The sequence below is a fragment of the Tauraco erythrolophus genome, chromosome 3 (assembly GCF_009769465.1).
Source record: "Tauraco erythrolophus isolate bTauEry1 chromosome 3, bTauEry1.pri, whole genome shotgun sequence".
Lineage (NCBI taxonomy): Eukaryota > Metazoa > Chordata > Aves > Musophagiformes > Musophagidae > Tauraco > Tauraco erythrolophus.
The window spans coordinates 104,323,824-104,384,771 of NC_141467.1; the positions used below are offsets into that span (position 1 = coordinate 104,323,824).

At 47.3% G+C, this 60,948-nt stretch overlaps 3 protein-coding genes across 3 annotated transcripts in view; 1 reads left to right on the forward strand and 2 right to left on the reverse strand.

Annotated features, from left to right (window-relative positions):
* The window catches only part of LOC104376864 (secreted Ly-6/uPAR-related protein 1), a 5,043-nt gene extending 669 nt beyond the window's left edge, over positions 1 to 4,374 (forward strand). Inside the window, exons 2-3 of the mRNA XM_009983522.2 lie at positions 3,337 to 3,456; positions 4,163 to 4,374. Of these exons, the coding sequence (XP_009981824.1) occupies positions 3,337 to 3,456; positions 4,163 to 4,374 (332 nt within the window). The remainder of the gene's footprint in view (positions 1 to 3,336; positions 3,457 to 4,162) is intronic.
* A 23,250-nt stretch (positions 4,375 to 27,624) lies between these two features.
* LOC104372751 (ly6/PLAUR domain-containing protein 2) lies at positions 27,625 to 37,662 on the reverse strand. Its single transcript, XM_086609596.1, has 3 exons — positions 37,611 to 37,662; positions 29,196 to 29,315; positions 27,625 to 27,836 (listed from the first exon to the last, which is right to left on the reverse strand). The coding sequence occupies exons 1-3, from the start codon at positions 37,660 to 37,662 to the stop codon at positions 27,625 to 27,627; spliced, it is 384 nt and encodes a 127-aa protein (XP_086465722.1).
* Positions 37,663 to 52,694: 15,032 nt separating this feature from the next.
* Positions 52,695 to 59,029, reverse strand: LOC104383920 (lymphocyte antigen 6E). The gene is made up of 3 exons (XM_086609597.1): positions 58,926 to 59,029; positions 54,655 to 54,774; positions 52,695 to 53,526 (listed from the first exon to the last, which is right to left on the reverse strand). The coding sequence occupies exons 1-3, from the start codon at positions 58,975 to 58,977 to the stop codon at positions 53,318 to 53,320; spliced, it is 381 nt and encodes a 126-aa protein (XP_086465723.1). The 5' UTR covers positions 58,978 to 59,029; the 3' UTR covers positions 52,695 to 53,317.
* Between the last annotated feature and the right edge of the window lie 1,919 nt (positions 59,030 to 60,948).

A 60,948-nucleotide genomic window follows, 5' to 3' on the forward strand; every position in this document is an offset into this window, starting at 1 on the left:
ACTCCCAGGACTTTAGAAAAGTTCATTAAAACAACATCTCCAGAGTTTTCATTTATTTCTAGACATTAGGAGATAGATGGAAATTGGAAATTCCCCTGGGTCTGTTTGGGTTTGGTCTCTGATGGACCTGGATCTTAGGCAAGCTGGCAGCAGGGTCTGGTCATTGCTGTGTTCTTACTCCATCTATTTGTGACCCACTGCAAATACATCCTTGGCCTGGAGGAGAGTCATCCTTGGAGTTACACCAACTAAGTGGGTTTTAACCTACAGCCCATGGGCCCCAGAGATCCTCAGGCTGCTTTCATGGGACTCTGAAATATCTCAAGGGAAAGACAGCCTAGGCAGGGGTCAAACAGCTCTGTCTGCAGGCATGGCTATATGGAGATCACGCAGAGGGTTGCAAGTGGAAGAAAGCTGAAAGGCATGCACCTTGCAAGTCTTTATGCATGAAAGCATGTTGGGTCTCCTTTTCAGGCTGCATTGTTTTTTTTTAATCCCCTTACCCTCATTCATCCTTCCACCTCCCTCCACCACTCTTTGCCTTATAATTGAGATGGAGGCAGAAATGGCTTTTCTGAGATGATCCAGTGGGAGGTAGCTGGTCTAGGCACAGTTCTTGCAGCTGAGGAACATGCCTGTGATCATTCATCTTCCAGAGGTTTGATATTAAGGGGCAGAAGGTACTGCTGGGCAGTGACAAATGGTTAATTATCAGTCTCAGATCAGGACACAGCAGTGTCCTCTATGTTCAGTTCTTCGCTTCTGTTCTGGTCCTTATGGTTTTGGGCTTTCCTCTTCCACTGCAACCTTCCTACAAAACCAATGTCCTATGAGTGCCCCACTCAGAGTCAGTGAAAGATAAGGGGGATAAGAGTTTTCTTCCTTAAACCTGCTCTTCACTGGAAGTAACTCCCTCAGAGCCCACAGCCCTGCCCTGGTCACCTGTGAAAATGGTAAGGTTTAGAAACCAGCTCAACCCAAAAGCTGCAAATCAGTTTCCCAGCTGCTTTAAGCTAACATTGCTCCATCCATCCTTGAGCTAGTCCTACACACTCACAAACATCCCTGTGCTTGCAAGGTTGACAACATCAGAGCACCTCTCCTATGAAGACAGGCTGAGAGAGTTGGGGCTGTTCAGCCTGGAGAAGAGAAGGCTCTGGGATGATCTTATAGCAGCCTTCCAGTACCTAAAGGGGCTACAAGAAAGCTGGAGAGGGACTTTTTACAAGGGCATATAGCGACAGGACAAGGGGCAATGGCTTTAAACTGAAAGAGGAGAGATTTAGATTAGATCTGAGGAAGAAGTTTTTTACATTGAGGGTGGTGAGGCAGTGGACCAGGTTGCCCTGAGTTGTGGCTGCCCCATCCTTGGAGGTGTTCAAGGCCAGGTTGGATGGGGCTTTGAGAAACCTGGTGTAGTGGAAGGTGTCCCTGGCCATGGTAGGGGGGTTGGAACTAGGTGATCTTTAAGGTCCCATCTAACCCAAACCATTCTATGATTCTATGATATTGTGTTTTCTCTCTCAGTGGGCACTGCATGTTAAAATATAAAACAATCTCTCATGAGTCATTTGGAAGGAACTACCAAGGTCTTTGGCTTGGGTAAACAGGGATGGCTCCACCGCATCTGTTTACAAAGGATGTGGCCACAAGAACACCACTACTGTTCACATTAAAAAGTCCTTCCTGCCTCTGCAAAGGGGACAAAGAAAATTTTTGCTTCTGTTGCACAGCCGAGTTTTCCAAAGGAGGAGCTAAGAGAAATAGATGCCCTGAAAAATCTTTTTAGAGTCAAACGTTAAAAAAAACTGCCTTCAGAAACGTTCATCCTTATCACAAAGTCCCAGAGGTTTCTCTCTAACAGCAGATGCTGCAGAACCGTACGAACAAAACATTGTCTCTCTGCGATTTTACCAATAGATGGCAGTGGACACATTTGGGTGGTTCTTCAGCAGCTGTGTTGGTAGAAGGCACGTAAAATAGAAAATATCAGACCAGGCTGGTTTCTGTCATCGAGCCACAGCAGCACGACTCCGAAAAATATACACGCTTGGTATCTGCTGGCTGTGGATGGACTGGTCTTGTACTGAGACTTTTGAACAACTGCTGTGATCAACACTTGTGTATGGAAAGGTGTCCCTGCGTCAGCAGGAGTTTTGTAGCATCATCTCTTTTAACAAGCAGCAGTAGCCGCTGATGAAAGTGGTTTTTAGGCCACATTCAGCCCTTGGGATCTCTGGTAGAGCTCTGAAACTGAAGTTCTGCTCTCAGTTACTAAGTTCTGCAGAAATCTCTCTAAACAAGCATGAAGGAGCTGTGGGTGGAGGGATGAGGGAAGTGCCAGTCATTCAGCGCTGGTGAATGCTGCTCTCAACAGAAGGAGCTGTTTTGCTCTGTGTCACAGCATCTCTTACAGAGGATGCAAAGATCCCATCAAAGCTGCTGAAGCAATAGATCCCTCTAGAGCCTCACTCTTTTTTGAGCTGCTGAGCCACTCAGGGTAGTGATCACGCTCAACTCCTGCAACACCATCCTTGTCCTTTGGTGCTGGGGTTTGGTCCTTCTACCCCAATATTGTTGCTCACCAGCCTGGGCTGCAGCACCAAGGACACTGTTGCATCCTCCGCAGCCAGGAGGAAATGGCCTGCCTCTTGTAGGCAGGATAGGTACCTTGAGTTGATTAGTAATTAGTTCATTATCTCAACTCAGTCCAGCTGGGTAAGAATGATTAGTGCCATAATTCCCCCTTTTTGTTTTAGTATTTTTGTTTTCACAAAGGCTTTATGGGTGAGCAGAGACCCGGCCCATTCATCCAACTCCAGCACGCTTCCCTCCCGCGAATACCACGTCGGGGCTTGCGGCTTTACCTTCTCCTCCGAAGGACTCTCGCTCGAGCTCCCGGCTCCAGCTCCTTTGGCTCGGGCTCTCGGCTCAGCGAGGGAGTCGGGGCTTCCCAGGGTCTCACGGATGTATCACGTCAAGGTCACCAGTTGTCGCTCACCAGCCTGGGCTGCAGCACCAAGGACACTGTTGCATCCTCCACAGCCAGGAGGAAATGGCCTGCCTCTTGTAGGCAGGATAGGTACCTTGAGTTGATTAGTAATTAGTTCATTATCTCAACCCAGTCCAGCTGGGTAAGAATGATTAGTGCCATACAATATATCCAAGCTTTTCCACTGCCTCCAGCTGTGCTCAGTTTCTGAGACCACTGTTTCTTGTTCAAGGGGGGGATGAAGTACTGACTGTCACATAGTGCCCACCAGAGAGCAGAGAAGCTGCAAACTTGCTGTCTTTGCTGCTGCGACCACTCCAAACCCCTTCTGTTCCCCTCTGCAGCCCAGTCCTTACGATGTTACACGTGCAAGGAACCGACAGACATCGCCAAGTGCAGAACAGCCACCCTGTGCCCCCCGAAAGCCACCGTGTGCACAACAACGCTGCACTCCGTAGACTCAGGTAAGTTTCATTGCTTGCTGTGAGTGCTTGAGAGGAGAGATGCGTCCTTCATGGGCCAAGTTATCTCATGAACTTCTGCTGATGCTTCCCTCTCCCTCCTCCCAGTTCCAGCTTGGATTATCCTTTAATTTCTCTGTAAGAATCCAAGTGGAATTACCCAACTTTAGAGCAGGAAGGAGATAAATCCATTAGATTCAAAGCCTCATTATAAAGTATACAAGACTCACTCTGCTTACTCAGTCTGTTTTGCCTTTCCTACTCCTAATTCCTAACAGACCCTGGACCTACAGATGTGTGCAAACACACTGCAGGAACCCAGGGGCTCTATCCTCATTTGTAGACACTTTCAACTTGCACCAACAGTCTCACTAGTGACCATGTCAGCGTTACACCAGTGTGTCTTGGCACTGCCACCTTCTATGCAGAGCCATTGCAGGAGCAACTCACACGAACAAAATACTTGTGCCCCTTGGCCATGCTAGAATAAATTTAGAAGGAGCAGGACAAAGAGCAGTCTGGATTACAGGCACCTGTGGATAAGATATCCTCAACACCTTATTTGCCTTTATTTACCTATAAACACTTTACTTTTAATTCCCCTCCATTGCACAACGTCGATGTTTCTCGATGCCAGCTATCTGCACCTTCTTTCACCATTTCTTTCTCTCTCTTCTCCTTCTCCCCTTCTCCAATCTGCCTGTTTCAGGTTATCCTTTTTTCGGCAACATCACCGTGACCAGAAGTTGTGAGGAGGAATGCATCTCCAGTGACGGGATAGGAGCATCCAAACCCAAGTCATGCTGCTACAGTGACCTCTGCACAGATGACACCAAGAGCAGCAATGGGGTGGGAAGCAGCTCTGCAACACTAGGTCTGATGACCGTGGTTGTTGGCACGCTCCTCCAGTACGTTCTGTAATGCTGCAAGTGCCCATGCTCCAGTCAAAACATCCTCATTCCTCTCTGCCAAGCTGCCTCGTGAACTCTAGATGCCTTGGGAACAACCTTCTTCGCTGATGTACGGCTTCAATCATCTCCAATGCTGTGATTTCAAGTGGATTCAAGACAAGAATTTGGGCACCTGGACCTAAACCCCTCAAATTTCCAGTTTCCAGCTACTAACCAGATGTTCCTCACCTTCAGCTGATTCTGTCCCCCAGGACCTACATCTGCCCCTACAGCTTTCTTCTGTGAAGAGCAGTAGCAGATGAAGCACTGTGGCTCTGCACAGCAGGAGGGCCTGGGCAATTCCACCAAGGCTGGTACTTTGGGGTCACCCTTAGCAAGAGCAGAGGTCATGTGCACACTGGATGTGGACAGTGCTTTTTTTCCAGGTCTCCTCAAGCTCTGACACATTATATTATATTCCTGTGCAGAATATAAAAAAATGCAAAAAAAATCCTGCAACCCTCCATCAGGAACTTGGTTTATTTTCTTTCCATTTTTGGTGTCATCTTCTGAGTCAGAGCAGCAGATGATGGGTGTTGTTCCCCTCTCACTATCTGCTCAGCAGAGTGTGGTTTGCAATCAGAGAGTTCGTGCTTAGCTGTGCCTAGAATAAGCTATGGGATGAGTTCAGAAGGACTCAGCCTTCATATGTGAGAGGGAATGTATTTCTGGAAAGCTCAAAACATGCCCTGCGCTCACAGACCAGGGCAGGTTAGACCTGCAAAAGTAAATTCAGGAGTTTGGCTAGCCAAAAACTTCATCAGCCCTTTGTCTGAGCTTGAGTTCCAATAAGAGCTCCTGGATTTGCCTTCCCAGATGTTTAGCAGACCATTTCAAGCAACTTCTCTGTTACTCTGTCCTCCCCTATCCCTTCACAGCAGGGACTGCAGGAAAAGAAAAGTAATGTTTATCCCAGATCCTCAACTCTGGGAAAAGCCAACGGCTCCACTCACGCCGGCTAACAGCACTGACGGATCCCAGCTGGGGATTTGCTCCCTTCTCCCTTGGAGCAGCTGTAAGATTGATTTTGATGCTCCGTCTGCTGTAAAACCAGACAGAGTGGAAATGAGTAAAACCAGACAAATGAGCCCAGTTCACAGTCCTCTCCAATAGGGGAGAGCCAGGGAACTTGCCATTTGTTCTGTTCCTATGGCCAGAGCCCATCCAGGGGACAACCTGCAAGATATGGGCAGAGTGGAAGCATGGGTACATCCCATGCACCTTCCTTGTGCGTTCATGTCACCCCTGCAGCCTCCTCTGTGGCAAAGTCCATTTTCACTCTGTTTCTGTAAAACACCAGCCAGAAACTAAAGGAATAAGCAGGGGGACTCTTTTTCTTCATTGCAAAGAGGTAATTGCTTCTCAAGGTCTGTCTCAGTACCATTTGCAAGAAAACTTTGGCAAGGCATTGCATTCCTTGGCAAAGGGCTCAGGAAGCTGATGAGCACCTTTTTTTCTGGAGGTGAAACGCTCTGTGCTTCACTAAAACAGTCACAGATTCCTTGAGACACCCTTTCAATGCTGAGGTCTACAGGGAGGAAAAATGCCATTGAGAGGATAACGATTGGGAGCTACTCAAATACTGATATTACACCTACCCTTGCAGACACAGAGCACCAGCTTCTGCGTCCTGCTCGTCTGTTCCCTGTTTCCCTGCTCCAAAAACAGTCTGAAGTGTCAGACCAGAAGCAAACTCACATCACTGCTATCCTTAGGTCTAATCACCTTTTCCATCCTGGATTCAAGCTCTGAAGTAAGTCACTGTTCCCAGTGGCCTTTCCACACTGGCTGCAGGGTCCTGTGCTCTGCTAACGTGGGCTGAACTTTCCTCCATCTATTGCACACACAGACGGGGCAGGGTTAGGATACAGAGGGACTGGGAGGGTGAGGGTTCTCTTCTGGGTGAGAATCTAGCAAATAAAGTTGGATCCTCCAGTTTTCAGCCTGCAGCATCTTTCTTGTGTGTTAAACCACCCAGGGAGGGAGCGTGGGGCAGCACAGGCTGCACGGAGGGCATGTTTTTGGCTGGCTTCCTGCAGCTCCCAAACGGCTTCGTGCCAGAGGAGTGAAAAGCTACAGAAGGGGACAAGCAAGGGAGTGCAAAACTACTCCTCAGAAGAGCTAGATTTAAGGCTATCCCCATTGGAAGAGGAGATGGAGAAGGGTGGTGATCCAGCAGTTACAGGAGGCTCATCTGGGGCACGCTCAGACAGAACTGGAGGTTTTCTTAGTGCAGCTTCTCTTGCAGCAGGCAAGGAGAATGTGGCTGAGCTCAGCACAGTCAGGCAAGCAGGCAGTCAGGAGCAACCATTCGGGATCTGTTCTTTGCTGCAAAGATGCTGCGGATGGGGACCACCTCCCTCCTTGTGTCACTGGTGCTGGCTGGGAGCATCCTGCATCACATCCTGCTGCAGGTCTCCTGTCACCTGGGATTTCCCCCATTAACGTGACTCCATTGCCAGAGCAGCCAGCATCTGCTGGAGCCAAAACAGAGTCAAAGGCACGGCTTAGCTTCAAAGCACTTGCAATATGTTCCTAGATTAGAAGCGGTGAAAAGCCCTTCACGCAGAGAGGGTCAGGGGTACAAAATGTCCTTTTGCATTAATATCCGTCTGTCCGTGCTGCGTTATCCATAAGCCAGAGGCTGACCAGTTGTCACCGGGAGCCCTTGCAAAGTTTGATCTGCTGCTGCTTGGGTTATTGCTTTTATTTATTCTTGCTATTCGGTCCCTAGGAGTTAAACCCAGCGAGCGCCGCTGCCCCGGCAAATGCAGGACACTGCCGGGGGATTCAAAGGAATTTGCAGATTTTTGCGTCACAGGGTCGAGTGGACATGCAGAGGGAGAAAGTTTAAATATAGGCTGAATAAAATAGAACAGAGAAAGATGTGTCTCCAAAGGGCCGTAGAAAGACTGGCAGCCTCTCAGACCTGCAAGATGAGGCTTCTCAGCAGGCAGCGTCCAGCGCTGCTGTTGCTGTGTTGAAGGATTTTATCTGCCCTTCTGGGGGTTGCTTCTTCCCAGCAATCGTTCTGTGCATGTCCAGAGACTTCATCTCCAAACTTGAGGGCACTCTTCTGTGCCTTATGCTTTATCTGGCCGAGAAATTGCCTTTTCCATCACCTTCCAACCCTTCTGCAAATGTGGGGTGGCCCCACAGATGTGCAGCCTTACAGATGTGCAGCCCTGGTCTGCATCACCCGCTTTCAGTTGCAAACGTGCAAATGCTTTCATCCATCTAGAAATTAAAGAGTAAAGCATCACAGGGACTAAACTGTCAGGGAGGTGTTCGCAGACCCACATTGTTGAGGATATTCAAACTGATATAGCAAGCTGAGTCTCACTTCCAGCCAACCACCAGGGCGATATATCTACCTTGTATGGCCTTTCCTCGTGGTCTTGATGAGTCTTGAAGGTGGAGGGGATGTTTCAAAGGATAGCTCCTCCTCTGGAAATATAGTACACACCCAGACTTGGCTTGGCCTGTATCAGAACCCAGGTTCAATCCTGCTGTTTTGACTTGGGCAAGATTCCCACAAAAGCATCACTGGTGCCGTGGAAGAGCAAAGCGACACAAACAACGTGATTAATAGACAGAAGACCAGGGTTTCCAGCAGAGACCATTTGCAGTTGCTTTCCACAGCAGGACACTGGTCACATCATGTGTAGCCACGAGCAGTGGTGGTTATCCTGGCATGCCCTGATTGCAGGCTGGCTCAAGCTGCAAGGTGGGAAACACCAGGAGCTGTGTTGCTGCTTGATTTCTTTGAATTTTAGATGTTTTATCTTCTTTGAGAGGGAGAGAGGGGAAAAAGTAACATGCAGCCCTCTTGGAAGATGCATTAATCCAGGTGGGCACGAAAGAAAAAGAGACAAGACAAGGGCAGAAATTACTGCAAAACTCGAAGAGAAGAAAAAAGAAGTGCATATTTTTGCAATCCAGACATTTAATGTAAAACAGAGCTCTGATGTAATCAAATACAGAAAGAACTTGTAGTTCTTGCTAAAAATACCTATGTAGAATATAAATATACATTAGCATGTAGCTGCAAGGCTTATGAAGATATCTGCCACAGTCTCATATTTACAGATAGGGATTTAAATGTTTAATACTTTCAGAAGTCACTTCATCTGAAGTAGGTATTAATTATAGAATGCGCTTGGTAGGACTGAAGTGCAGCAGGAGTGATATCATTTTCAATATCACTCCCAAATTATTTCTCATCTGAAACCTATCATGTGCACTTTTTTTTTCTTCTTAAAATAGATTTATTTTACCATATTAGGCCGCGGATGACTTGGAACAGCTGCCTCTGACACGCCGGCACATCCTCTCTCGGATATCTTCATTGTTCTCCTGCACAACTCTCACATCCTTAATTCCAGAGGAACACAGATCCGAAGCCTCTTTATTCAATACAGCCTCCCGTTGGAGAACAAGACAAATCCCCTAAAAATGAAGTGAAACTTTAGGGTTTCTCAAGCAGATATGTCAAGTGGGCAGGGAGGCAAGCACAGCGTCATGGTGGGTATCTCAATTTAGAAAAGGTATTTAGGGTCACATGAACTCAAGAGGGTTGCTCAGGATATTGTAAAGGGATAGGGCAGATGGCCTGTGTGTGCTTTAACCACCTTCCCAACATGTCTTCATCCCCATTCCATGGTGCATCAATCTACAGTCTGCCACGAGGCTTTAAAAAACACAAGGTGTGTCAATTAATCTTCCTGTGCCCTATCTGAGGCTGGTCTGGATCCTGATCCCATTCCCCAGTCAGTCCCTATTACGCAGACAGGAATTGTCACGTAGCTCCAGGCATGGTCCTGCAGCACGTCTTTAGTACCAACTGAGCTTTAAGTTTCTGAATACACCTAATAGACGTGGTTAAGGACATTGTGTCTTGGGGTGAATTGGTTTTGCACTAGTCCCTCGTGAGCATATTGTTGAAATCCAAGCCATAGCACATGAAATCTATGGATCGGAGTCCCAGAAATCTAACCCAGTCATCTGAACAAAACACTACATACTGCCTTTGACCAGCAGATCACTGAATACAAGGCATGAATACATTTTTCATGTCTTCAGGCCATTCTTCTCCATTGCAAGGACAATTTGAAGTGCTCTTAGTCACATCAACAATGGTGCACCAGCACTGAAGCATTGTGTGACCCCTGTTTTAGCACACAGTCTTGCCCCGTACCCACTGGTGTTCAGAGCAGTAGAGTTTGCTCCTGCCTTATTGTCAGCTGTGGTTGGGACTGACATGAACATCTCTTCATCTCCTCAGAAAAGAAATTGCTTTTGCTCAATGATCTGGGAATGAGATAAAAAAGGCTGCTTGGAAAAGGAGATGGAGTGATGTCAAGGTGCTCATTTGGTGCGTTTGCTTCTGCAGTACCTTTGGACTTATGAGAAGCAGGATGAGGAACACCCTGATGCTTAGGAAAAGTTTTGCACCTTCTTTAAGCCCTGCTGCTATGCACGCACCTTTGCTGCTCAACTGGTTTCCCAGACAAGGCACAAACACAGGCTGGAGCACAACACTTTTGCACTTGCCAACGTGAAATCCCGGAGACGGGTGGCATTTTGCCAGCCGAAACTCTCCCCCGGGCAGCAGCGGGATTTCAGAGGGTGGCTGTGAGACAGCAGTGATGTGAGATGCTTGCGGAGGGTTGTGCCACCACTCCCAGCAAGGAGCACCAATCCACAGTGGGCAGTGGGCTCCAGATTCCCAGTGGCACCAGGACGCGGTGAGGACCATGAGCTGATGCCAGTGGCAGAGCAGCGAAGCCTCATTAATGATGCCTTTTGATGTTATCTCTTCATCACAGATCCTCTGAAGCCTTAAAGAAGGCTGAGCTGTCTTCAGTCCCAGTGAAGGCTTCAGCAGAGTCTCTTCCATATGAATATTTGTTTTCCTGAAACCCACAGGGACTTCACAAACTCTTGCTGTGCAACGAATTCAAACCAGCAGCTGGATGTTGTTACCTGTGCACTCACAAATCCACGATCAGATGAGCCATGTCCTTATAAAGCTTGGCTTAAAACATGCCAGAATTTGTTTTTAACCTTTCCTGGATGCTGCCCGTCTCCTGGCTCTGGGAAGAGAGAACACAAGGGAAGAGGTGTTTTTAGTGTAAAGACACCTGTCGCTGTGTTTGGGGATGACATCCAATCTGAAAGAGAAATACACACCCAGGAGATAGTGACAGACTCTGACGCACTTATAGCAGAAGAGGAAGGTCGTCCAGTTGAGGAGGGGAAAGTTAATAGCAAGACATCTGACTTTTACCCCAGAAATGAAGGGATTTTACACAAAATACTATAGGCCACCAGCCATGGCCAGCTTGGGAAAGGGTTTCGTTTATCTTTGCCTTTGGGGAATGCAACTAGGAGGTGCTTTTTTTACCTGCTGGCATCCTCAAATCAAGATAGGGTTTTCTGCAAGATCACTTTTGCCGTGCCAGCTCTGTGCAAAGATCTCGCAGGCCAGTTGAGGTTCCTCATGCATAGGAAGCAAGTGTAGGTGTCTCAAGGGACTTTTACTGCTAACCTCAAGGAGGACATGTAAAGGGTCTCCTAAGCTTATAAGACTCAACCCATCTTTACTTCTTGTTATCACTTCTTCAAAGAAAATAATTCATCTGAAGTATATGCATGTTTGTGGCTCTGCTGGCAGGAGGTTATCCAGACCCTCACTGCTGTGATGGTCAGAAACCGCATTGGTAATAAAATATCGCTCTTGCTTCTCCCTGTTTTGAGGTGGTATTTCTACGGGCAGTTGGTCCCAGCTCAGATGTTTTGGTAGGCTAAGCAAGACAGCCTGTCCTGCTCTGCTCTTGGAAGATCAACTCTACAATTGTGCACAATAATTTCCATTGTTTGTGTTTGTATCATTTTCAAGCTATGGCTACCTGGGGCGATCCAAGCTATGTGATCCTCAGAGGATCCGTTGTTTCAGCAGTCTCCTAGGGCACAATCGGGTTGGATAAAGAACCTGAGAGATATTTCATTCAGGCAGTGTCTGAGCTACAATATTACCCGTTTATAAAAGCAGTTCATGAATCCTTATCCAATGGAAAAACACCGATGAGAGTCTCACTGGAGTCCCCTTGTTGTGCCTGTTCTCCTGAACAGGACAGGGAAAGCAGAAGTTTTTCATCAAATGCAAAATGGGGATGAGTGGGCATTTCTGTCACCTAATCAGAGCACAGGTGTGCACACAGCATCTCCTCTCCATCGGCAGCGCAAGGATGTATGCAGAGGGCTGAGCTTCAGCTTTTAGGGTCCCTCATCAAAATCCTCTCAAAACTCCTTTGAAAAAGATTGGCAGATGTGCAACTTTTTTTTCCACATGTAATAAAATGCAATTGCTGACAGGCTGCTGCTTCGACAAGCCACGAGGTCTGTGGGAAAGAAATATCAAGTGTGCACACTCAAGTACTAACTCTCTGATCAGGGAACAGTCATTTGGTCACACAAGTGTGTCTAACCCCTACAGAAAGTGCTGTGTCACAAGATAAGTAGCAGCAAAGTGTAGATGGATCTTTGTGCCCTGAATTTTCTTTTTTGTTTTTTCTTTCTGGAGACACCTTGAGGGTAGCGACTCAGTCGTTCGGCTCCTCTTTTTATTTTACCCAGATTATTTATTTAGACTCTCTCTTTTCTCCTCAAGTCCCAACCCTATGGATGTTTCCATGGAGCCCACCAGCCTGTACAGCTCAACCATCCTCCATTCCACCAGCAAGGAACTGGGTGCCTCATCCTGTGGTGTTCAGGAAAGGGCAAGGAGGCTCTCTTCACAGAATCATAGAATGGTTTGGGTTGGAGGGGACCTTCAAGACCATCTAGTTCCAACCCCCCTGCTGTGGGTAGAGACACCCTCCACTACATCAGGTTGCCCAAAGCCTCTTCCAACCTGGCCTTGAACGCTTCCAGGGATGGGGCATCTACAACTTCTCTGGGCAACCTGGTCCAGTGCCTCACCACCCTCAATGTAAAACATTTCTTCCTTATATCTAATCAAAATCTCCCCTCTTTCAGTTTAAAGCCATTGCCCCTTGTCCTATCACTACACGCCCTTGTAAAAAGTCCCTCTCCAGCTTTCCTGTAGGCCCCCTTTAGGTACTGGAGCCTTCTCTTCTCCAGACTGAACAGTCCCAACTCTCTCAGCCTGTCTTCATAGCAGAGGTGCTCCAGCCCTCAGATCATCTTCGTGGCCCTCCTCTGTACTCTCTCCAGTAGCTCCATGTCCTTCTTGTGTTGGGGTCTCCAGAGCTGAACGCAGTATTCCAGGTGAGGTCTCACGAGAACTGAGTAGAGGGGCAGAATCACTTCCCTCGACCTGCTGGCCACACTCCTTTTGATACAGCCCAGGACACGGTTGGCTTTCTGGGCTGCCAGCACACATTGCTGGCTCATGTTGAGCTTCTCATCCACCAGTACTCCCAAGTCCTTTTCCTCAGGGCTGCTCTCAATCCATTCTCCACCCAGCCTGTACTTGTGCATGGGATTGCCCCGACCCATGTGCAGGACCTTGCACTTGGCCTTGTTGAACTTCATGAGGTTCACACAGGCCTACCTCTGCAGCCTGTCCAGGTCCCTCTGGATGGCATCCCTTCCCTCCAGCATGTCCACAACACCACACAACCTGGTGTCATCTGCAAACTTGCTGAGGGTGCACTCAATCCCACTGTCCATGTCACCAACAAAGATGTTAAATAGCACTGGTCCCAGTACTGACCCCTGAGGAACACCACTCATCACAGGCCTCCACATGGACATTGAACTGTTGACCACAACTCTTTGAGTGCGACCATCCAGCCAATTCCTTACCCACCAAGTGGTCCATCCATCAAAACCATGTCTTTCCAGTTTAGAGATAAGGATGTCGTGTGGGACAGTATCAAATGCTTTGGATAAGTCCGGGTAGATGATGTCAGTTGCTCTTCCCCTATCCATCAATCCTGTAACCTCATCATAGAAGGCCACCAAATGAGTCAGACAGGATTTTCCCTTAGTGAAGCCATGTTGGCTGTCACCAATCACCTCCTTGTTTTCTATGTGCCTTAGCATAGTCGCCAGGAGGATCTGCTCCATGATCTTGCCGGGCACAGAGGTGATACTGACTGGCCTGTAGTTCCCTGGGTCTTCTTTTTTCCCCTTTTTAAAGATGGGGGCTATGTTTCCCCTTTTTCAGTCATTGGGAACTTCACCAGATTGCCACGACTTCTGAAATATGATGGATAGTGGCTTAGCAACTTCATCAGCCAGTTCCCTCAGGACCCCTGGATACACCTCGCCTGGTCCCAATAGTTGCTCAATAATTGTTTACTTTGGCATGATCTTGACAGCCCTGGAGGCCAAGGAAGAGTTGATGGGGTTTATGGCATCCTGTAATCATTGAAATCGTGAAACAACAAGTGAAAATATGATAGTTTTATTAAGGAAGACTAGGTGAATCTAATATTAATGAGGCTTTTAGGAGATGTGTGCTTTGTAGTCGGGCATCAGCTAGCTGTCAGGTGCTACCTGCACCCCCCTAGAAGTTTGCAGCTGATTGTCTCCAAGATCCTCGTGCTTTGTTTTTCAGGAGGAGTGACGTAGTCACCTCCTTTCAGCTCCAGCACTCAGATAGAAACAGACCCAGGAAATGTCTCTGCCAGGTCCTGGCTGCACCCAGTCCCAAGGGGTTGGCCATGGCACAAGGATCAGTGGTGGTAGGTTGCTGCAGCCCAGGCACAGGGTGAGATTATCTTTTTCCTGCTCACAAGAGAAGGCAAAGGGCTAAACTTTTCCTTTTCATCATTTCATAACATCACTTCTGTCCTTGAAACTCAATATCCGACCAAGTCCTGGGCCAAATCCTGCTATGAGTATAGGTACAGAACAATGCCATGGAGTCAGCCATGACCAGCGTAAACAGGTTTTAAAGCAAACCAGGTCCATGGCATACCTGCAGCTCTTGAAATGCAGCGCTGTTATTGCTAATGTTTTTTTAATTCCTCACGAGGTTTTGTTCCACTCTATTTTCGGTACTGAGATGTAGGTTTCCATTATAAATAGCTGCATATTCTAATTCAGTTTGATAACTAGGGCAAGGATGCACTGGGTATCCAGACCTTGATTTTGAGGGATGAAGACTGCAGCATTTCCAGACAAGCTTTGGGCTTTCTGTGAGATCCTTCTCTCAGGAAAACCAGTACCTTTGCATCTGGAAAATGTCCTGCAGTCCCTGGATATAAATCAAATGGGAGCACTGGACTCATTGCCAAGCTAACAAATCACAGAAACAAAGCTTTGAAGGTCTATAGCAGCTTTCCCTCGGAGGAGCTCAGAGTCTGAATTTAGACACAAAGACTCCAGCATCAAAGCTGGGTGATAAATATTCTTCCCATTTCATAGTCAGAGAAGCTGTGCTGTAAGCCCGCGCACCCTTGTATGGGACGCTGAACCAGAGCCCTTGGCAAAAATGAAAACCAGAGGCTCTGTGTCATTTGTGAACACTTTTAAATGACTAATTACTGCAAAGAGAATCAGGAGCAGGTTGCAAACACGTCCCAAAGAACAGAAATAGTTCTGTTTGCAAGAAATATTGTTTATCCGTGAATAAAGGAGAGCTGATGGTTCAGGGCAACTATGAAGGGTGGCTCAGTTCCCATCCCATCCTCACCCTACTGTAGGCTGGGGAAAGTCTCTCAACCTGTACAAATTGCGGTGGGCTTTGGATCAGGACTTCAATCTAGATGTTTCCCAGGTGTTTGTTTGTGCAAAGCAGTTCTACTCTTCATGCTGCTGCCTCGGGGCTGGGAAGGGGAGGACAGATCTGTGCTCATGTGGGGTCTGCTCATGTGTCAAATAACAGCTGCTGGACTGGACTCTAAACTAGCTCTGCTTTTGCCCAGGGGGCTAAACCACAGACCCAGGAGCTTCCTTCCAACCTCATCTGTTTTATAATTCCGGATCTGGATCCATACTGAGGGTAACTCCTTGTTTCCTGCTTTACTCTCAAAATGCCTTTCATTATACACCAGTTGCTGTCATTTAGAGCTGGATATCTTTCCAAACATCAGCAATAGTCACTACTCTCCCTTTTCAGAGGACTACAGAGCAGTGGCTGTGCTGTACCCAAGTCCTTCACAGTTTATTTGCAAAGGGGAAGCTGAAGTTGCCATAGGGAGCAGAGATTGGCAAGTGCATAACCATTGACTGATGACACAGCCCTGAAGGGCATGAGTCATATTTATATAGCCATTAAGTGAAAGATAATCTTCTTGTTATATAACCATGGGTATTCTTCCCTGACTGAAATGAGTCATTTAGATTTGTTTTAAAAATAAGTTTTGAGAAGAGCTTCCTGGATTTTACAGGTGCACATAACTGCTTTCCTGCCTATGCACACTTGCAACTCTGCTTGCAACCTGGGATGCTCGCTTTGGGTCTAACTATCCAGGTTTATTTCCAGGAGGGTAACGTGATGCTGCATTGCTAAAGGTGGGTCTCTCCTGGCTTGATCAGAAAGGTGCATGGAGAAAAACAGCAAATGAGAACAGCTGTGAATAATAAATAAGCAGTAAATGAGTCCTGCTGTGCACCTCCGTAGACAGCACGGAATGAGAGGGATGCTTTTCCAGAGGGGACAGCACAAGCAGGCCTTGAACTTCGGATTGTGTTTCCTGTTGTCAGCAGCAGGAAGACGCATGTTTATGCAGGGACATGCAAGGGAATCTCCACGCCTCCTCCTATGGGTATTACTGAATGGCTCTGCAATCTCAGCAGGAATCACAAATGCCTTGGCTTCCTGAAATGCTTCCTCTAAGGAAGAATTAGCAAACACAATAGGTTCATAGCACTCTGTGAGGACTGGAAGCACAACACCAGTCTGGACTTCTCGTGCCTTTCAGAGGCAGCTGTACAAGGTCTCAAACCTGGAGCTTTCTGGCAGGAGTGCCTGCCAGTTTCCTTGCCTGTGATATGTCATGCAGTCACAAAGCTGGATTTTACCTGGAGGGCTTCCAAGCAGAGCGTTCACCTGCCCAGCCAATGCACTCCCTTTGCTGTGCCACTGGAGAAAGGGAGAAAACACAATATATCCAGAGAAATACGTTGTAGGTAGCTTACGTCTGTGTACAGTGATGCTGTGTTTATCGAGAGTCCTGGCTGATACCTGTTGCTCCCTGAAGAAATCTGTCTTAGACATCTCCGAGGCCCAAGGGAAGGGCTCTTGGGCTGGTGGCTGAAGCAACGAGCTACAGCCAGGTTGATCTGAGCAAGGAAGAGAATGTGGATCACTTTAGGAAACATTCACATTAACAAAAAATGAGGTAGCAACTCATCCCAGCCCCACACAAGTGTTGCGAGGGGTGGGATGGACGCCTACTGCAAAGCCAGCCTCTCTCCACTGACGAAGAAAAGCACTGCCTGATTTCTTGAGACAGCTTTTGGACACATCAAGTTATTCTTCTGCAGAAGCTGGCTGCCCATGGCTTGGACGGGTGTACGCTTCGCTGGATCAAAAACTGGCTGGATGGCGGGGCCCAGAGAGTGGTGGTGAATGGAGTTAAATCCAGCGGGCGGCCAGTCACCAGTGGTGTTCCGCAGGGCTCAGTGTTGGGGCCTGTTCTCTTTAACATCTTTATCAATGACCTGGATGAGGGGATCGAGTGCACCCTCAGCAAGTTTGCAGATGACACTAAATTAGGAGGTAGCGTTCATCTGCCTGAGGGTCGGGAGGCTCTACAGAGGGACCTGGACAGACTGGATCGATGGGCCGAGGCCAACTGTATGAAATTCAACAAGACCAAGTGCTAGGTCCTGCACTTGGGCCACAACAACCCCCTGCAGCGTTACAGGCTTGGGGAAGTGTGGCTGGAAATTTGCACAGCAGAGAAGGACCTGGGGGTGCTGGTTGACAGCCGATTGAACATGAGCCAGCAGTGTCCCCAAGCAGCCAAGAAAGCCAACGGAATCTTGGCATGTATCAGAACCAGTGTGGCCAGCAGGAGCAGGGAAGTGATTGTCCCCCTGTACTCAGCACTGGTGAGGCCACACCCTGAGTACTGTGTCCGGTTTTGTGCCCCTCACTTCAAGAAGGACATTGAGGTGCTGGAGCAGGTTCAGAGAAGAGCAACAAAACTAGTGAAGGGTTTAGAGAACTTGTCCTATGAGGAGCGGCTGAGGGAGCTGGGACTGGTCAGTCTGGAGAAGAGGAGGCTCAGGGGGGACCTTGTCACTCTCTACAGTTACCTGAAAGGAAGTTGTAGGGAGATGGGGGTTGGTCTCTTCTCCCATGTTAGGAATGACAGGATGACAGGGAATGACCTCAAGTTGCGCCAGGAGAAATTTAGGTTGGATATCAGGAAAAATTTCTTTCCAGAGAGGGTTGTGAAGTATTGGAACAGGCTGCCCAGGGAGGTGGTGGAGTCCCCATCCCTGGAGGTGTTTAAAAACCGTGTGGATTTGGTGTTGAGGAACATGGTTTAGGGACCCTGACAGTGCAAGGCGAATGGTTGGACTCGATGATCTTGAAGGTCTCTTCCAACCAGATGATTCTATGATTCTATGATCCACCTCTCCCTGAAGTTCCCCTTGTCTTGCACCTGTAACACGAACCATTGCCCTCTCCCAGTATTTCAAAACACTTGCTGGGATATTTCACATAGCTTTTTTTTTTTTTTAATTTTAAAAATAAACATCCCACTTTCTGCTTCTGCCATTGTTGCAGAGAATTGGCAAAGAAGCTTCATGAAGTATTTACACAGAGCTCAGTTCTGAGGTACGCTAAGCTGTTCTTTGTTGTTTCCAGAATCAAAAATTCTCAGGCTTTTTTACTCTCAAAACTTTTCCAAACAAAATTAATCATTTTGATTTTTCACTAGGTTGTACAAGATTGGAAAACTTCCGCTCTTCTATTCAAAAATATCAAAGACCAAATATTACTCTGGGAATTACTAGGGAAAATATTATCAGAAATGTTGGGAGGTTCAGAATCCTTTTGGGAATAGAAAAAAAAACCACAATCCAACTGGAAATTACATGAAACAAAACCCTTCTTCCTATTCATCTCAAGCTCCAATCTATTCTGCAGGAAGACATATATGGGCTTGTAAAACAGCAGTGTGTAAGCATACAGTTTGCTCTTGCTGTTGTCTCATTTTGGGTGACAGCACCTCATCGCTGCAAAGTACTGGATGCTACACTCCTGTCCTGACAGCGTTTCTGTCCCAGTTCAAGCTTTGGCAGATCAAAAGGCATGTTGGCTGTCCTATCAGCCTGCATGGGTTGTGGTGTTGCCACCAGGTTTCATGTCAGCTGTAGAAATGTTGCTGATCCCATAGTCACGTGTAACACAAAGGAGGCACTGCTGGATGGCAGGGATGGTGCTGTGATGGGATGTGCTGGGTTTATGTGATGGGGTTTTGGTCGCACCAGAGGGGCTGTGGTAATGGCCTCTGTAAGTAGCTGCGAAAAGCTTCCCTGCCTTTGGGGAAACAGGTTGGACCAACCTCTGGCCAGGTCAGAGCCCCCATCCCCTCAGGCCAGGGCTGAGCCATCAGCGCCTCTTCGAATGCCCTATTTAAGATGGGGACAAAAGAGCTGGAACAGAAGCTGGATCTACACTGAAGAGAAGGGGGGACACAGGGGTCTGGCCCCTCAGCCTCCCAGGCAGATGGCTGCCTGATCTGAGCCGCCACTACCCAGCTAGAGATCACTGCAACAACGTGGCTTGGAGAGCCCCAAAGTGCCCGCTCCTGGGCACCCACTGGGTGGAGTTCATCCTGCTGGGACTGCCGAGGTTCGTTCGGCCTGGCACGGCTGCAGTGGAGAGAGGACTGAGATCTGAGAGAAACAACCACACAGACACCAGGTCAGTGAAGATGGAGTGGGAGGAGGTGTGCTGGAGCTGAGATTCCCCTGTAGCCCATGGTGAGATGGCAGCGGCCCCCCTGCTGCCTGTGGAGCTTAACGATGGAGCAGAGACCCACTTGCAGCCCATGGAGAACCCCACGCTGGAGGAGAGATGCCTGTGCCTGAAGGAGGTCATAGAGAATGGTCTTTGTGAGCTGCTGGATACTGACGACGAGGCAGAGAGACATCTGAAACCCGTGGACAACCCCATGCCAGAACGGGTGGCAGCTCCCTAAGAAGTTGTAACTCTATGGGGAAGAAGCCCGTACCGGAGCAATCTGCTGGGTAAGGATTGCATCCTGTGGGAAGGACTCACGTTGGAGAAGTCTGTGGACTGTCCCCATGAGGAGAAGGTCCACTGGAGCAGGGAAAAAAATGTAAGGAGTCTTGCTCCTTTAAGAAAGGAGCAGCAGAAACAATGTGTGACAAACTGACCTGCAACTCCCCCATTCCCTCCCCCCCCTCCTCTGCACCGCTGGGGGAGGAGGTAGAGCCGGGAAGAAGGGAAGAGTGGGGAGGAAGGTGTTTCTGACATCTGGCTTTGTTTCTTGTTATCCTCTCTGAATGAGCAGTGAACTAATTAAATTAATTTGTCCCCAAACTGAGTCTGTTTTGCCCATGGCCATGGTTGGTGGGTGATCCCTCCCTGTTCTTACCTTGACCCTCAGTCCTTTTGTTACATTTTTCTCCTCTCCACTTCACTGAGGGAGGGGAGTGATCGATCAACCTCATGGTGGCTTAGCTTCTGGCTGGGCTAAACCACAACATGGGACACTGGGGTGCACGTCCATGTGCTCTCCTAGTAAAGGAGAGGAAAACAAATGAGAAGGAAAAAATGTCATTTAGCTTTCTGGTCGAGGAGCTGAGACACTAAGAAAACCAAAACAAACACTTCTACTTTGGGACATCGGTACTAGAAAGACATTGAGAAACCAGAGCAACTCCAGCAGATGTTTTCAGGGGGCTGGAGCCCAGAAGGTATGAGGAGAGGCTGATTTTTGTCACCCTGGCTAAGAGAAGGTGAAGGGGAGACCTTATTGCTGTCTACAACTACTCAATGGAAAAATATAGAGAAGATGGAGCCAGACTCTTCATGAAGATGCATGGTGACAGGATAAGAGGCACCAGACCCAAGATACTGGTAGAGCCTAAGAGCAAAGGCAGTAAGTGGGTGAAAGACTCATTCCTCAAAAAATGCAGACAAACCTTCAGGTAGAGTATAAGCCTCAAACATCCCCCAGGAGTGAGGAGGACCAGAAAAAGTAGATGGGCCTGGAGGTGAATGAGATGAGGGGGAAAATTACATTTTAGCAAAAATGAACAACAAAAAAAGACCTTCTGTGACTGTTGAGGGGAAATAAACATGCAGATACGTCACTTCCAGAAGCAGCCTAGGTGTAGACAGCTTTTACACTAGGTGGGAACAGAGCTATATACTAATTTTGCAAGAGAGGTTCTCCTTGCAAGAGAAGTTCAGGTTTACGTTTAACCACATAGCGTTGCCCCATGGTTTGAGAAGTCTGTTTTGGTCTGAGGGTGCAACTACGAAGCACAGTGCCTCACCCACACAGATTTTATGCTTTTCAGACTAGATGTCATCCAGGAGCTGTGATCCCTGCCGTAATAGCTGAAATGCGGGAAACATGCTGACAAACTGGCCAGAGATCAAAGAGGTGAAGCATCCGTGGCCAATGAAGGGAGGGGAAGATTAGCCTCCTCCGTATGTGGAGGCTTGTCAAAGCGATGACAGCCACGCAGACACACAAGTTAAGAGTCATGGAACATGAGCACTGAGAAGTGGCTGCAGTCAGCTGTGTCTAATACTTTTTTAGCTGGTGGGGATCTCAAAAAATCTCCTTGGTTCAAGAGCGTCATAAAAGGAAGGGCTGAAGCGCACAATTGCGTGACGAATTGGCATCGCTCACCTCTGATGAAATCACAGGACAGTCAGGGTGTTGGGACCTTCTGGTTTTCTCTCACGTGTCATCTTTTGTGCTCAGCCCAAATTGCCACATGCCTGCCTCTGTGGCTTTGACGTAGCTGGAGAAATCCCCACCGAGGACTGCTGCACAGTCACGGTTTACTTTCTTTCCCAGTGTATGCTCCTTGTTCTGGCTTGTTGTGATGCCACACTTGGTACTAACAAGAAAAGACACCAAAGGTAGGGCCCACCTTACCAAACCTTGGATGTGGAAGACTCCACCAGAACTCTTCATTCAAGCTCCTTGAATAGTCGTCCCTAAACAATAGCCATTTCCAGCCTACTCCGTCCTAGAGTAGATGTTAACAACAGGTCGAATTAATTGTACCGTGTTCAAATTAATTGTGCCTCTCTGTCTTCCCACCTTTTCTCAAGGGAGCCATGAGGAACAGCTCAAGCGTAGATGTCTACATCGTAATTCTGTCCCAGTCTTAGTTACACCACTCTCTACAAAAAAAATTTCCCCTTAGAGAGAATCCATAGAATGACTTAGTAAGCTGTTCCTTGTGAGTGACTTCTGAGGTTAAAAACATGAACCTTATTTCCAGTCTGAATTTGCCTGCCTTCAGCATCTTGTTATGCCATTGCTTGTTGAAGGGTCTTGTGTTACCAGATTTTCCTTCCCCATGGAAGTACTTGCACTGCTCATCCTTGCACTCACAGTAGGAGTATTTCCAAACAGTGATATGGTATAAAAGAAAGGAGAAAAGTGCTGCTCATTACTCCTTTCCCTCATGTCCTGCCACAAGAAGCCCTACGGGTCCAGAGCAGTGAGGTGACATAACCTTCTCAGTCTTGTGGTGTTACATCAGGTTGAAAACACAGCAACAATCCAAAGGGGTTTGGTGTCTCTCTAGGAGCTCTTCTCCACTCATTTTCAAAACCACTGGTCCCCAGAATAACACATCACCTGACTGTAAGTTTCTCAGATACCATGAAGATGCCTTCAGTGTCAGGAGCTAGACTGACTGTCTCGCATGGAAGTTTTGGTGTGCACCACAGGCAAATAAGCAGCACTTGAAATAAGGTCTACTTAAGCATCTCTCCATAAACAGCTGGGAATCTCCATATATTAATTACACTTGAAATCTCGATAGGGGCAAAAAGGAAACACATCTTATATGTAAAGCAAAGAATTTATTATTGTTATGCATGAAATCTTAACAGTGTAATCAAAGAATTATGATTAATGAAGATCAAATTATCCTAGAATCATAGAGCGGTTTGGGTTCGAAGGGATCTTAAAGATCATCTAGTTCCAACCCCTCTGCCATGGGCAGGGACACCTTCCTCTAGACCAGGCTGCTCGAAGCCTCATCCAATCTGGCCTTGAACACTTCCAGGATGGGGCATTCACAACTGCCCTGGGCAACCTGTTCCAGTGCCTCACCAACCTCAGAGGGAAGAATTTCTTCCTCAGATCTCATCTAAATCTCCCCTCTTTCAGTTTAAAGCCATTACCCCTTGTCCTATCACTACACACCCTTGTAAAAAGTCCCTCTCCAGCTTTCTTGGAGGCCCCCTTTAAGTACTGGAAAACTGCTGTAAGATGTCCCCGGAGCCTTCTCTTCTCCAGGCTGAACAGTCCCAACTCTCTCTGCCTGTCTTCATAGCAGAGGTGCTCCCGTCCTCTGATCATCTTCGTGGCCTCCTCTGGATCCACTCCAACAGCTCCACATCCTTCTTTTGGAGGTCCCAGAGATGAATGCAGTACTGTAGGTGGGGTGCCATGGGAGCAGAGTAGAGGGGTAGAATCACGTCCCTCGACCTGCTGCCCACACTTCTTTTGTATTTATTACAGACATAAAAATAAAAAGGAAATAACAATTCCTATTATTCTAGAAAAAGTTTTGATAACAATACAGTTAAAATTGTTATACACACTATTTTCTACCCATTTTCCTAGTGTTATACTCACTCTTCCACTGAAATTTCTGCCTTCCACTTTACAGGGAGCTACAGTGAGCCGTCTGCATCCTGAGTCCTCCATGGGGAAGAGTATGATGGTGGAAATGGATTCTTCTTCCTCAATCAAGGATCATTTTGATTATGTTTGCGAAAACACTTTTACACCTTGCTCTTTTTCCCTTGGTTGGAAGTTACTGGTGCACCTCACACAGGATTTTACCATGTGTGGCGCGTTTTACGTTGGTTTGATATTTCCTCTTTGGTTTTTTGCTATTCCTAACGATGATAGTTGTCAGTTACCTGGCAACTTAAGCCAGATAATAGACAGCCCTACCAGAGGGGATGCAATACTGGACCTGGTGGTCGCTAACGCGAATGAGCTAATGGGTGACATCAAGATTGGAGGCAGCCTGGGCTGCAGTGATCATGCACTGGTGGAGTTTGCTGTCTTGATGGATATGGGTCAGGTGAAGAGTAAAGTCAGGACCCTGAATTTTAGGAAGGCAAAATTCTGGCTGTTCAAGGAGTTAGTCAATAAGACCCCCTGGAAAACTACCCTCAAGGACAAGAGAGCAGAACAGAGCTGGAAGATCTTTAAGGACTCAATGCCCAGGTGTAAGAAATTAGGAAAGGAAGGCAAGAGACTGGCATGGCTGAGTCAAGACCTGCTGGTCAAACTAAAGAGTAAGAAGGAAATGCACAGGCAGTGGAAGCAGAGACAGGTATCTTGGGATGAGTATAAGGACATTGCCTGGTTGTACAGGGATGGGGTCAGGAAGGCCAAGGTGCAGCTGGAGATGAACTCAGCAAGAGATGCAAAGAATCATAGAATCATAGAATGGTTAGGGCTGGAAGGGACCTTCAAAGGTCATCTAGTCCAACCCCCTGCAAGGAACAGGGATATCTCCAACTAGATCAGGTTGCTCAGGGCCTCGTCCAACCTGGCCTTGAACGTCTCCAGGGATGGAGCATCCACCACCTCTCTGGGCAACCTGTTCCAGTGTTCTACAACTCTCATGGTAAAAAATTTTTTCCTAATATCCAACCTGAATCTACCTCCCTCTATTTTAAAACCATTACCCCTTGTCCTATCACAACAGGCCCTCCTGAACAGCCTCTCCCCATCTTTCTTGTAGGCCCCCTTGAGGTACTGGAAGACCGCTATAAGGTCACCCCGGAGCCTCCTCTTCTCCAGGCTGAACAGCCCCAACTCTTTCAGCCTGTCCTCATAGGAAAGGTGCTCCAGCCCTCTTATCATCTTCGTGGCCCTCCTCTGGACCCTCTCCAACTGGTCCATGTCCTTCTTATGTTGGGGGCTCCAGAACTGGACGCAGTACTCCAGGTGAGGTCTCACGAGGGCAGAGTAGAGGGGGAGAATCACCTCTCTCGACCTGCTGGCCATGCTCCTCTTGATGCAGCCCAGGATGTGGTTGACCTTCTGGGCCGCAAGAGCACATTGCCGGCTCATATTGAGCTTCTCGTCCACCAGCACTCCCAAGTCCTTCTCCTCAGGGCTGCTCTCAATCCATTCTCCGCCCAGTCTGTATTTGTGCCTGGGATTGCCACGACCCAGATGTAGGACCTTGCATTTGGCCTGGTTGAACTTCATGAGGTTGACACGGGCCCACCTCTCCAGCCTGTCGAGGTCCCTCTGGATGGCATCCCTCCCTTCCACCGTGTCAACAGCACCACACAGCTTGGTGTCATCGGCGAACTTGCTGAGGGTGCACTCCATGCCACTGTCCACGTCACTGACAAAGATGTTGAAGAGGGCAAGAATAAGAATAAAGAAGAATAAGAAGGGCTTCTACAGGTATGTCAGCCAGAAAAGGAAGGTCGAAGAAAGCGTACCCCACCCTCATGAGAAAGACTGGTAGTAACAGATGAGGAGAAGACTGAGATACTCAACAACTTTTTTGCCTCAGTCTTCACTGGTAACCTCTTCCTACACCTCTCAAGTGCGTGAATAGACTGCAAGGCAGGGACTAGGAGAGAAGGTCCCTCTCACTGTAAGAGAAGATCAAGTTCACGAACATCGGAGGAACGTGAACTACGGAAGTCTATGGGACCTGATGAGATGCATCCCAGAGTCCTGAGGGAATTGGCTGATGTAGTTGCCAAGCCACATTCCATGATATTTGAAAAGTCATGGCAGCCAGGCAAAGTCCCTGGTGACTGGAAAAAGGGAAATATTGCACACATTTTTAAAGAGGGTAGAAGAGTGAACCTTGATAGGCTTGAGAAATGGGCCAGTGCTAACTGCATGAGCTTTTGACTTGTTAGTCAAAATGCAAGGTCCTTCACCCGGGTCGGGCCAATCCTAGGCACAAATACAAACTGGGCACAGAGTGGGTTGAGAGTAGTCCTGAAGAGAAGGATTTGGGGGTGTTTATAGATGTGACACCACCTGGGGCACTGCATTCAGCTCCTGGGCCCTCAACATCAAAAGGACATGGAGATGTTGATGAGGGTCCAGAGGACACCACAAAAATGATCAGAGGGATGCGACACAGTTGCACCATGCAAAGATAAACAAAAGTAAAGCAAATTAGGCACAACCACCTGGCCAATTAGGAAAATTGCTGCTACAGCTAAGCAAAGTGAAAACAAAGCTGAAGGCAGGTCAAGACAAGTTCAGACAAAGCAAGTCCGACAAGCCTCAGCCCTGAGGACTTGCAAACTCAATCAAAAGAGTGCGTCCTACTACAATCAACGCCAGTATTGTGTTTACTGGGCTACGAAGCTGTATCATCGTTTGTCCCAGTTGGGAGCCAATGGTTTTTCTTCTGCATGCCTTTCTGGTGACATGAGTTTAGCTCCACCAGCCAGATTCACCACTCACCTTCCCAAGCCCAGCAGTGACTTGCTTTCAAGCATTTTCACTATCTCTGCCCATGACTTATGCTCTCATTGTCCACGACTGCAGTGGTATTTTTAGTGTTGTTCTCTACGATGACAATGTAACACAATAATCTGGCTGCTGATGTATTTGGTTTTAAATGCGCTTTGACATCATAGTTTTGTGATGTTCTGGGCCATGACTGAACTGCTTATCAACCAGCGCAGGGTAAGGACAAGGTAGTCCGAGCCCAGAAACTCACGTCTGAGAAAGAGCACAGCAGATATCTGTGAAAGCTGTGAAATCTGTGAAAGTTGAAATCTCTTTATGAGTTTTGCGAGTATGTAATTAATGTTGGTTAATTAATGTTGGTTAATTCTGCCAATTAATGTTGGCAGAAGTGCTGACACACATACACGTCTGGTCAGTGAATAGGAAATGTTCAATATTTTTTCTATCCCTAACAAGTGAATGAGTAGCTGGGTATTTTGACCACGTAGTAATAAACCCTCCATTTACAACAGTGCAAAATAAATGGATCTCTCTTCAGCTTTGTGTGGAGAAAGAAGATAAAACAGAGTTTGTCACAAGTGCCTGTGGACAGAGATGAGGAAATGTTCATCCACATATCTGGACTCTAGCTTTGCCTTCAAGGAAACTTCTATTTCTTCAGATTGTAGAAGCAAATTACCAGCTACGGTGAAGTGCCCTGGCCTTCTGGATGTAACAACTATCATTCAGTGAGGCAACAAAAAGCAGAGAGGTGGCCATGACGGAAGCCAGTGGCCACAAAGTGGTCTGTCACCATTGCATTTTACCAGCACATAACGAATCACTTGAGTTGGGTCTTAGCAAAAGCACAGCAAGAATGTGAAGTGCCCACTTCACATCTTGGCGCTCAAAAACTCAGAAACTTGAGGGTTTTTTTCACATGTTGGCGCTCAGAAACTTTATCAGAGGACAGGTGTACTATAAATAACTTTGATGATCACTGCAGTTTTAACATATCCATTTTATTCTGCTCAAAAGGGTATGAAAAACAAGAAATTTTAGCCTCCTTGGATCAGATCACTGGCATGGGTAGTTTAGTCTCCTGCCTCATATTTTGGACAAAAAAGTGTATCCTTAATTTCTTGTGTACAAGGAAGGGGATCTAGACAGCACAAAGAGCCAGCACAAAACAGCCACATAACTTGATTTTGTCTGAGAAGACTGGCCAGCTCAGCTATTCTACTGGCTAACACCTGGAGAAAAAATACTCTAAGGAAGCTCTTAGCATGATGTTTTTTGCTTTAAATATATTTCACGCAGCAGAATTTTTTAGTTCAAAACCAACCAGTTCAGTACAGCAAAGAAATTCCATAGTAATTTTTGTGGCAGTTGTTGAAGAGTCAATTCAAAAATTTATGTCAGGACTTCCTGAGTTTTGCTTCTCTCTTGATCGTGGGAAAAGGGCAGATACTAAAAAAGCAATTTCTGGGAGCTGTTGAGGGTTGTCCATGAGGCATTCAAACAGAAAGTTGAGCTGGCAGGGGTTTATTCTCTTCTTCATTGGGTCCTTCAGTATGGAAGACATCACCATCAGCTCCTCACAGTCTAGTCCAGAAGAGGGCACAGAGGGAGCTTGCTACCATCCCAATGGGCAGAAATGTGATCCTCAGACTAGCTGCACCATCAGTGTTACACAAGTCAGAGTAACAGCAGGAGACGGGGCGCGTCATGCCAATCCCGTCCACATCAGATGGGACACAGATGGAAGAGCACATCCTGGTGACAGTCGAGACTCCCGTGAAGGGATAAACTACAACAAAGCGAGAAAGAAGGATCAGTTAGGAACAGGAGGAATGGAGGAGAATTCTCCCTGTTCCTAGTGAAACATTAGCTACCTTTGCCACCAAAGTCTTAGCTCCAGTTCAAACACAACTGGACTAATTCCTACCAGGAACACAGGAAAAAGTTCCTGCTGAGTGGCTGCAAGATGAACAACACCTTGCATCATAGAATCCTAGAATCCTAGAATCCTAGAATCCTAGAATCATAGAATGGCTTGGATTGGAAGGGACCTTAAAGATCGTCTAGTTCCAACCCCCCTGCCACAGGTAGGCACACCTTCCCCTCAATCAGGTTGCTCAAAACCCCATCCAATCTGGCCTTGAACACTTCCAGGAATGGGGCATCCACAACTCCTCTGGGCAACCTCTTGCAGTGTTTCACAACTCTCAGAGTGAAGAATTTCTTCCTTAGATCTAATCTAAATCTCCCCTCTTTCAGTTAAAAGCCATTGCCCCTTGTCCTACCACTACACGTCCTTGTAAAAAGTCCCTCTCTAGCTTTCTTGTAGCCCCTTTAGGTACTGGAAGGCTGCAATAAGATCTCCCCGGAGCCTTCTCTTCTCCAGGCTGAACAACCCCAACTCTCTCAGTCTGTCTTCATAGAAGAAATACTCCAGCCTTCACATCATCTTTGTAGCCCTCCTCTGTATCCTCTGTGTCCTGTCTGTATCAGCTTTACCCTGCAGAAGGCCAATTAAGCACCTTTTCTGCCTCTGCTTTGACTCTAGTCACTATCTCCTGCCTCTCCTATATGCGCCCGAAGCCTTATCAGCAGCACCATGCAAAAGAGAGCGCTGCTATCTTTGCAGTGCATTTCTTTATTTGGACACCTTATGACCCCTAGAGTCACCAATCAGACTGACGATGCCTTCCTGAGAGCTTCAGAGAACTCAAAGTTTCTTCTATTTTTGCCTCCACATGACCAGAAGTTATTCCCACCTTGCTGAGCTTGGCTTATCTCTACTGCCCTCTCTACTCCACCCAGAGTGGGTGCAGCAGAGCATTGTTTAACACACACCCATTATGCAAGTCATGCAAATGGTCTGGAGATCCAGAACTCTTTAGCTCCATGTCTCAAGCTCAGGTCAATGTGTTTTTTCTAACCATGCTCAATGCTCAGCATTGACTACGAGCTTGTATTCATGAAGTTTGCACTCACATGAAGACTGCTTTCTGCAACAGCAGGACACTGCTCACTGCTCTGCAGGAGCTCTCTTCCAGGCTTACACATTGAAGAGAGAAAAGATACTGCTCCCTACACCAGCACTCTTCACTGTAGAAACACTGGTTCATGTTAAATATATGGATAAAGAGGTAATTGCCCTTACCATCCTCCCGGGAATACATAGTAGTCTTGCATATGGATTCATTCGTTGAGCAGTTGCGGATCGTCAGGCACTTATCGACAGCAGTAGGTTCTTGGCAAGTGTAACATTGCAAGGTTTGCACTGCAAGGAGGAAAAACATGAAGCTGGCCTTAGTGTGGACCATCGGATTCTGTCTGTGCCTCTCCAAGTACGTCAGAGTAGAGTGTCTTTCCAAAATACTCATACTAAGAACAGGAATGGAACAGAAAAAGGTATTTGTGCCAACAGGAATGAGAAATACAGTAGTCCGGTGGTCAAAGCACAGCCTCAGATTTGGTTCAGACCCCTCGTAACAAGTCAAGCAAGACAGAGCCACACACAGAGAAGACCCCATGATGCAGAGAAGTCTTATCGACACCAAGCTGATGAATGTTTGGGGCGCAAAGATGGTCCTTCTGCTCTTGCTTTGTTATTGGAGGTTTGGTAGGTTGTTGGAGGTTTTTTTTTGTAGATAGGTCTTAAGTAGTCCCCAAGAGAGTTTAAGGGTAATTTTATTTAATCTTTGGATCTGCACCCTGGAATATGCAGTAAATACAGGCTGAAAGTGCGGGCACATCACAATTCATGAAAATAGCGAGGAGGAGCTGCTTGGAACCACCTGCTTCTGCTTTATTACTGTGAGGGTAATTGGGTTGCCTAAGACAGGGCTGACTATTCTGTGCAGTGGCTGGATGCCAGCAGACAGACTTTGCAAGATGCAACATCTCAGTGCTTGACTTCTTTAAAGATCTTGCCCCAGGTGCCAGCAGCCAACTAAGACATGCAGAGACCCAAGAAAAGTCCAATACTTCAACTGTGTAATTAGCAAGACGTTTGTATTTCTATTATTATCACAATTAGTCAATAGGTCCTGCTTCATATGTTCCTGCTTCACAGCCAACTACATCCCCAAATTCATTTAATCTGTGTTATTCCCACAGGAGAGTAAACGCACTTGTAGCTGGTTTACTTCAACTCTGTTCTTTCTTTGCATCTGCTTTTGTCCTTTACATTAGCAGAGCCTCAGAAAATGATCACAGACTCACAGACTCACGAACTAACAGAATCACAGAACGATGGAGGTTGGAAGGGACCACTGGAGGTCATAGATTCATAGATTCATAGATTTCTAGGTTGGAAAAGACCTTAGAGATCATCCAGTCCAACCGTCCCTAATCCCCATTAAACCATATCCCTAAGTAGATCATCCACGCTATTCTTAAACACATCCAGGGATGGGGACTCGACCACTAGGTCATCTAGTCCAATCCCCCTGTTCACGCAGAACCACCTAGAGCCAGTTACCTAGGACTGTCTCCAGTTGGGTTTTTAATACCTACAAGGATGGAGACTCCGCAACCTCCCTGGGCAACCTGTGCCAGTACTCAGTCACGCTCACAGTAAAAAAGTGTTTCCTGATGTTCAGAGGGAACCTCCTGTGTTTCAGTTTGTACTCATTGCATCTTGTTCTGCCACTTGGCACCACTGAAAAGAACCTGGCTCCATCTTCTTTGCACCCTCCCTTCAGGTATTTATATACATTAACAAGATTCCGCTCTGAGTCTTCTCTTCTCCAGGCTGAACAGTCCCAGCTCTCCCAGGTTTTCCTCAGAGGAGAGATTCATAGATTCATAGATTTCTAGGTTGGAAAAGACCTTAGAGATCATCGAGTCCAACCATCCCTAATCCCCATTAAACCATATCCTCAAGTAGATCATCCACCCTATTCTTAAACACATCCAGGGATGGGGACTCAACCACCTCCCTGGGCAGCCTATTCCAGTGGCTGACAACCCTTTCAGAGAAGAAATACTTCCTAACATCCAACCTGAATCTCCCCTGACTAAGCTTATGCCCATTTCCTCTTGTTCTATCACCCGTCACTAATGTAAAGAGCCCTTCCCCTACCTCCCCACCATCTTTTCTCAAGTATTTATAGGCTGTAATCAGGTCTCCCATCAGCCTCCTCTTCTCCAGGCTAAACAGCCCCAACTCCCTCAGCCGCTCCTCATAAGTTTTATTTTCCAGCCCCATGACCAGTTTAGTTGCCCTTCTCTGGACCCGCTCCAGGAGCTCAATATCTCTCTTAAAGCGAGGGGCCCAAAACTGGACACAATATTCCAGGTGCGGCCTCACCAGTGCTGAGTACAGGGGCAGGATCACTTTTCTGTTCCTGCTGGTCACACTATTCTTGATACACGCCAGTATCCCATTGGCCTTTTTGGCCACCTGGGCACACTGCTGGCTCATATCAAGCCGGTAGTCAACCAAGACCTCCAGGTCCTTCTCCGCCAGGCAGCTCTCCAGCCACTCTTCCCCAAGCCTATAGCAATGCTTGGGGTTTTTATACCCCAAGTGAAGGACTCTGCACTTGGCCTTATTAAAGCTCATGCCATTGGCCTCAGCCCAACGATCCAGTCTGCTCAAATCCCTCTGAAGGGCCTCCCTACCCTCGAGCAGATCGACACAGCCTCCCAGCTTGGTGTCGTCCGCAAATTTACTGAGGGTACATTCAATCCCCTCATCCAGGTCATTGATAAAGATGTTAAACAGAACTGGACCCAGCACTGAGCCCAGTCTCTTCATTATCTTCGTGGCCTTTCATCAAACTCGTTCCAGACTCATGTCTCTTAAGTACTGGGGAGCCCAGAACTGGACACAGGACTCCAGGTGTAGCCTTATCAGTGTTGAGTATAGGGGAAGGACCACCCAGGATATCATTAGCCTCCTTTGCCACAAGGACACATTGCTGATTCATGTTCAACTTGGTGTCCACCAGGACCCCCAGATCCGTTTTGGGTGAGCTGCTTTCCAGATAGATGGCTGTCAGCATATATTGATGCATGGATTTCTTCTTCCTTAGGTGCAGAACTTTTCATTTTCCCTTGTCCAATGTCATGAGGTTCATCTCATCCCATTTCTCCAACGTGTTAAGGCCCCTCTGGATGACAGCACAACCCTGTGGTATATCAGCCACTCCTCTCAGTTTTATGTCATCTGCAAACTTGCTGAGGATGAGTTCTGTCCCACAATCCAGACCATTAATTATGATGTTAAACAGGACTGGACCTAGTATTGACCTCTGGGTTACACTTCAAGTTACCAACTTTCAAGTAGATTTTGTGTCACTGATCACCACCCACTGGGCCTGGCCGTTCAGTCAGTTTTCAGTCCACTTCACTGTCTGCTCATCCAGTCCATACCTCAAAAGCTTGTCTATGAGGATCTTATGGGAGACAGTGTCAAGGGCCTTCCTGAAGTCCAGGTAGACAATACCCACTGCTCTCCCCTTGTCTAGCAGACCAGTCACTTCATCATAGAAGTTTATCATGTTGGTCAAGCGTGACTTCCTCTTGGTGAAGGATCTGGGTACAAAGAATAGCCAGACTTGAATGTGAGTTGCAGCAGGGAGAATTTATTCTGGTGCTGTTCACTCTGTCAGCTCTTTCCAAAGACTGGGAGCTCTCAGGCAGGAAAATATCCCTGAGAGAAGGAACAATCTCCATCAAATCTACTGGGTCATGAGAACAAAGTAAGCACAACCCTTCCGCTGTGCTGAGATTCTGGTTTTATGAGAAGAATATGTAAGAAGTTATTTTAAAAAGATGACAGTGGCCACAATAACAGAATGCATGGGGACATGTACTGCTCTATACAGAGGCCAGAGAAACAGACTTTGGTACTGAAGTCTCCAAATTGAGTCCAAGGTAGCTCACCCTGCCTCATCACTTCACCAGTTCGTAGCTGCTCTTCATCACCTCCCTGTTGAGCTGCAGAGGCCCTTGCAAGCCTTCAGGTGCCAGTTGGCTTCTAGACATGCAGAATAAGCACAGCCCAAGTCTTTCAGTGCCTGAAGTCTTTTGAGATGAAGAGATTTCAGAGAGAGACACTGAAGACCCCAAATTGTAGTATTTCCAGAGCACTCCAAGCTAAACATATCAAGCAAAAATAGTGTCTGATATTTCCTATCACCAAGAAAGTAAATTTTGGACAAGTTTTTCAGGGCATTTTGCTCTCTGCAGGTCTTTTTTAAGGAACTCAGCACTTGATCTAGGTCCTCTCTTCCACCTCCTAGCAGACACCTGAATGAGTGTGCCTTATTAGACATAGCAATGTCTATATTGGTATTATTTTGGTACCATCACAGATCAGTAGCCACTCCTTGGTCTGGAAAGTAGTTCTCACCCCATCTGTGTGGAAACCCTGCTGAAATCCCCTTAAACTCCACTGGAAAAGAAAAACAATTCAGCTCATCTCAGCACGCCTAAAATGGGGTGTCATAACAGCAGGCTCAGGCAAGCAAGCCACCTTATAAAAATAGATAATGCAACTTCACCCTAACTAGTAAGCCAGAAGAAGCCTTTTTATAAACAGATACAGCAGTCATCTTGCTCTTAGTCAAAGCAAAATTTATTATTGTGCTTTGCCCATTGTGGACTGATGTTTTGTTGACATTAATTCTATGCCTGACAGCTGTCAAACGCATCTTTAGGGAGGAAGCTTCATCATTATTCTCAGGTTTCATGATACTCATCACTGGACAAGTCAAAGCCATAGCATTTGTGTTCCTCTTTAGAAAAAAAAAAACAAAAACAAACAACAACAAAAAAAAAACACAAACAAGCAAAAGATAAGCACAAAGGGACACCAAATGAAGAAAGCATTGTCCCCAACATGTGCAAACCCAGTATTTCCATTAACCTTACTCAGAATAATAATGGCTAAATATGTTAAATAGTAGTAATAGACATATCATCTTTCTTGAGCTGGAAAAAATTGTGGTTCGGGAAGTGTTTAACACAATAAAATAACCAAAAACTGGAATGAAACAACTTTACTTTTGCAAACGAGGCAGCTTTTCAGCAACAACAGTCAATTGGCATCTCACAGAGCTGGGAGGAAACACCATGACTCAGAGATTTAAAGATTCATGGTCTAAAAACCCTGTTTTAAGCAAGCTTTGGAACGTCTATCTGGCCTATTTGTGAAGGGTAGATATTTGTGAAAATAAAAAAGCTGTAGTGGTCCCTTTCTGTTTTAAGAGCCTATGAACTTACACCTAGACAAGCAGACATGCAATAGCTTAAAATGAGATTACACTCTGAAAAAGAAGAGGCATATTAGCAGTCTTATTTAAGAGAAGAGGTAAATATAAAATGCTAAAATATTTCAATGTAGTTATAGCACGTTCTTTTCAGAGTGTTGAAAGCAAAAGAAGAGATAAAAAAGCAGAAAATGTTATTTCTTAGAAGAGATTTTACTAGCTTCACTTGGATGTTGGCAGATCGTCCAACTCTGCTTTTCCAGGAAATGTCAAAATTACATAGATTTCACTCATGCCCAGAAGAAACCTTGGAGGAACTTGATATGTCGTGATTTTATCCCAGCTTTGCAAAGGAGGGGGCGTGCAGAGTAGATTTGCCAATGTTTACCTGCCAAATCAAAGTATCCATCTTGACTCTGCCCACCTGAACGGGACAGAGAAGTGGGGAAGGACAAGAAGGGAGAAACGTGGCAACACTGGGTCACAGCAGGGGCTTCTGCTCCCCAGATGTCAAATCTTGACCAAGTCTCATTAAACAGGATGGCAAAATTAGATTGGTAAGTCAGTCCTCGACCAAATTCGTACTCCACCCTATTGCTTTCCTGCTACATTTTACCTTTCAGATTCTTGTCTGTCCCTTAAGGAAATCCAACCATAGAGTCCCCTTCTCTCCAAGCCATCCTCAATTAATTAATGATGTTCCTCTCTGAACTGCTGTCTCTCCATTGACAAGTAGACATGAATCCCCAAAATGAACAGCGTATAATGATGAAAGGAAATATCTCCCGCTCTGGAGACCAGTGATGATTGATCTCTACTGTAGCAGCTGTGGTGAGCACATGAAGCTCCCATTGATTGTACCCTCAGTAAATTTGCGGACGACACCAAGCTGGGAGGCTGTGTCGATCTGCTCGAGGGTAGGGAGGCCCTTCAGAGGGATTTGAACAGACAGGATCGTTGGGCTGAGGCCAATGGCATGAGCTTTAATAAGGCCAAGTGCAGAGTCCTTCACTTGGGGTATAAAAACCCCAAGCATCGCTATAGGCTCGGGGAAGAGTGGCTGGAGAGCTGCCTGGCAGAGAAGGACCTGGGGGTGTTGGTTGACTACCGGCTTGATATGAGCCAGCAGTGTGCCCAGGTGGCCAAAAAGGCCAATGGGATACTGGCGTGTATCAAGAATAGCGTGACCAGCAGGAGCAGGGAAGTGATCCTGCCCCTGTACTCGGCACTGGTGAGGCCGCACCTGGAATATTGTGTCCAGTTTTGGGCCCCTCGCTTTGAGAGAGATATTGAGCTCCTGGAGCGAGTCCAAAGAAGGGCGACTAAACTGGTCAAGGGGCTGGAAAATAAAACTTATGAGGAGCGGCTGAGGGAGTTGGGGCTGTTTAGCCTGGAGAAGAGGAGGCTGAGGGGAGACCTGATTACAGCCTACAAATACTTGAGAAAAGATGGTGGGGAGGTAGGGGAAGGGCTCTTTACATTAGTGATGGGTGATAGAACAAGAGGAAATGGGTATAAGCTTAGTCAGGGGAGATTCAGGTTGGATGTTAGGAAGTATTTGTTCTCTGAAAGGGTTGTCAGCCACTGGAATAGGCTGCCCAGGGAGGTGGTTGAGTCCCCATCCCTGGATGTGTTTAAGAATAGGGTGGATGATCTACTTAGCGATATGGTTTAATGGGGATTAGGGATGGTTGGACTCGATGATCTCTAAGGTCTTTTCCAACCTAGAAATCTATGAATCTATGAATCTATGAATGATCCTGACACAGCAGAAGCACCCCAAGGCTTTCGACTACCAGCCACCAGAGCCAGGATACATGTCTTAGAGATAACAGGACTGTCAGTGCATTACACAAAAGAGAGGGCTACTGTTCCAGCTCCGCACCTGCTTCTCCAAACAGCAGCTGTGTTCTCCCAAAAAAATGTTCCAAAATCCCCTTCTTTATCCACCCACTTGTCCCTCCTCTGCAGAATTCACTCTGCAAACCCAAAGATGGTGGAAGGAAAACGTCCTTACATAAGAAAGAAAGAAATGCAAAGGAAAAACTCCTAACATAGTCCCAGCCAGGCATAGATAAAATCAGACCCTACACTGCCTGGATCTGGAAGAGTTGTGCAGATCATGTGAATATCCCAATTAACAATCACAGCTTCTGCACTGACCCTGTACAGGACTTACCTTGGCCATCCAGGCTAACACCAACTCTGAGATTGAGATCATCAATATAAAATAAGCTTTTGTGCAAGAAGTCATTCTGGTGGCAGCCTCGAGAGATGGGGAGTCTATGCTAGGATGTCCTTTCCACTATGCAGTCACCTTCCACCATTAGAGGTTATGGAATTACCACTCATGCGGGTCTGCCTGAGATGAAGGGATTCCCTACTTTCTAGGGAACGAAAACACCAGTATCGCAAACACTCTTCCATGCTTGGCTTCCATCAGCTTGGAGCTGATGATGGACACAAAGCAACTGAATCCCACTGATAGAAACAGAGGGGTAAGATTTGCATGACATCGCTGAACAACCTGGACTCATGGGGTTTGTTCCCTACCTCCACATCCCACATAGGTCACCTCCAATATCAGGCTACTGTTGTCTACCCATCTTCACTGTGTGCCTCAAGCTTACCCCCTCCAGTGAGGTGGAACGTAGCCTAGTAGGGACAGAAAGGAGGGAGGGAGGATAGTGGGGGTCACTCTCTGTGATAACAAATTCTCAAATCCTCCTGCAAATGGGAAAAGTCCCCAAAACACTTCACACTTGGTTGTTTTCCAAGGTGACCTGCTGAAATTGTCCTTGACTTCATGCAAACCATAGTTTATTAAGATAAACAAAGCTAGAAACATCAGCCCTGCAGTACCTGGGCCACCAGCTTTGTGTCCTGGCCCATCTTTCCCACTCCTAATGGCTGAAGTTTAATAAACCACACGTGCAACATGTAATTAGAGAGAGCCACTACACACACTGCATTAAACTGTCTAGCTGGCTTTGGGGGTTAAATATCAAAAGAGGAACAGAAAGTTTAAAAAAAAAAAAAAACTATGAAGATGAGAGTGAAATTGAGTGAGAACACATAAAAAGTGAGAGCTAGAATTTGCATTAAAGAAATGACGCAGTATAATCACACTTTATCTTCTAACAGTTCCTAAAGAGCCTGAACTAACAATTCCAATGAGACCATAATGGTCCTGAACATCTGACAGGCTGGAAGTATTCCAAAGACAGTTTTTTTTTTTTTTTCTGAAAATTGCTCGAAGTGGGAGGCATGGACTTCAGAGGGAACAGGATGCGCCCCATTCCATCATGCTGCATCTCCTGCAGGAGTTTGGATAAACCAAAGCAGGAACTTACCGAACTCCATGCAAGTGATGGTAACCAACAGAAGAGACAGGAACACCCTCATCTTGCATGAACCCTCGTTGCCTGGCCACTGGGCTGCCACCGCTCTTCACTGCTGGCTTTAATGGCACACCTCTTGGTGGCTTGCCATGTACTGATTCCGACCCAAGATCCGATTCTACTGGAAAAACGAGTCTGGTATTGAGCTATAAATGTATTGAATGAGCTACAAAGCAGGCCCCACCTCCTGCCGTACCGTCATCTCTTTTCATGTCCTTTGGAGAAGAAAATGAGGGTTTGAGTGGTGGACAATAGCTGAGGTTGTTTAAGCTGGGTTCTTTGTGTCTTGGCATGACGTATAAGATCCGGGGTATTAAATAATCCCAGTGTCTATGCCTTGCCTTGCAGCTTGTTGATATTTCTTCTTTTTTTTGTAGTGGTTAGAGATACCTCGGTGGCTTCCACGAATCCTGGGAAAAAAGCATCTGTAGCTATGAACAGAGAGGCATTAAATCCCATATAATCTTCTCCTCCGTATTTTTACCCTCAGCAGTTTATCAGCAGGAGGAGAAGTGGACAGCTGACATGATTCCTTACTCACTAGAAACATCATGGTTGGGGTTTCAGTACTTTGGTACCTCTCCTCAAGCTGTAAGCAGGGTCTCAGGGGGCTGCAGGTGGAAGCATGCTTTCTCCCCCTCTCCTCTGCCTGTCCTTTACAAGACAGAGGTGGTGGGAGCATTGGGAAGACAACAGGACCAGGCCATGAAAGTCTGGTCCAAGGGTGTGTCTTAGGCTCAATATGCTGAGCTGTTCAGGGAGGATGGTGAATGGAGAACCACAGGATCATAAAATTGTTTGAGTTGAAAGGGACCTTAAAGATCATCTAGTTCCAACCCCCCTGCCATGCTCAGGGACACCTTCCTCTAGATCAGGTTGCTCAAAGCCTCATCCAACCTGGCCTTGAACACTTCCAGGGATGGGATACCCACAACTTCTCTGGGCAACCTGTTCCAGTGCCTCACCACCCTCGAAGTGAGCCAACCTTCTCCAAGTGTGGCAGCAAGCCCACAATTTCTTTGCTTGTCAAACACCTTGGGTTTCCCATCCCCAAACCCTGCTGCCCTGGGCATCTGCCTGCTTTTCCTGTGCCTCAGACTAGTCCCAGACTAGTAAGTCCTCCTACAATTGTGTGACCAGCAAGTTTGATGGTGGAATTGCAAAAACTGATAAAGAAGAACATTTCTGTGGTTATACCAGGTGCCCCCCTCCCCCTACACACATTTAATAAGGAAAGAAAGAAGGGAAAGTTGAAACAAAGATATTCTTGGAGATATTCCCACCACCTTTGTTAACTATCCCACCATCGGAAGAACTTTATTCAGGCTTAGTATCACTCAAATTCTTGAAATGTTAGAAGTAAATAGTCTTCTGTTATTCCCAGATAAACAATCCAGTCCTCATCTCTCCAAACCAAAAGCTCCAGTGACAGTCTCATCATTTTAGCAAGCCCTGCCTCACTTAAAAATAACACCTCTGGGTGATCTGCACTCTCAGGAATTCAGATCCATTGTTTTCACATGGCCTCCATAATACAGTCATTATGTTGATTATGAACATTTAGCAGTTATTTCCAGCCCAAAATTATCTAAGGAAAGGTATTTCAATATATTCTTGGTTTGGCATTCCTCATGTTCAGCAGAGAAATTTATAATCCTATTAAGAAAGGGGAAATACACTGATTGTGTTTGCTTTGGTCTTCAGAAAAAAAAAAAACACCCAGATCAATTAAACATGGAAAGAGGTGTGGTTTCTGGTTTCTGGTATTAAGTGGCCTCAAACAATGTGCGCTAGATGATTGGTTTCACATGCACATCTGAAATGTGATCTTCATTATAAGTTTTTGGACGGAGGAATATATGCCAACACCCTGCTTAAATCCTGCGCCCTCTTTCCGTTTGGAGGGTTGTCTGGGGGGGAGGGGAGTGGCAACATACCGTACTTGTTTATAGTTTCAGTTGATATTATCTGAGTCTTTAAGCATCACCTGAAAAGTTTCTTCTTTTAAGCAAACCCTATGCAATCGCCTTGCAGTGTTGGCAAATCACCAAAGAAATAACAAGAACTAATAGGAACATCCAAACCGTGGTTCTGTTGGACTCCTTGTATTCTTTTGTGGGTGATCACAGCCTATTGTGTTGGGGGTTTTCCTTTAGCTACAGAGGAAAAAAAAAAAAGACACAAGCTGTATAAATCTGCCTCAACAACCCACAAAATGGGTTTCATAGAATCATAGAATCACAGAATGGTTTGGGTTGGAAGGGATCTCAAAGATCATCTAGTTCCAACCCCCCTGCCATCGCCAGGGAAACTCTCCACTACATCAGGTTGCTCAAAGCCTCATCCAACCCGGCCTTGAACACTTCCAGGCATGGGGCATCTACAACTTCTCTGGGCAACCTGTTCCAGTGCCTCACCACCCTCAATGTAAAAAATTTCTTCGTTAGATCTAATCTAAATCTCCCCTCTTTCAGTTTAAATCCGTTGCCCCTTGTTCTATCACTACACGCCCTTGCAAAAAGTCCCTCTCCAGCTTTTCCGTAGGCCCTCTTGAGTAAAAAGACATTTTCTAGTGTGTCTGTTCAAAGGCACACGAGTACATGAACTCACTGTATTTCAGGGGAGTTTTTTATCATAAATAAAAAGTTCAGAGTCAAATGTTTACTTCCAGATGGAGAAACCTGTGCCAAAACCCTTTCCTGTCCTACCTGGCCAGCTGAGACAGTCTCTGGGTGGAGGCATCTTCATCTGATGTGAGCAGTCCTGAAACAGTTGCATCCATGCTGGAAATAGTCTCCCAATCCTATAACTTCCCAATAAACTGGCTCTACCAGTCTACAGTGATCAGGCGGTCATATAATCATAGAATGGTTTGGGTTGGGAGGGACCTCAAAGATCATCCAGCTCCAACCCCCCTGCCGTGGGCAGGGAAACCCTCCACTACACCAGGTTGCCCAAAGCCCCATCCAAGCTGGCCTTGAACACTTCCAGGGATGGGGCATCTACAACTTCTCTGGGCAATCTGTTCCAGTGCTTCACCACCCACATCCCTCTGGGAAGTTCTAAGACATGCCCATCCACCTCCAGTGCAGAGTTTCAGGGACCGTGGGCTGTGATGTATGCTTAGGGAAGTGCAGGCACTGGTTTCAATTGAGAGTCTTCTTGACCTCAACATTTTAAACTTTCAATTTTCTTGATTCTAATCAGCTCTTCATATATCTCCCAGGGATCCCACAGCTTTCCAGAGCAGACAGATGTAGGAGCAAAAGCTATGATTGGATTCAAAGGTAGATGTGGAATGGTGCTGACATGACAGTGTCATACACTAGTGCTAATCTTTTGCTGCACACCAACAAGTAGGTTAAACTCAAAAACGCTCCTGTGAGGTGAGTAAATATTATTATCTCAAAATCTGACATAAAGAAGTTGAGATGCAGAGAGGTTAATTAAGCTCATAAAGCAAGGCAGTAGCAACTCCAGAAATAGAGCCAGCCTTATATTCCACATGGTTTAACCACTAGTTAACGCTACTTTTTTCATCAGTGCTCTTCTGCTATTTTTGTGCAACCTTGACAGGAGGTGTATGAGTTACCAGAAGCAACAGGAGTGAGAGCTGGCCTGAAAGCCACGTACTTAGAGCTTTATTTTAAGCTCTGACAACAATTTGCTAGCTTACCTTGAAAAATTAACTTCCGTTTCCCAATTGTAGATATTAAGTTAGAGCATGTCCTAAGGTTAGTTCAAAAAATTCAGTTTTCTCCTAGTAGCTTCAAAATAGTGTCAATGATGAAAGACACTTCACAAAAACAGCAGAAAGGATGGGTTAGTCTAACCAGTAAACCTGCTGGTATGCAGAGTGCTGGGGATTGAATTACCATGAACTTCACCTCTGACTATCATGTCCCCCATCTGTATCTCACAGAAAACACAATTCTCCAGAGTTGAGAGACACTTTGCACCTAAAAGAGAGGAATTAAACAGGTATCTTTGCCCTCCTCCTTTTCCTCAATTGATGAGGGGCATCTTTAAAAATTAAAGAGCAACCTGGAAAAGCAAAGTAAAAAATAACCAGTGCCAAGCTTGAATCTGGCCTACCCCTATGAATAATGCATCCAGAATCAAACCCTGCAGCTCTCTTAGTGTCACTTCCACTCAGGCATCACTCATTAGCTCATTAGTCACAGCAGCCTTATTCCTACTAATTGATTTTACTACAATTCCCTACAATGTATGGCCAAGATCCAGCATGTCTCTGCCTGGCTTTAAAACCATTATATTGGCACAGCTTGGCAAGACACTTCAGCCCTCTCTCAAGCCTATTGAGCATGTAAAGGCTGGGTGATTCCCGGGACCCAGTTGTTGGAAGGTGCCCTTGGGGAAAGGGCATGTGTCTCCTCAATCTGACAAGCTGTAGACTCAAAGCACCTCCCTGAGCAGAGAGTGGTGGCTTTCACACCTGGTAGCAGGTCAGTCTGCTATAGATTGGAGCTGCAGATGGGTACAGAAAGCTTGGCAGCTTTCACCACACCGGTTTCCACCTTGGTACTGGACTGGGACGTGAGGGATGCTGGTTAGCGCAGGACCTGGGACAAACAGATCAGACCAGACTGCAAGTTAAGTTTTCCTTAACTCTACTGCTATTCCCAGATTCCCAATGGACCTCACTATAGCTGTCCCCTCTGCCTCAGGTATGTCCTGTGTGCTGTGCCTGAGAATTAGTGATGCTTTGTATATTCACCAGGACAGGAAGGTAGGGAACAAGGTGATTTATTTTTACAAGGAGTCCTGTTCCCTCTATGTAATGATTCACCTGCCCTTTTTTTTTTTTTTTTTCCCCAGCCTGTTTTTTTTCTCCCTTTAAATTCAGTGCAGGTACCTCTTATCTCTAGGTTATTACTTAGACTAACCTCCGTGTAGCACTTAACTCTTTCTGGGTGGGCCCTTCATGTTTATCACTTGCCTGGCCATTGGCCAGCATATGGATACAGTGGTCCTATGGGGAAATCTGATGGGACTTAGTAACTACCAAAGCGTGTTCTCTCTATATATACATAATATGCATAGAAAGGATTGATCATATATTTATGACTAGTGGGAATTTGTCTTCCCTCCCTATCAAATCTTTCTAGCTTCCTTTTTTTCTTTTTGCTATCAAGCCAATATCTTTTCCCTTCCCACCAACCCTGACCGACTGAGGCAGTAGTCACTTGTTTCAAGATTATTTGCTCCATCCAGCTTTCCAAGGCATTGCTAATGATGCAGGAATGTAAATCACTTGCTCGACTTAGCTGTCACCTGCTTTAATTATCCCCTACGTTACTTCAAGACTTAATCCAATGAACAAGAGATACTTTCCTATCTGAGTCACTTCTCATTGACCCAGAAGGGAAGAACAAGGACAACACATGTAAAACAATAAATGACCTGACTGAAAGGAAGCAGCTTTGCCTCCAGGCCCTTTCATCTCCCTCTAATACTGCAGTGCTTAGCATTGAGGCTGGAAATACTGACATGTCTTTGGTTGAGGACTGGTAGGAATGTGTTCTCAGGTTTAGTCTGCCCATGCCAGTAGAAAACCTAAGTATCTTGAAGATATCTCGACTGCCCAGGTGATAAGCTCAGCCCTTCTCCCACTAGCTGCAAGAAACATCCCAAGTTTGGCTTCCAGATACCTGAAGATTTCAGGAAGATGCTTCTGACCCAAAAGCTTCTGGCTCCCAGAGCATTTCTCCCTGGTAAAGGTGAGGAAAGCAGCCCTGTAGTGATGTTTCCCAGCCAGATGCGCAGTTCAGTCCATCTGATGGTCCTGGCAAATGGGCAAAGGAAGGCCCATGGCAGACAAGACTGGTTCATGAACACTTGTCACAAAGCAGAGGAGAGCAAACACCCCCAGCCTCACCAGCAGCAGACTTCACACAAAAACAGCTGAACTTGTCAGGGACCTCTGGAGATAATCCAGTCCAACCCCTCTGCTCAAAGTAGAGTCACTAGAGCGGGTTGTCCAGGGCTGTGTCCAGTTGGATTTGAACATCATCAAAGATGGTGCCCTGGTTTTGGCTGGGATAGAGTTAGTTTTCTTCTTAGTAGCTAGAATGGCGCTGTGTTTTGGATTTCACATGGGATTTGGTATGAGAAGAATGTTGATAACATACCGATGGTTTTAGTTGTTGCCAAGAAATCACGGACTTGTCAACCTTCCATGCTTTGCTGGTGTGCAGGTGCACAAGAAGCTGGGAGGGAGCATAGGCAGAGCACCTGATCCAAATTGGCCAATGGGATATTCCATACCATGCAATGTCCTGCTCAGTACATAAATGTGCTCTTTCTCTCTTCCAGTATTGTGGGTTTGGGATTTCTTTCCTCTGGGATCACTAGCCGGGAGTGGGCTGGGCATTGGTCAGCGGATGGTGAGCAATCACACTGTGCATCACTAGTTTGTACATTCTATCATTATTATTAATAATAATAATTTTATTTTATTTCAACTATCAAATTATTATTATCTCACCCCACGAGTCTCATTGCCTTTACCCCTCTGATTCTCTCCCACATCCCCCTGGGGTGGGGGAGGGGGAGTGAGCAGCTGCAGGGTGTTTGGTTGCCAGGCAGGTTAAAACCACGACAGATGGCAGCACCATGGCCTCTCTGGGTAGCCTTTTCCAGCACTCAGCCACACTTAAAGAAAGTTTTTTTCTCATGTTTAAATGGAATTTCTTGTGTTCCAGTTTGTGCCCTTTGCCTTTTGTCCTGGCACTGGACACCACTGAAAAGAGCCTGGCTCTGTCCTCTATGCACCCTCCCTTCGGATATTTATAGACATTGACAAGATCCTCCTGGAGCCTTCTGTCTTCCAGACTGAAAAGTCCCTGATTTCTCATCCTCTCCTCAGAGCACAGATGCTCCAGTCCCATCATCATCTTCATTGCCCTTTGTAGATCTTTCTCTAGTATATCCATGTATCTCCTGTACTGAGGAGCACAGAACTGGACACAGGACTCATAAAATCATAGAATCATAGAATGGTTTGGGTTGGAAGGGACCTCAAAGATCAACTAGTTCCAACCCCCCTGCCATGGGCAGAGACACCCTTCACTACACCAGGTTGCCCAAAGCCTCATCCAACCTGGCCTGGAACACTTCCAGGGACGGGGCATCTACAACTTCTCTGGGCAACCTGTTCCAGTGCCTCATCACCCTCAGAAGGCTCTGGGGACACCTTCTAGCAGCCTTCCAGTACTTAAAGGGGGCCTACAAGGAAGCTAGAGAGGGACTTTTGACAAGGGTGTGTAGTGACAGGACACCGGGCAATGGGTTTAAACTGAAAGAGGGGAGATTTTGACTAGATCTAAGGAAGAAGTTCTTCACTGTGAGAGTGGTGAGGCACTGGACTAGATTGCCCAGAGAAGCTGTGGCTGCCGCCTCCTTGCAAGTGTTCCAGGCCAGATTGGATGGGACTTTGAGCTACCTAGTGTAGTGGAAAATGTCCCAGCAGTGGAAGATGTCCCTGCACGGGGGTTGGATCTAGATGATCTTTAAGGTCCCTTCCAAACCAAACCATTCTATGACTCTATGACATTAGGATGGTGAAAGCCTACCATGAGGATGAGGACTCACGAATAGGAGGCTTGTTCCAATTGTCTGAAGAAGGCCTCATTTAAGTCTTCCTGATCAGGTGGTCTGTATCAGGACACCAACTACAACATCACCTATGCTGATCTGTGTGATCATCCTGACCCCATTACCTCTCAGTTGACTCATCACCCATTCCTAGGCAGAGCTCCATGGACTTCAGCTGCTCTCTCACATAAAAAGCAATTCCTCCTCCTCACCTTCCTGGGCTGCCCTTTCTAAACACCTTGTATCCAGCCATGGTAGCACTCAGTTATGTGAGCTATCCCACCATGACTCTGTGATCCCAAACTTTCATGTTGTTTGGACAGGGACTTGAAGACAGGTGATACAAGGAATTATGAGAGAGCTGGGTTTGTTCAGCCTGGAAAGGACTCTCCTTGAGGATGCCCATTGACTACAAGTTGCAGGAAGGGGAATTCTTGTCAGATATAATGAAAAATATTTCTCCATGTGAATGTTTAAAAACTGGAACAGGAGACCAGAAAATCTGTGGTGTCTCCATGCTTGAGATGTAGTGAAGAGCATTCTGAGCTAGCGCACTTCTTCGTCATCTCCAGGCTTCAGACGAACTTCTTTCTGCATCATGTCCCTTAGTAGAAGGGGCTTGTGGTCCTGATAGGTCAACACACGCGTCCCAGGACATCCTACCGATACTGCACTGGCAGATCTGGGGCCTGCCACTGCCACCTTCCGACAAGAGAAGAAAATGCAAATATCTGGTCCCAGATTCTTTCCCAAGGAAGGAAGGGAGGAATTTTTAGGACTGTTTTGGCAGCTTTTATTTTCACTGTTTCCAAAATTCGGGTTTCATAATCATTTGGTTCCAACGAGCTTTAGGATGAGATACCTCCATGTGAAAATAAAAAAGGGAGAAAAATTCATTCTATCTAAATTGTCTTGCACAAACCACGAGTTGAATTCCAACGTGAGTAGCTACACCTTGCCCTTAAGATGAACTATGAAGCGGTCACATACAAGGTGACACCGTCCCATATCTACTGAGTGCTCATATTTGTTTTTTATCATCTTTCATCTAATAGTTTGGACCGTGATACTAAATGGATGCTATTCCTGGAACCAGCAGGTTTAACTGGTCTGAGTTCAGGAAGGGGTCCTGGTGCGAAACTTGGACTCTCGTGCGAGAATGGGTGACCGCATCCCCGCAATTTTAGCAATGAGAAGTCAGAAATCGGAGCCAGGAGCACCTGGTGCTCAGGGACAAGAAGATGTGATGTGGGCATGATAAGAATCTGTGTGAAATACAACACGCCTGGTTGTTGTTTGTGTTAATTGGCATGGAGAAGGGGAGCAAGGCACTGGTACTCACACCACTTCCTCCACGGGTTTGATGCTGTTTGTGTCACATTTCAGTTGTGCTCGCTTAACTCTTTCTACACAAAGGCCAAGAGTCAGCAGCTCGGATGATCAAGTGTCCCTGTGCCACAGGAAGGGCCAGATCACCAAACCCAAGGAGACCAAGGTACGTTGTGCATCGTTTTAAATGTGGTTTTCTTGGGAGATGATAAGCAGGAAGATTGGAATGTGTTCCTGCAGCCACGTAAATCACCTCCCACCTTTCCAGCCTCCTCCCATCTTGGCTGCGGCTCAGGTCAGCGTTGCAGCCTGAAGGTGCCATCTTCCCCCTTGCTTCCCACGGCCTCTTGTGTGGACTTCAATAACGATGAACTGGGGAGGAAAAGAACCAGGAGGAAAGAAAGCGGAGAGGGTTAGCACTGGCAGGAAGGTGGAGCTCTTGATCCAGTAATTTTTTTTCTTCCTTTAGCACCACTCAAATTTTCACTTGCAAACTATCTACCTCCGCACTTGACTCTTCTATGTTAAAACTAGAAAATGAAGCTGTTTTCTGGAGACTCCTCTCCAGCCTCACAGCTATTTCTTCTTCCAAAAACTTGTGTTTGCCATGGCTAAAGAGAAGGCGTGTCCAGAGGGACAGTAAAGGGCAGGGATGGGGAGGCAGGAGTTCTTCCACTTCGGAACCATTCACTAGCACATCATGTCTCATACCCTGAGATGATCAGCATGATCTTGAGATGCCAGTGAGAAATGTCTACAGAGCCTACTGAAAAAGAAACACTGGCAACAGCCCAATACTTTCAGGGAGCTGGTATTACTACATCTTTTAACAAGGCTCACCTGGAAATACGGACCTTAATGAAGGAAGCAGCTCTATTACCTCTGTGTCAAATCATTACTGATGTCCCCTCTTAGATTTGGAGAAATGGCACCATTTCCCTGAACTTTCTGAACACCTGAAATGTGGGAGAGCCCATCCTGGGCCTGTCTAGAGACAGATAGGTCCCCATGGAGCAGCAGGAGTGGGGACATGGGTGGCAATGTGAGAAGAAAGGGATGGGAATGCCAGGCAGGAAGGAAGCATAGCCTCTTGGAGGCAGGTTTCTTCTGTGACCACCTGCTGTGCAATGCCTTCCAGTCCCCAAAATACTCCCTGTCACCACTGGTGCCTTTCCATCCCCAAAACCACTTGTAAGTAAGGCTGCAAAATACGAATTGCAAGGAGGGAGACCAGTGCAGAAGATTTTTTCCCAGGAAGGAGATGGTCCAGGCTGAAAAGATATTTTTATGTCTTTGTTTCAAACAGCCTGTGGCTGTTTCCAAGAAACTCCTGAGAGCCCATCGCTGTTATTCTGCATTTGTCTAACATTCCCCAGGGAACATAATCTCCTTCTCCCACGGGACCCAACTGGGCTCCCAAAAATAATAAAGCTTTCAACAAAAATTTGAATGACACATCTTTGCAAAGCAATGTGAATGCTCCCTGGTTCAGGAGAGCAGGGGGTGAGTCTCCAAAGCAACCAGCCCCATGTCTGTGTGTCCACGTTGTGCATCTGTCTGCAGGCAGGAGCGGGGCCAGAGCCCTGCGGCCCCAGGGAGCTCGGGAAGAGGAGCAGCTGGCCACAGACACCCACACAGGGGCCATTATGTACCCAAAATAGCCACCCCCTCCAATAAGAAAGAGCGTAGGCTCAAAGGACAAATCCCATCTCCATTCCCAGTAGGGTCACGGGCAAGTCAACGATATTTATGAGCACGACTATTGAAGGCAAAGACAATCCCTGTTCTTTATCCATCACCAGGAAGAGACTCCAATGACCTTGAGAAGCAATGTATGGATTTATTCCTCCCTATAGTCTACAGCCTCAGCCATGTCTGTCCTCCTTTTGACCGGTCTGCAACCCCCAGCCCTGGGTTTTGAATCCAACCCAAGCACTTTCTTTTCACACAAAGCAAGAAGTAATATCTGCAGAAGCATCCAAAAATTTTGTTCCAAGTGTACCTTTTTTATTAATTCCATATATTTTTATTAGAGTATAAGAAACAATATATAACATACACTACATTTATACTTATGTTAATATAGTTAAAGGAATCAATGCTTCTTTATCCTGCTTATTCTGTTACAATAAAGGCAATACACAATTACAAATCTCACATATATGTATTAATAAAATCAACATTTCAGTACAACCATCTCAGTGAAATGAGATCATCCAACAAAGCTGAAATAAAATGTGTCAATATTTTTTCTGCAACAATTTATTGGCCTTATTATATTTTCATGAAGTGTTTCAGTTTTGATGAAACGGTAAGGTTTGGGCTGGGAAAAGTGTTCCCTTGGAAAACATTGGACCTGGGAAGCCTGTTAAGCCTTTCGTTTCTCAATTTACAGTATCAGAGCAAAGCTGGATAAATTAACACATTCAATCTGTCTCTGATGTTTCCGATTCTCTGCTTTGCATGCAATTATCTGGTTGATGGTACCTCGCCTTTGGCTCCCTACCCCCGATTTCATGTGTTAACAGTTCCTCCTTGACGTGTGAGATCTGGGCTTCAAAGCATCGCTACCAACTCTGTCTATAGCCAGCAGATGGCAGGACCAAGCCAGGGCTTCGCTTCCCTGGGCACCATGGATGCTCCGGAAATGCAAAATTGGGTGTGTCTATCCCCATCCCTGTTTGATAACCTCAGACCGCAGCTTTCCAGGGGCAAAATAACTCCTCCAGGATCAAGGAAGGCTTCAGAACCATCTTCATCCCAAACAGCTGAGTACAGCAGCACCTCATCGCTGAGGATGACAGTGATTGCACAACACAGCTTCAGGGTGCAAAAGCATTGGGATCACAGGAGCAAGGGGCTTGTGATAGGGCCCTAAACCTCCGAGTATCCAGATGTGCACCACAGCTGCCTTTCCTGGAGACAGAAGAGCACAGATGCCTGTACTTCATTCCAGCACGGAGGCAGAGCCACTCAGACCAGAGCTACCAGGCTTCCCACAGGGATGGTGGAACCACAGCCTCCTTCATGGCAAACAGGGGTCCTTGGGAGGCAAGTCATTGCAAACAATCCATAGCTTGAGTAAATGAACACCAAGCAAGGACATTCTTTGAGTAACAATGTGGATCCTTTGAGCAATGATTAAGCAACTGGCTTTATTTGTTCTGGCTGTTCGTGCAAGGACATCACATCAGGTCTTTGTTTTCCAAAAGAAGAAATTTTTGCCCTTTAGCGAAAAAATAAAAAATAAAAATTCTCAGAACCAGTTGGAAGAACTTTGTTCATTTTTCAGTGCTCCTTTTCGGCAAACAGCAAACCCAGTGAACCTGGGTGGAAAGGGCTGGTGCCACAGAAAGCTTCGAGCATGTACAGACAATACACAAAAATGAGAGCCCTTGAGACGTTGGCATAGTGGTAGACAGCAGCAGCTGCCATTGAAACAGCCATTTCCAGGATGGAAGCACAGAAACCATTTTCTCATTAGCATGCTCCAAAACGGGCAGGTATTTGACTTCAGCTCTTCTTATTTTCCAGTGAAAACTGTTCCGGGATATTTTATGCTCGTATGGAGCAAAGCCTCCTCCCCTGCTAATCTCTCACCTTGTCAGAAAAGGTGAAGATCTGAGTTTTCTGCTGAGATGTCAATCTCTAATTCCACAGCCCAAGTAAACACATTCAAAGCACTTAAGCGCTGTCCCATCGTGGCTCTCAAGTTCCAAATCAGGCATTTGGTTTAACAAGCCACCAGTTTTAATGCTCTATAAACGCTGGGTTCTTGTTATTTATTTGCTTATTAGTATTAATATTTTTAATTGTTACGGCTGCACGTTTTCAGGCCTTTCACTCCTGGGCTTTAAGACAGCTGAGGTTCTCGCATGATTTCTGGTGCTGGGGATTTGGGGGCAAAAAAAAAAAAATATAGCAGGAACAGAAATTGTGAGTTGGCAGAACTGATCATACGATGCTTGGGATTAAACAGCTGGATAACATTTCTTGCATTTGACAAGCTGTCATGCCCTCCCTCTCTCTCAAATACACATATATCTATCAAAGAGATCTTTGTCACATGTGGTTGAAAGGAAAAACTGCAAATATCTCTTCTTCCATATACTAAGTGTACAGGAATACAGCACATGAAGAAAGACAAAAAAAGAGTGAAAAGGGGGGAAAAAAATCTCCATATGCAATCTATTCAGCATCTTTAGGCTCAAGAACATGTGTGAACTGACCTTCACATCTGTCCCCTGGCAATACCATTAATATAACTTGTTATTTGTATAGAGTAAGTAGCCAGCTGAACGCTCTTCCCATCAGCCCTTGCTCCCTTGCATAACCAAGTCCTTGGCACGAGCAAACTCTGAAATGCTGAGATAGGAAGGATGTGGCCTTTGGAGGAGGCAACCAGGTCTCATAACCCTGCTCATAGCTTTAGGCCATAAGGTCATCCAGCATGGCATCCTCAAGAGCCTCGTGAAGGCATGAAGAGGACACAGCTATGCTGATGGCTTTTAAGTTTAGCTCTTTGCTCACAAGAGGTGTTATGAGGGCAACTGAGTCCAAACCCAAGATATTTTTTACCAGGTGGTTAGAAAAGAGCTACAGCCCCATTAATTTGCAATGTCGAGTACTCTGGGTGCTGCCTTGGCCTTACTGGAGCATCTACTCGCAGCAAGTGGCGAGGAACAACTTAGCCCTACAAACAACGTTTCTAACCCTCTGGGGAGGAAGGCTCGGGCACAGGGAAGCTAGGGAATATTTACCCCTTTTCTAGTCATTTTTTCCCCAATTTTCCCTGTGCTGCACGTGCATAACAGAGGTTTGCGTCGTGCCTCGAGCCCCGCGGTCCCAGCAGGCGAGGGAGGATGTGTTAACCAGAGGAAGGCACAGCTGAGGACCAACGAGACAAGTGATGCATTCTCACCAAACTCGATGCGTTCTCACCAAACTCGTCACCTAATTGCGGGTCACGTCACGATGACCAGTCCCTCCTGTTGCAAAGGCTGTCATTAGCATCCGTGTCATTTTAATTAAAAGATAGGGAGAAGGAGGAGGTAAAAAAAAACATGTAACCGCTCTTGTCTCAAATATTTCTATCCATCTGCACACCAACTTTCCAAGGAAGCTGTTTATCACTCATTTAAGTGGGGATAGAGGCATAACTGAACAGTGTGTGCAGTTTGAGAGGCTTTTGTTCGGTTTTTGACACAAAACAGGAGAACCACGTACAAGGAGGGCATGGCTAAAGAGTGCCAAGGCTACACCTGATTTTTGCTGCTAGAAGAAGCCCAGCGCACCTCTGATCGATCGGTGGAAGTAACAGCAAGCTTTCACTTGACAGTTTAAGGCTTGATTTTGGCTTGTTTTGTGTCTAGCAGGTCCACAGGTAGGCAAAGCAGGTAGGACACCAGCACGACGCAGAGATGGCAGAAGGACACATCTTCCATGGGATGGCTGAGAACTTTGAGGAGCGACGCTGCTGAAAGACCTGGGAAGATCCTGGGGTCCGAGGGACAGCAGGAGCAGCAGGTTTGGTGGCAAAGTCACCTTCTGCAGTCCATGTGCACCAGCAGCCAGGGATTGCAGGTTGAACCTAAAGATCTGAGTATCGATATCTTTGCCTCTGACTTCACTAGATTTTGCAAACAGACCTGTTGCCCTGGATCATTTAGGTGTCGATGTTAATGTCCATCACCATCACAAGTCCAAAGTGGGGAAATCGAGGCACCAAGTCTTTGTAACACGCAGACCAATTTTTAAAGGTCCTGTTTCCAATGCGCTTGCTCCTTTAGGAGTAACGGGGTTGACTCAGACACCAATAACTGGCATTTTTCACTAAAATGCACCTGGAAAACGCGATTCCCAAGAGCGGTGAAACAAGCTGGCCCAGGGGTGTTTATCAGAAAGGAAAGGGACAGGGAGAAGACGGACTTGCTGCTCAGAGGTGAACTGGAAGGAATGCTGAGACGAAGCACTCAAAAGCTGCTTGAGAGGGTAAGAGGCCCTCGTTCCGGGCATAATATTTGAGTTTCTTCTAAGAGCGTTTCTAATCTCTGTCTGGAGCAAGGAAACACACACAGCACACGTCCCATCTCAAGGTAACAACAGGAGCATGTTTATTCAGGTCTGGCACTTACAGAGCTCGGAGGGACAAGGTACATGTCATTAGTTTTCCAGAAAAGTCAGCCCAGGATCAGAAGAAACAAAACGATTTTATAAAAAGAGACTGAAGCTGCAGAGGCCGGGAATGTGTCTCCCTTCGGGTCATGCATTCCCAGTGCCTGGAATACCCATGTGCTGGGACCACGCCGGTGCCAGGCACCTCCATGGAGGCGAGAGGCAGGAACGTCTGAACACTTGACCAGGTGGTATCTGGGGTTAATCGGCTCTCGGCAAGTCCCAGCCTTGTTTTAACCAACCTTAGAAACGAGGAGTGAGGGGGAAGTATTAGGTATAAAAGCAGAAACCTTTCCAAAACGATCCACCTTTGCCAAGGAGGTGTGAGAGTGCAGTGGGGTATGTCCACAGAAGGAGGAGAACAGCTTGGCCAAACTGCCCAGGTCTCCGATGCTGGAAGAGCATAAAGTCTGGGAAACAACCACCTTGGAAGCCTGCTGAGAAGTAGAGGATCTCCTTGCAGACAGCAACAGAGAAGATATTGGCTAATGAGACCCACGACAGCCCGTGGAAGACGGCTCTTCGTCAGCCAGCACCCATCACTCGCGAGCCCTGAGGACGTAGATGAAGCTAACGAGGACCCCCAAGGCCAGGACCGTGTAGCTGGCTTTCACGCTGCTGGAACCGCTGATGTTGCAGAGGAAGGAGTCGCAGCAGTAAACGGAGGCAGCCGCGACGCCGAGGTTAATCCCGGCGCTGGGGCAAATGGGAGAGCATCCTTTAGAGATGGACTGGCCAGACTTGCTGCCTGAATTTAGGTTGGGGCAAGAGGAGAGGAAGAAAAGCAAAAAGGAGACGGTTTGACAACGTTTCTTGGCTTTCCGATCACCTGAGCTGCAAAGGAAATAACAGCGCCGAAAGAGCCAAAGCGTCACAGGTGGCACAGACAGGATGAATCGCTTCTCGGCTACGACAGTAACCTCAGCCAGCCCACACATCTCAAGGAACACCCACAACAACCTCCCACACAGACTCCGCAGACCGTGCAACACCCAGGGGACACCCCTTCCAGGCCATTAGGCAAAGTTTGGCTGCTACGGCTCCGGTGAGGAATCTCAGAAATCTCACTTGAGCTTGACCCTGGGACTCCTCGAGCGAGACGGGGAGCACGGGGCATACAGAGCACCAGGGAGGCACTCGTGAGCGAAGGGTGCATTTTGGAGAGGGGCAGCACGCATCCAGTGGCAGGAGACAGGAAACTATTAGCATTGTGCTGCTACGACAGGTTTACGAAAGCTCCCGGCCTCTGTTTGTGCGTGTACAACCCACCCACGCTGCAGATGGTGCAACTCGGGCATGCAGCATCCTTCCCTCCTGGCAAGGGAGAGCAAGGCAAGCCAGGCTGGGCTTTGGTCTCTGCAATGGTGCAGGGAGACCTACCAAAGCAGCCTGCTTCCCTAGAAGCAGCAGCCAGGAAGCACACACCACCCCACCTCCTTCCTGGCACTTAGGGAGGACACCTGCAAATCTTCCTTCCTGGCAACCCCACCTCGTCCACGGAGAGCGAAGAAGCAAAGGTTGGACTCAGGGATGAACAACTTGAACACAGGCCAAAAGCAGGAAGGGAAACCCTGGATCTTCCTAGAGAGGAAGCCTGCAGCATCCTCCACGCTTTCACTTATTCATCAGCAACCTCCCCGCCCCCGCCCCGAAATTCCCCTCGGACTCCCGGCATCAGCGCAGGCACGTGGGCTTTAACGTGACTCTGCTTGGCGGCAAGTCGCTCGTAAGAATTCTCTTGGGATGGTCCGACACTCAGCTGCTAAACAGAACTTTCCCCCTTTTCCAGCTAAACGAAGGAAAGCCTTCCTGCAGCTCAGCAGGTGACCCAGGAGAGCAGCCCAGAGGGGCAGAAGGAGGTCCTGTCACCACTCACCGAATCCCACTCCGACATACGTCGTCACGCAGTGGTTTTCACCCTCCCCGCACTTGACAGGTGTCAGGCAGGCCCAGTTGGAGGATGCATCCGAGCACGAAAAGCAGACGAGCGTGTGGGCTGCAAGGGAAAGGCATGCTTAGGTTAAGGGCTGATGGGAAGACCTCCTCGCTTGGTGGTCCCCACCTCTGACACCTGGTACGCACCGCATCCGGCCACAGTCATGCTTCCTATTTCAGCTTTATCAATCCACAATAGGTTTTTTCCCAAAAAAAAACCCTGGCCAAGTGAAGGGTTCAAGCATAAGGGATACGTTTCGAGCTCCTGGCAGGATCAGCTGCCAGCTAAAGCCTCAATTCAACCACAGGTCACGCTGTTACTTCATGGCATGCTCCTGTTCGCACCAAGAGCATGTTCAAGCTACAGCTGCCAACTTGAAACTAAACAATGGAGGCAAGTTCAGGTCTGCAACCTGGAGCCTGAGATTTGAGCTTGTTCAGCTCCAGCTACCATGGACACTGATGAGAAATGCTCCAGGCATGACCATGGGTTCGAGCTTTCCATGACCTGCCTTTGGCAGAAGGGCACAAAGTTCAGGCTACGCTTGAGCTAGCGCACGTGGTGGAAATGGTTTCTCAGCTAGAGCAAGCCCAGAGTTATAGCAAGACCTGCAAGGACTTGCGCTGTCCCACAACCTGGGGAGTCACAGCACTATGAAGGTAGCATATGCACCCAACCTTTTTAATTTGGAGCTGGAGGACAGCAAAAAAGGAATGTCTTCCTCCAAGGCAGGTCCTCTATAATGGTCTACCCTACACCAGCAGGATGAACTGCACCATCTAGCTCGCATCCCACATCCTTCAGGCCTCCCCAAGAAAAGGGTGAGATCAGGAAGCCGCATTCCATGGTGGGAAATGGTTGCAGAAACAGCCCGGACTGGTGACTCAGCAGGGACATATGCACTTTGCAGTGTGGACGGATGATCTTCCCTGTATTTTACACATAAGAACATCACATCCACACCGCAATCATTGACCTACATACGCAGGCAGATCAGGTCTGTTCCCAATACTTCACGGGCTCTGATTTTTGAGCACTTAGACAGCAAACCCTTCCACAAGGCACTGCTTTTCCTTTCTGTGTTTACGGGATGCAAAAGAGAGCGGGGGCTGATTCAGGACGGGAAGGGCAAGGCAGCATCATTCCTGCTCCTACCTCTTTCCGCCCAACCACAAACAGCTTATCCTATGGAGGTGAAGTCAGTGAAGCCCTGGGAGAGCTCACTGAGGCTCGGCAGTCCCTGTCATGGAGTATTCTTAAGAACAAGTTGGACAAATATTGGGCAGTGGCTGTCCCACTCTACCGCAGGACTGCCATGACCTCTTGAGGTTCTTCTCAATCCTGTTTCTCTCAGGAAAATAAAAGCTTTTTATAGAAAAATTGAGAAAAATAACAATTGCGCTCCGAGGAATGACTTCTGAGCAGCCATGGCCTCTTCCCAAGGCAAGGGAAGAAAACACAAACAATCCCTGGGAAATCGATTAACACAGGTTAGTGGGAGATCCTGAACGTCACATCAGGGCAGTCAGATGACTCTGCTTTGGAGACGAAGCCAACACCACAACTCCCTAAGCAAGAACTTCCTCAACTGTCTCATCCATCCTCCAATGATCATTAGTCTGCCAACAACCTTTGCAACAAAACCGAGCTACTCAAGCGTGCCAACACAGCAGCCACAACCTACACACAGCACCCAGGATTACAGGGCCATCGGCTGAGTCAAGTGCCCCAGGTGAGACTTGTCAGTGGACCTTGCCTTGGGATCTAGGAGACAGGGAAGAGGAGGATGGAGACAGCCATTGAGTCTATAGCCTGTCATTGTCCCTTGCTGAGCCCTCAGAGTGTTTCCATGGGTGGCATTTTTGACCTCATTTGCCAAAACTCAGTCTGGGACCTCAGAGTGAAGCCCAGCTCTCTCCTGCTCCCTTGCCCCTAGAACACTTACGCTCTCAAGTCCCAGGTGACCTGTCTCAAACCCTTCTCCTTGCAACCACCCTGAGGGCAAAGTGACGAGGCAAAGTGAGGAGGCAAATCGACTCATCCCATTTCGCATGAACCCTTTGCCACCAGGAATGAAGTGGATTACAGGCTTCCTGTGGGCATTATGGTAGAACATATGTCCTCACATGTATTTGCTCACCACGCTGAACACACAAGTGGTGCAGTGCTGTCCATTAAGGCTTAGAAGTTCCAGATACAAACACATCACAAATATTTGTGCAGGCACATAAAAGTGCCTGTAGGCATAAAATTGTCCACCATATGACTAAATCTATGCTCCTACCACGGCATCTCCTACCCGTCCCCATGTTTTTCTTTGTCACACCTACCTATTACCCCTTGTCTTAAATATAGACCAAATCTTTCCAGGAGGGGCGAGTCTTTCAACGTAGTTTAGGAGAGGAAACATGCAGGCAGGACCAGTGCCACTTTCTGCCCCAGCAAAAATGCCAACTAAATAACCCACTGCAGAGTTAACAGAGCAAGCGGGCTGAGCGTTTTAGACAAAAGGCAGAAGAAGGGTGGCAGAATAATTTTACGCAGCTGGAGATGGAGCAGAGAGTTGGAGCTCAGGCTACAAAAAAAAAGGAGAAAAAAAAAAAAAAGCCCGAGACTGAACAATGCAAAAGGGAAGCCTCGTTTTCACCAACTAGAAAATGCAGCGGTTCTTCCACGGGGAAGAATTTATGTGTTTATTCGTTTGCTGCTCGGCTCCTCGGAGGAACAAAGAGCCCCCAAAAAAGTGCAGATCATTTGGGGGAATTCCTCTGATAAGAGGTTGAATCCGTTCTTGCAAAGAGCAACGCAGAGGGGAAAAAAAAAAAAAAAAAGCCTTTAAAAGCCCACTCTGAAGCTCAGCAGCACCAGCGAAAAATGCTGTTGCTTCAGCAGCTCTTCTAATCGTCTTTCCTTTTTCCATTGCGCTTGGACAAGATCCTTACACACCGTACACCAGATCTTCAGGGCACTTTGAGCAGCGGGTAAAGCTTTTCTGAGAAGACTCTGGATGTACTGGAAGCGTTTGGGGATAAAGCTATCCACAACAAACCCTTTTGCCTGGCTAAGAACTTACTTTAAAGCAAAAGCTTTTGGGTTTGGGGGGTTTTTTTTGGGGGGAGAGGGAAGTGAAACCCCTTACTGCCTTGGCCCGGACAGCCCATCCTCCCAGCTGGAACTGAGCACATATCAGATGGAGACCCAACACTTGAATTGCCAGTTGCTTCCTGGACCCCACGGGGAGAGGTGGGCATGGGAAGGGCAGCAAACAACTAGCTTCTTCTCACGGGTGTCCTCAGGGGACAAGAAGGGCCCGTGTTTCCCGAGCAGGGGCTCAGAGGGTCCTGAACTCTTGTTTGCTCTTTGTTCGGCTTCTCCAAGCATCGACATATGGAAACAATATGGGGTTCTGCACAGCCCCATGGAGTTTGGATAGACAGAAATGGAGCCGACGGGAAGGCGGGGATTGCAGACCCTGTGACTTGGAGAACTTGCAGTTCAACGCCCAGCAACAGGAAGCACGTTCTCCCGAGCTTTGGTGGCAAGCCCCAAAACGCGCTCCACAAGGCACGGTCCCTTTGTGGGTCACCTCCCCAGACGCTGGCCACCGCAGCCTGCCCGGAAGGATGCTGGAGGGGGACGGGGGGGGACGGGGGGAGGCGAACAGCAGGAGCCAGAATCACGAGTGGCTCTGCCCAGACTTCGTTCCATCAGCCATTGGCAGGGCTGGGCTCCATCTCCCCTCCACCCTCCTTCCCCTTGGCTGCATCTCAACCCATTTCGGCGCCGTTATCCCGGCTCGCTGCGCCGTACGGGGGAGCGGAGCCGGCCCTGGTCTTTGTTCGAGCTGCAACTGGGAAAAGCTCAAAAATACCTACACGCACAGCTGGAGATGCACACCTAGACACAGAGGCAAAGAAGCCCTGAAGTTCCTGCTTCAAGAGGGACACTGCTGCGAGGCAGGTTTTGGAAAGACACCTCCCACCCCCACCCCGCGCCAAACCCCGGCAAGGCTCAGCTCTGTCCCCTCACCGCCTTTGCAACCCTCGCCCTCCCTGCAACCCTCCAACTTCCAGAGCCCACCCGGCAAGACGCAGCACACACACACACCCCCACCATCCAATCTGCTCCCAAACCCAGGGCTGGGGAGAGACTGGGGGTCTTCGAGGAGAGGTGATGGTGGCCGGGGAGGGCGGGGGCATATCCCCCCTTACCTCTCTCCACGCACAGCACCGCAGCCAGCACAGCGAACAGAAGCGCCTTCATGGTGCGGCGGTGGGGCCAGCGAGATGCGCAGGGCGGCTGGCTGCGCGCAAGGCTGGCGGCAGGGCCGGGCGCCGGGGGTGGGGAAAGGACAGCGGCTCCGCCTCGCGGGCCGGCCCGCGCCACGCACCGCCTCCCGCTACCGCCTCCCCGGCCCGCCTGGTTTCGTTTCTTCGCTCCGGAGAAGCGGGGGCCGGGAAAGGGGTGGTTCTGGTGGTAGTTGGTCTTGCCAGCGACTGGCCCGTCGAAGGGGCTGATAACCCCTTGGGAGCCGAGCCAGCTCTGCCCTGACTCTGCTACAAAGGCTTTTTCCGTCCCTCTTTCGGGCCTCCTCTGCTTCCCTGCCGAAAGGGATGGGAGTCTCAGCATGCTGGACCTCACTCAAGCACAGCACTCTTCAAGTGCAACCCCCTGCACCCATGACTCCCTTCACTCACCTTCACCAACATGCCTCCCTCCTCACCTCAGTGCATCTTCATTCACAGGTCCCCCTGAGCACACACACACGCATCCCCCCATACATTCACGACCATGCTGTATGCACACATACCCTGCATGTGCCAAGCCCTGTGTGCAGGACTCCTTTCATGCATGGATCTCCTGCGTGCAAGACCCTTTGAATGCACAAGCCCCCTGCATGCGTAACACCCCCTCTTCATGTATAACCCCTCTGCATGCACGGCCCCCATGCAAAACCCAAGCACACCCGGAAACAACTTCTCTGGTCATTTACCAGGTCCTAATTGAGTTTAGACATATAAGGTTGAGAAGCTTGAAGGTACGAGGGCCCAGCAGCTGCGATGACATAAAACAGCCTGGGCTGCTTGGCAGTATGGGTCTTCAGAACATAGGACAGTCCACCAGAAAGGTTTGTTGGAGTGGCACAAGTTCAGTAGGCCCCACAGAAATAGCTAAGTCCTCTAGGAAATGAGCTGCAGGGAGGGCATTGTGGGGTGGGGGCGGTCCCTGTGAAGCTGGCTGTCAAGGAAGCCTGGGAATGAATGAGATGGCTGGCGAGCCAGCAGGAGACAAGCAGGTTTGACAAAGTCTGTATGCCACAGATGGGTTTAATTCTGCAGAATCAGCATTTCCTGGCAAATGCATATGTCAGAAGAAATTCCATCTCCTGTCTTCTCAGAGTGCATTCAGAGTCCTCTACTTGGAAAACAAATCTGTGCCTGCAAAACCCCGCTTCCCTTGTCTCTCCTATGGCTCATTTTTATTTGTCATTGCCAGGTGTTCTAGCAGGAACTGATTGTGAGTGGTATATTTCTGTAGTCTAATATCTTCCACTGGACCAAGCTGCTGAGACTGTTTCATTCTCTGGCTTACAAATCAAATAGTAAAAAACTGGGCAGTTTCAGCTTTGTGGTAGCCTGAGCAACCATAATTCAGGTACACTCACAAGACCCCTGTGTCAAGTTCATGTTGTGCCCATAACATTTGGTCTTCCTTTTTGTAGCCTACAAATGAGCAATCTCATCAAATTTATCTCCACTTTGAGGTGCAGCACCTGAGATTTAATTTCTGGGTATCAGGAAGGCATAGCATGTTCCTTCAGCTCTCCTGTTCTTTCGATGTCTTGTACACTCCTCTCATCCCCCATGAGAAGTACAAGGGCCTACAGCTTTCTAGTTTTCTCCCACACATTTTAATTTAGTTATTCAATTAATTAATTAAATTTAACACATTGATTCCACAGTTTCCTGTAGACGCTCTGTCTGCTGCCAGGAAGAAGGAGAGAGGATCTAAGAGTCACTGGGGTCACAACTCACCACGTGATCTGAAGTCCTCTCGACACTACTGAAATATCTGGGTGTGGACAACATTAATTACAGGATGCTGCAAACGGAAGATGTGGGCAGAGCAACCGGGGACTGATTCACTATGATGGAAGATGCGCCAGGTAAGGAAGCCCTTCTGAAATCTTGCTAGTCTAAATCCATGTCTCCCACCTTCTTACCAAGACTACAG

What these genes read in the sequence shown, in the direction of transcription:
- LOC104383920 (XM_086609597.1), bottom strand. Translation starts at nt 58,977, where the DNA reads ATGAAGGCGCTTCTGTTCGCTGTGCTGGCTGCGGTGCTGTGCGTGGAG. An exon ending in GGTGCTGTGCGTGGAGAGAG is followed by an intron (nt 54,775 to 58,925) that starts GTAAGGGGGGAT and finishes TTTCCCTTGCAG; the next exon opens with CCCACACGCTCGTCTGCTTT. An exon ending in GTATGTCGGAGTGGGATTCG is followed by an intron (nt 53,527 to 54,654) that starts GTGAGTGGTGAC and finishes ACCTAAATTCAG; the next exon opens with GCAGCAAGTCTGGCCAGTCC.
- LOC104372751 (XM_086609596.1), bottom strand. Translation starts at nt 37,662, where the DNA reads ATGAGGGTGTTCCTGTCTCTTCTGTTGGTTACCATCACTTGCATGGAG. An exon ending in CATCACTTGCATGGAGTTCG is followed by an intron (nt 29,316 to 37,610) that starts GTAAGTTCCTGC and finishes TCCTCCTTGCAG; the next exon opens with TGCAAACCTTGCAATGTTAC. An exon ending in TATGTATTCCCGGGAGGATG is followed by an intron (nt 27,837 to 29,195) that starts GTAAGGGCAATT and finishes GCTTTGTTGTAG; the next exon opens with TTTATCCCTTCACGGGAGTC.